Below are 72,089 nucleotides of genomic sequence, written 5' to 3' on the forward strand. Positions count from 1 at the left end.
GTCGGTCCCAATAGTTTAGATGTTTTACTGAGTGGATTCTAGCAGTAAAGGATCTCTGCACGCTCTCCAGGTCAGTAATTTCTCCAGCTTTGAAAGGTGCTGTCATTGTGCAGCAGTACTCCACTCTAGAGAGCACAAGCGTTTTGAAAAGTATCATCATCGGTATAGCATCTCTAGTGTGAAAAGTTCTTGTTATCCAACCTGTCATTTTTCTTGCAGTTGTGACGGCTACTTTATTGTGTTCTTTAAAGGTAAGGTCTTCCGACATGAGTACACCCAGATCCTTTACATTGCCTTTTCGTTCTATGTTATGATTTGCCTGAGTTTTGTACGTGGTTTCCGTTTTTATATTTTCATTTTTTCCATAGCGCATGAGCTGGAACTTATCTTCGTTAAACACCATATTATTTTCTGTAGCCCATAGAAAGACCTGATCTGACTGATTGACTGACAGTTGAGAGGCGGGCCGGAAAAGCAGAGCTCAACCCCCGCAAGTACAACTAAGTGAATGCAACTAGGTGAATACACACACACAGATCAAACACACACACACAGACCAAACACACACACACAGACCAAACACACACACACAGACCAAACACACCCAGACCAAACACACACACACAGACCAAACACACACACACAGACCAAACACACACACAGACCAAACACACACACACAGACCAAACACACACACAGACCAAACACACACACACAGACCAAACATACACACAGACCAAACACACACACAGACCAAACACACACACACAGACCAAACACACACACACAGACCAAACACACACACACAGACCAAACACACACACAGACCAAACACACACACAGACTAAAAACACACATACAGACCAAACACGCACACAGACCAAACACACACACAGACCAAACATACATGCAGACCAAACATACACACACAGACCAAACACACACACACAGACCAAACATACATGCAGACCAAACACACACACACAGACCAAACACACACACACAGACCAAACATACATGCAGACCAAACACACACACACAGACCAAACATACATGCAGACCAAACACACACACACAGACCAAACACACACACACAGACCAAAACACACAAAACCAAAATGCACAGACCAAAACACACAGACCAAAACACGCTGTTGCTAAGACCGGTGTAGGGTGGGTGGACATGTGCAGTTCGCTCATCTAAATGTCTTCATAATTTGGGACATCAAAGGGATACAAAGGAAATTCGTTGCGTAGTGATATTATGAAGTGAAACGCACTGTTTAGAAAATAGCAGTTTCATAGATTGTGTCCGATAGTACAAATTAGTCAAGATCACTGTATGACATCAGTTCCACGATAGACTCCTTGCCGAAATCGCTTGGTCAGAGAGTACGTAACTAGATGTGATAGTGAAGAGTAAAGCAAATAGTAAACAGAATAGTGATGAAGATAGACAAAACGTGTAGCGTTAGAGCTGTACCGGGCTAAGGGAAACAAGAGGCCGATTACTGGTGTTATATAGCAGGAATTTGGAGTGATCTATGCCTGGCAGCGGCGTGGACATCAACGGGCCTTATGGGACGTAAGCAAGACATAAACAATGCTTCTTAACACCTAGTTGTACATTAGGATGTTGACTTGGAGGTAAGTGCCTCTTAATTAGTCAGTTAATCATACCGTGTACAGTGTTCTTGCAATATATTATTTATGGTGGATATAAGTGAAAATATGGAAACGAACCTCAAAAGACAATACGCTCATTTGGGACTGGTGTTTTGGTACCTACATGTGAGAACATTATGACCTCCACTGGGTAACACCCCCACCTTCTCTCACCCTCACCCCCTCTTACAATAACACCTCCAACCCACAAAGCCTACCACCCATTGCTTGTATACCATGCAAGGTGATGGAGAAGATTATTATAAAAACCTAGTAACACATCTGGAGAGAAGGGATTCCGTGACAACCCATAAAAATGCGTTTAGGCAAGTTAAATCTCGCCTCACAGGCTTAATAAAATTCTACAATCAGGTGCCAAAGATTAAACAAGAAAGAGATGGATGCGCAGACTGCATTTACTTGGACTGTCGGAAAGCCATTGACACAGTACCCCATAAGAGGTTGATGCATAATCTGGAGAAACAGGCTGGAGAAACTGGTACCGTACTCCAGTGGATAAGGGAGTACCTAAGCAATAGGAAGCAAAGAGTTACAGTGAGGGGTGAGACCTCAAATTGGCGTGAAGTCACCAGTGGAGTCCCACAGGGCTCTGTACTCAGACCTATCCTGTTTCTGATATACGTAAATGATCGCCCTGGGGGTATAAAATCATTCCTCTCAATGTTTGCTGACGATACCAAAATTATGAGGAGGATTTAGACAGAGGAGGACAGCTTGAAGCTTCACGATAACCTGGACAAGCTGAAGGAATTTTCGAACAAATGGTTGTTAGAATTTAACCCAAGCAAATGTAATGTGATGAAGATAGGTGTAAGGACCAGGACACCAGACACAAGGTACCATTTGGGAGATAAAATTCTTCAAGAGTCAGAGAGAAAGATTTGGGGATTGATATCATGCCAGACCTGTCTCCTGAAGCCCATATCAAGAGAATAACATCAGTGGCATATGCCAGGTTGGCTAACATAAGAACGGACTTTAGAATCTTGTGTGAGGAACCATACAGAACTTTGTATACCACATATGTCAGACCAATCCTGGAATTTGCGGCTCCAGTGTGGAGTTCATATCTACTCAAGCATAAGACTAAATTGGAAAAGTTTCAAAAGTATGTCACTAAACTAGTACCCGAACTGAGGGGTATGAGCTACGAGGAGAGACTATGGGAATTAAACCTCAAGTCACTGGGAGGTAGAGGAGTTATGGGGGACATGATCTCTACATACAAGATTCTCAAATGAATTGATAGGGTAGATATAGATAGACTATTTAATGCATGGGGCACACACACACTATGGGACACAGGTGGAAATTGAGTGCCTAAATGAGCCATAGAATCATTAGAAAGATTTTTTCAGCGTCTGAGTAGTTGACAAATGGAATGCATTAGGAAGTGATGTTGTGGCGGCAGACTCCATACACAGTTTCAAGTGTAGATATGATAGAGCCGAATAGGCTCAGGAACCTGTATATCTGATGACTGACAGTTGAGAGACGGGACCAAAAAGCCAGAGATCAATCCCGCAGTCACAACTAGGTAAGTGCAACTAGGTAAGTACACACACAGTAAGTGTGTGTGTGTGTGTGTGTGTAATGTGTGTGTGTGTGGTGTGGAAAAAAAAAAAAAAAAAAAAAAAAAGTAGTTAGTAAACAGTTGATTGACAGTTGAGAGGCGGGCCGAAAGAGCAAAGCTCAACCCCCGCAAACACAGCTAGGTGAATACAGCTAGGTGAATACACACACACACATATGAAGTACTTGTACTTAATTTTAATTAGAAAAGTTTTAAATCATCAGTTGTACTATTGCAACTGACTACGATTTGACAGCAAATTTGACTAGGACAACAAATCATGCTGTCTACGATTTGAGTGACAGAAAGTAATGTATTTTATACGTTATTAAAACAATATTATATAAATAGTTTCAGTGCCACCTTTCTGCGACCAATTAAAAACGGTCAAAAATGTTTTTTGTTTGCTGAGTATATCCATTCATCTACTTATCTCTCTGTCATATATATATATATACCTATTCATCTATCTGTATATATATTTATCATTGTATCTATCTATCCATCTCTTTATCCACCTACCCATCTATCTGTCTATCTATCTGTCTATTTATCCAGCTACCATCTCATCTTTCTATTCATTTATGTATTTATCAAGCCATTTATCTGCCCATCCATCTATCCATCATATTCAGCTGTTTATCCATACCCCTGTCTGTCTCTATCCATAAGTATATCCTTCACGCTATCAGTCCACATCTCTATGCATACATCTATATATATATATATCTGCTCTCTGTCCATCTCTTTTATGTCTTTCTGTTTCTCTTTTCTAGTTCTCTCTTTCTCTGTGTATCAGCCTCTATTTCTTCCCTCTGCCTTTGTCTCTGCCTGTTTCTGACTATGTGTCTCTGTCTTTGTATTTCTCGGTCACTCTCTGTCTGTCTCTCTCTTCGTTATCAACAATATTTTAGTGTAATGTGTGGGTTATCGCCTGCGAGAAGAGCTTATGTGACATACTAAAAAATGTATAGTTCCCTTACTCTCATAAAGGGTTGTGTCTTGCAAAACTTTTCAAGTTGTGGAAGAATCGTCTGTTTTATGTGAGTACGAACAAATTATTGACAGCAGGTAATTTGTTAATTTTACCGGAATCAGTGTAAAATGGTACATATTACTATACGAAAAAACGATTGTTCTGAAAGTTTGTTTTGATACTATCTAGCTGAACAGATGGCGTGCGTTGCCAAAAATGTGTGAGGGGGGCCTGAATGTGATCCTGACATGCTCTTACCTATTGAGTTCTGACAACCCAAATCATCTATTTTCATCCTGTACCCCAGACCATTTCCTCTGTCAATATGGATGACGCTAGCTCCATCTGTGTGGCCTCCAACGACGAACAGACAAACAGCCAGACACACACACAGATATTCTCGCACACTTTGGAGTACGTAACATAATATATGTAATGTGTCTCGACTCAATAAGATTCTTATTTTGAGTTTATATTTCAGGTGAAAATGTCTATAAATATTGAACATTTATTAGTTCTTAGTCTTGGAAACTTTGACCGAATTTGTGTTATATATTATATTGGATGGGTATCCAGCGATGCCTAGGTCTGTCTGTATGTCCAATTTAACCAAGTATCTATCCTTCCACCTATCTCTCTATTTATCTATCCGTCCATCCACCTATCTCTCTTATTATTTAGCCATTAATCTATATATATAATCAATGCATCCATCTATCTATCTCTCTATCTCGGTCTATCTATCCATCTATCTAACTATCTACTCATCATATATTTAAGAATCTATATATATTCATCTATCTTTCAATCTACCTATATAGCAATCCATATATTCATCTATCTATCTTTCTCTGTGTTCACCTGTACGTCTATCCATCTGTCCAAACATCTACACCTCTGCCTATTTGTCTATACATCTATCTATCCGTATTTCCCTTAATACATCCATCTATCCATCTATCGACGTATAGAAGAATGTAAGAACTCTTGTATATATACATAAATAAATAAAATAACTAAATAAATAAAAATACGAAAATATCAATCCATCCATCTACTCATCCATCCATCTACTCATTCATCTATCTATTCATACATCTATCCATTCATCTGCCCTCTCTGTCCATTTATCTATATACATCTGTCCATCTTTCCATCCATCTTTCTCTCCACCTGTGCAGCCATTTATCCGTTCATCAATGCAACCATCTGTCCATAAATCTATTCATCTAGCTTTCTATCCATCTATCTCACTATATCTTCATCTTGCTTTCTTTTCATCTATCTATCTATGCAGCTAATCGACTTTGTATCCATTAATTCAACCAAATATCTGTTCATTTAACTATCAATCTATATATTCGTCTATATATCATTGTACCTAAACATCCAGCAATCAATGCATCCATACATCTATCAATCCACTTATCTGTCTATTCATGTTTCCAGCCATCCATTCATCCATTAATCTGATGTCAGTCTCTGTCTCTAGATATCTTTGTCTCTGTTTCTCTATATCTGTCTGACTATCTGTTCATCAGAGAGAGAGAGCTCTGATGAGAAATATAATTGTCTGTGTGTTGGGTGTCAACAGTGAGAGGATATTACGACCCTGGGTCCAGATGGATCCTGGGTCCAGATGGATCCTGGGTCTAGATGGATCCTGGGTCCAGATGGACCCTGGGTCCAGATGGACCCTGGGTCCAGATGGATCCAGGGTCTAGATGGATCCTGGGTCCAGATGGACCCTGGGTCCAGATGGATCCTGGGTCCAGATGGATCCTGGGTCTAGATGGATCCTGGGTCTAGATGGATCCTGGGTCCAGATGGATCCTGGGTCCAGATGGATCCTGGGTCCACCTGACTGTGGCAGATGGACCGGGATCGAGTGGCATTTGTTGACATACAGCTGATGTAGGGACTTCACTTATGTGTGCATTTTAGGTGTGATTGGCCTTGAATGTGTTGGATTATACGTTGGATTAGTGATATTTAAATTATAGAGTTTTTAGATTAGTTTGGTTAAAGAATGAATGTTAATTGTGTGGTAAGTTTATACACAGGATTGCTCCCAAATTTAAAATGGCGGCCGAATACGTCCTTGCCAGATGTAAGACCATTTTGATGCTCCGACATCTATAGGTTTCCACTGAACCCGATCCAATGGCTTCACTCAATCCCTCCCCCCCCCCCTCCCATGCACTGTGGCTCAGTCTTCAGGGTACTCCTTTATCAATACACAGAGAGTGTGTGCCTGGGAACAACCAGCACATAGGTTCGAACCCTCGCCACGGCTCCTACAGTTTTTCTCATTGATACATCACGAGAGTGTGATTACTCTGTGTATTAAAGGAAGAGCGTCAGAGGTAGAACATTTCAAGATGACTGAGCCAGAGTGCATGTGGTGGATTGTCTGACACCCTGTACCGGCGTCAATGGAAGGCTCAGGAGTCCTAGAGGGTGCAGTAGTACCTAAGGTTGCAATTGTTTGGACCATGTCGTTGCCTAGCCGTCTGGAAGGTGTGCCTGGTAACTCACAGCACATTGGTTAGAACCCTCATGGCGGCTACTACGGCTGATCTATTTATTAATCCACATCTTCGTCTATCCATCCATCCCTTTAACTACTGTCTGTCTCATTCTCTTCCTCTATCTTTATCTCTGCCTCTCTCTGTCTATCTGTCTCTAGCTGTGTTTCTGTTTCTGAGTTTCTGTGTGCGTCTCTCTCTCTATGTTTTTCTGTCCCTCTGTCTTACAATAGTCTTATGTGTGGGTAGTTGGCAGTGAGAGCAGCTCAGTGGTGTGAAGAACTAAACAAACAATAGTTACCCTTACTCTGGTATACAGCAGTTTGCTTGAGAAACTTTTGACGCTGTGGGAGAATTGTCTGTTTAATGTGAGTAAAGGCAAATTATTCACAGCTGGAATTTTATGTCAATTTTCACAAATTAATGAATAATGTGGCAGATTACTATAAAACTATTTTTTTATATGAAAAATTTGGCCCCCAACTTTGAACAGATAAGACATTCTCTCATATGGTATAATTATAAAATATAAATATTGCATTTTGACACATAAAAATTGTGGTGTGTTGTATGACATCAGTGTTATATAATGTTGGGATGCATAAATGTCATCCTTACCAAACTTATCTGCAGCGTTAATGTTTGCTCCAGCGTCGAGGAGGATCTTCAAAGTGTTGTTGTGACCACCTTCGGCTGCCCTGCCTGTCAACAGATACCACAATTGTTATTATGCATAAACCGTCACGATTCCTGTACTTTATGTAAATATAGAAATAATCTGTTCTAGATGAACATTTTTATATACTAGTAAAGTGTACAGACTCTAAATAGTATGCAAAATTATTTTCCACCCTAAATTTAAGAGAGAAAGATCATGTTAAAATTTTTAAGAATAGATCACTATTAAAATATCCGACATCTGAACAGTTCTTATTTGATAATGTATTACTTGTGACGAGAGCGACAGTGGTGATATTGTCAGGCCCGAAACGCTGAGTGTATTAGTGGTTTGAACCATACTACTGTATATTCTTGCCCTCTCTAGAGATCCAACATTCTTCTCGTATACCATTTTGTATGTATGTGATTTTCCCTAATAAATATTATTATTATTATTATTATTATTATTATTATTATTATTATTATTATTATTATTATTATTATTATTATTATGTACATAAGAAGAGCATTACTGGGACTTTAATTATTAAATAATAATAAATAATAATTATTTATTAATATAATTATTATTATGTACATAAGAAGAAACTTTACTGGGGTGAACCAACAGCTCCAGTCTTGCCATCGTCAGTTAACCAATATAACCTTTATAAGCACCGTATGCCATACAAGTTTGTGAATAAAATGTTGGCAATACTTGCTCGAGGAAAGAGAAATATTGTTGCTATCACCATACAACCAATATAACCATAAATGACATGTAACTGATGATATTTGAGAATGACTGATGGAGGCATGAGGAACATCGTTGTCATCATCAGTTAACAATGACCTTCACAGATACTCTGAACACCACCATTCGTTATCTTACCATGCAAGCTTAAGGTATCAGCAGCACCATGTTACGCCCGATAAATATTATTATAATTTATGATATCCTGCTTCACTAGTTGTTATCTAACCATACTGACTTGAGAAGAGAGTAACATTGTGGTATCATTGTCAGATAAACAAGATGATTATTGAGGATATCCTTCATCTGGTGATGAGGACATCACCAGATGACGTTCCATCCCCAGGTTAACCTACTTTCTGAAGTGTTCATCATCCTACAGTAGCCAAAATCTAGGTGAGTATGACCTGTTACTGAAATCAATGTTAGAAAAAGCCCTCAACCTCTCTCTTGATGACCTACAGTGGAAACAAGCCTCTCTTCCCCTAAGACTTCGGGGCCTCGGAGGTCGAACAGCAACGCAAATCACCGTACTAGTCTTCCTGTCCTCCTCCTCGGCATCCGACGATCTTGTGAAGGAAATTCTACCTGCCTTCTTACATCAGCTGGCAGGTGTACACGATCCCAATTTTATATGCTGTGCCACAGAGTGGGCGTCTCGTGCAGGCCCATCACCTCAACCACCATCCCCAGAAGCCCACAAGCAATCCAGCTGGGATGGCCCCATTGTAGACCAAGTTTCTGCAACAACAAAACACGACATTGCTCGCCTAACAGCAGTAGCAGCCCCATATGCAGGGGATTTCATGTTAGAAACCCCAATGTCATCAACTGGCACACGTCCCGCACCACACGCCTTCTGAATTGCTGTGGCTTACCCCCTTGTTGCCCCAATCCACACCATATATAAGTGTTTTTGCGGAGAGGTGGTGGCCGACAGGTACGGCCACCATGGCCTACTCTGCCAAAGCACAGGGGGATGGCACTCGAGGCACAGTGAAGTTAACGACATCATCAAGAGGAGCCTCACAACAGCTGGATGCCCAGCTGAAAGAGAGCCCCGTTACCTTACGCGCCACAACTCTGATGCTCTTATTGGTCGCCCAGATGGTATCACAGTGAACCCCTGGAAGAATGACGAGCTGTTGGTGTGGGACTACACGTGTGTATCAACCCTGACTAACACCTGGCTAACATTGATTTCAGTGTTGCACAACCAGGTGGCGCTGCCACCCACAGGGAATCAGCCAAATCGCGTAAGTACAGAGAACCGAATTACCACTACAATATTGTCCCCATTGCTTCTGAGACACTAGGCGCCTGGGATAAAAGTGCCACCAGTTTTACTTAAAGGAACTGGGTTCTACAAGCTTGGAGTAGTTTCCTCAGAATATTTTCTGGTATGTCAAGAAAAAATATTTCCTCAGAAAATATTCTGAGGAAACTACTCCAAGCTTGTACTAAAGAGGCACCCTTCTTGAGCCCGGATGGGCACATGTATAAGCAAGTAGATGGGGTCGCCATGGGTTCTCCCCTAGGTGTCCTGTTTGCAAACTTCTACATGGGTACCATCGAGCAAAAAGTCTTAGTCGACATGAACTTGAAACCGGCCATATACTGCAGGTATGTTGACGACATTTTTACACAGGTACCTGATGTCAGACATCTGCAGGAGCTGAAGGAGGCATTTGAGCAGAGTTCCGTGCAGCGTTTCACTTACGAGATGGAAAAGGATGGGAAGCTGCCCTTTCTAGATGCAACAGTCATGGAAAAGAGCGGAGGTTTCCACACTGCAGTCTACACTAAGGAAACGAACATAGGAATGTGCCTAAATGCCAACAGCGACTGCCCAGACAGGTACAAGAGGAGTGTTGTTAACGCATATGTCGACCGTGCTCTCAGCCACAGCTCAGAATGGAAGCAAGTCGACGAAGAACTCTGTAGGGTAAGGCAGGTCCTAGTCAACAACGGCTTCTCCAATGGTTTCGTCAAAGACATCATAAGAAGGAAAGTGAAACGCCATGCAACCTCTGAAGAGACAACTAACACAACACCTATACCCCCTATTAGACTATTTTACACGAACTTCTTTTCCACAGCTCATAAAACGGAGGAAAGGGTCCTGAAAGATATCGTTAATAGAAACGTTATCCCTACAGACAAAAATCAGAGGATACAACTGACGATTTACTATAAAACCAGAAAAACGGCCAGCCTACTCATGAGAAACTCTCCAGACACAAAGCAGAACGCTTTAAAAGAGACCAACGTCGTCTATGCCTTCAAATGCCCACTTGGGGACTGTTAGCTCCAAAAAACCCAGTATATAGGCAAGACAACAACATCTCTTTCTAGGCGTTTAACGATACATAAGCAGCAGGGCTCCATTAAGGAACATATAATCTCTTCCCACAACCAAACCATCGCCAGAGAAATCCTAGTAAACAACACAGAAATCATCGATAGATACAGCGATAGCAGACGGCTTGATGTTTGCGAGGCACTGCACATTAAGAAGTCAACACCAGCAATCAACAGCCAATTAATGCACAACTATATTCTACCCACCTCAAGACTCCGCTCCAATATAGAAGCATCAAGAAATATGGACCAATAGGCTTTCTACAATCACTTCCATTTCAATACCCATTGTTTCGTGTTCTGTCTTGTGTTGATGAAATTAATACCCTATTAAATACCACCTCACTCAAATGTAGATATAAACAAATCGGAGATATGTAAGTTCTATTCAGTTGTGTATGTGTAAAGTCTTTGAAAATGTAATAAGTTTTACGAAACGCGCTCAAGTGTCGTGTCAGACTAGAAATAAAAATAAATTATGGAGAATTGATTTTTGAATTACCTCCAACAGTGAAAAGAAATGTACGAAAGATTGAGAAAATTCGTGTTAGAATTATTAATCTTACTTTTTCGGTCATATTTAATAAAGTCGTGTCAGACTAGAAATAAAAATAAATTTTGGAGAATTGATTTTTGAATTACCTCCAACAGTGAAAAGAAATGTACGAAAGATTGAGAAAATTCGTGTTAGAATTATTAATCTTACTTTTTCGGTCATATTTAATATATATATATATATATATATATATATATATATATATATATATATATATATATATATATATATATATATATATATATATATATATATATATATATATATATATATATATATATTATTTTCTGGTTTAGGGCTTCTATCCCTCTAACTATTTTCTTAGCATCAGGGCTTAATTGAAATAGGAGTTCTCCAAAACTCATTTTCGTACTTTTAAGGTGAAGAAAAGAAGTGATTTACTATAGAGTGTATTACACTTATTTGTATAATTTGCACGACGTTTCGAACCTCCATGGTTCATTCTCAAGTGAACAGATCTTACAATACTAGTTGATTTTATACCCGCATTAGGTCAGGTGATAATACAATGAAGGTGAAAACATGGGGGGATACATAAGGGATAAACATAGGGGCTGCAGAAGGCTTATTGGCCCATACGAGGCATCTCCTATCTAAACACAAAGATTAATCCAGTGTAATTGGCCTGTTATGTTGGACATTGTCTTCTGTGTTGGCATCGATATGTTCTTGTCTTGTCCTTACTCTCATGGTAAGGACAAGACAAGAACATATCGATGCCAACACAGAAGACAATGTCCAACATAACAGGCCAATTACACTGGATTAATCTTTGTGTTTAGATAGGAGATGCCTCGTATGGGCCAATAAGCCTTCTGCAGCCCCTATGTTTATCCCTTATGTATCCCCCCATGTTTTCACCTTCATTGTATTATCACCTGACCTAATGCGGGTATAAAATCAACTAGTATTGTAAGATCTGTTCACTTGAGAATGAACCATGGAGGTTCGAAACGTCGTGCAAATTATACAAATAAGTGTAATACACTCTATAGTAAATCACTTCTTTTCTTCACCTTAAAAGTACGAAAATGAGTTTTGGAGAACTCCTATTTCAATTAAGCCCTGATGCTAAGAAAATAGTTAGAGGGATAGAAGCCCTAAACCAGAAAATAATAAATACAGAATATGCGGTCATATTCAATGAAACATGTTTGAAAGAAAACCTGCTGCCAGTATACACCAATATATATATATATATATATATATATATATATATATATATATATATATATATATATATATATATATATATATATATATATATACATATGTATATATATATATATATATATATATATATATATATATATATATATATATATATATATATATATATATATATATATATATATATATATATATATATATATTTTGGGACAGTTGGGGCTTGACTCTAAATATTTAAATATTAATGTAACGAAATTCTATTACGAAAGACCACCCGCTTTTATAGTAAAGAGGGAAACTAATAAAAATATGATCATTGGAAAATTCCTAGATGAACCAGTAACTATGGATAAAATACTAGAGAATATGATCACTTATATAATTAATGGGCTGTATAATTAACTGAATCAAAGCCTCAAACACCTACATTGGGGGGGTATTACTGGAACTTCATATATGTCTAGGAACTAGTGTGGTTCGTGCACCAGTTCATTATGCAATAATCTAATCCTAGGACCAATTATAGAATCAATAGAAACAATCACCAATAAGAACATAGATTATGAACATGAGAAATTAATAATTATAATAAACACATGTTAATCCAGAAAACAGTGTTCCGCATGAATAATACTACAGATAATGTAATTTAAGGAATACGGAAAGGGTCTTAGCTTGAAGACGTTTTCCAAGACATCGGTTATGACTCATCCTCGGAATCTCCAGAACTCATCATGGAACACTGGGAGATGATTAACACGGGAAATGACAGCTCCTGGAATTCTTCACACACGCTGCAAATCAAATTATATTCAGTAGCTACATATCAAGCTGCTAGACATCTATGTTCAAGAAAATTATATTAGAGCATGGAAACTGATAATAACCAGTGGTTTTTTGTAGTCGCTCTTCGTGACGACAAGCTACCCAGCAATAACCCCCTCCAAAATGATGCATCAAATGGGAATAAAGGTACTTAGCTAATAGGGCACTGTGTAAGTTAAGGCTTGCCAAAGTTCGCATCCTAGGTTCTGGCGTCGTAATAACAAACACGTGGTGTCGAGCCTAGCCTAGATGTTGACGCGCTTCTCTGGCCGGTCACATTGTGCTACACGGAACAAATTAACAGGTTCCTGGCTGAATGTCAAATTAAATCTCTTGACAATTCAACACGACGTATAAAGTGACACTGACACCAGCTAAGTTGTCTGCAAAGGTTCTTCACACCTCACAATGGCGAGTTTCGTCTTGCGCTCTTGGTGGCGTCCACCCTGGCCGCTTGGGTAATGGCGTCTCTCTCTCCCCGCTCCGCGTCCCGCATTTGCTACACAAATTATTAACTACGAATAATATCATCTCTCGCAGTTGTGATTGAAATGCTCGGATAAGGACGGGTTTATTATTCAGAGGAGTTAAATATTATTATTCGCCCGTTTTACGATGGTAAACTAGCAATGGGGAGGAATTAAAGTCTCTCCAGGGCATTCACGCGTGATGTTAAATTTATTACCAGATAACAGTTATAACTATAAACGCTCTATTTGGCATTAGTTGGGGATCAGTTTATCTGTAAATAATTATCACACAGAACACCGTTGTTTTATAGAGAATCAAACTCAATTCTCAGACACACTGGATATAGTTGTGTTTATTATAATGGAATCTGACGCAATACTGGCGTCTGGTGACGTAAGAATTCTAGCCTTATTGTACAGATGTAATTATTAGTACATGTGAACTCTACGTTTGGTTAATTTTAATTACTACAATGATTAGTAGGTTTAGTAATAATTAATAATAATACAACAGTGTTGTATTAGTGTTGGAAATTTCCAACATAACTCCGGGGGGAGAATTTTAGGGTCGCAGTGTAATGTGGAGTACTGACACACCCATCCCGAAGTTAATATTAATATTAGTATATTAGTATGTTAGTACACACATAACGAATGTCCCGTATTTGTCAAGGACATACAAGAAACTTAAGTCTTGCTGATTTCATGTTAAATGGAACATGTTATTAAGAATTACCTAAAGTTGATAATTAAGAAAGCTTACAATAAACTATGAGACTGGTGTCGCTATGACATGTAATGTGTATGTTACAAACCTCAACATCTGCAAACTCTCAGGTACTCTAGATAAATAATGTTATGTATAGCCTATACAACAATTAAAGATTTAAATCACACGATTCAAACAACAGAATCCACGGTGATGAGAACGTCCTGGGTCATAGTGACTTGTAATGGTTTGTTACTTGACATCACACCACAGTATCATCATGGTTGCTTAAACTGGATGTAAAGGGATTTACTCTTGGTCAGAGCTGTAATAGGTTTGCAGTTTCCGCTTACATTGTTGAGCAGCAGCTCTAGTGGGGCGGTTGCTCGGAGGATCAGAATTACTGTCCTCGGAAACTACTGGGGAAGCTAGTTCTGGTTGATACTCTCGTTCAGCCAATTCGAGAGGAACCTGCTTCTCTAAAGTTTTTAGAGTAGTGTTGCCTCGGCATAAAACTTTCACTACTCTCAGGACACCTTGATGATCTGGATGAATGGCATCAATTTTGCCTATGGGCCACTCTGACCTTGGTCCATCACTGTCGACTAGTACTAGGTCCCCTGGTTTAAGCTGTACTTTATTGTAAGGACTCGAAGCTCGGTAGTGGTACTCTCGTAGAGCTGTGAGGTACTCTCGAGTCCACACCTCATTCCACCTGTTAATAACCCTTGAGAGATGCTGGTAGCTTTCCACCAAGTTACCTCTGGTCACATGTGACGGGTCTACGGGGTCCTCTTCAGCTAAAGGGATGAGAGGGCTCAGTAGACCTCCATGTATCAAGTGTGAGGGACTCAGAGGCTCTCTCTGGGTGAAATCATCAGACAGGTACGTTAATGGGCGGTTATTGACTCGCGCCTTGATTTCCACAACAATGGTTTGGAGTTCGGAGTAACTGACCTTTTGTCTGTGTAAGGTTTTTCTTAAACACTTCTTGACTGTGCCTATCATTCGCTCATAGAACCCACCTTGCCAAGGGGCTCTTGGTGCTATAAATTTCCAGTGACATTGTCGTCTCTGCAGGACTGACTGTACTTCTGAGTGATTCCAGACTTCTCGCAGACAGGCTTCCCCTGCCACAAAATTGGAACCGTTGTCCGATATCATCAGTTTGGGACAAGATCTGCGAGCAGCAAATCTGCGGAAGGCCTGGAGGAAGGCTTCAGCACTCATATCTGAAGTCACTTCTAAATGTACGCCTCTGGTTGTAGCACATGTAAAGAGACAAATGTAAGCTTTCACTGGAATCTTGTCTGGGTTGCCAGTGAGAAGTAAGGCTCCTGTGTAATCAACACCAGTGGTTTCAAAGGGACGAAGATGAACCACTCTTTCTTCAGGGAGTGGTGGAGGTCCTGGGTAAGGACATACTCTAGCATCGTACCTTTTACAGATTACACAGAATTTAATTATTGACTTGACTGTCTGACGACCTTGAGGAAACCAGTACTTTTGTCTAAGGTCGGTGAGAGTATCTAACACTCCACCATGTAAAGTACCATATTGATGGTGATGTAAAACAAGAACTTCAGTGATGATGTGGTGACGCGGTAGAAGAATTGGATTCTTTGTGTCCAAATCAATTTTTGCATGAAGCAAACGTCCTCCACATCTTAGTATATTATGAGTGTTGGCATCATACCAGATACCTAGAGACTTAGTTAATTTATCTGAAAAATTTTCATATTCGCTTCCATATATCTCTTGCTGTGCACGTTTGATCCAGTAGAGGATAGGATTGGGAAACTTATGTCGAATTCCTATCTTAGCAAGAAAGTCAAACACATGTGCAGTCACTCTTAATAACTTACTTAAGTTAGAATAATTGTGAGGATCAATGGCTAAGATTCGTTGAGGTTCTGGTTCTTTCATGGGAGTGGTGATATTGGTGACTATGACTTGTGGCTTTTGTTTGGGCCACTGACCACCAACAAGCCATGAAGGTCCATTGAATCACAGCGAAGACTTGATAAATTGTTTTATCGTTAATCCTCGAGATAAATAATCTGCAGGATTGTCCTTAGTAGGAACATGTCTGAATTTATATCCAGCAGATAACTCATGAATTTCCCTAACACGATTACTGACGTAGGGAGTCTTGTTGTTGTTGTTTCTTACCCATTGTAAGACTGCCTCGTTGTCTGACCACACGACAATCTCACCAAAGTGGATATTATTGAGTGTCTTTGTCAGGCAATGAGCCAATCTTACTCCCACCAGCAATGCAGTCAACTCCATTTGAGGTAAAGATCTTTTCTTAATGGGAGCAACTCTTGCTTTAGATGTGAGCAAAATTGATTGTGCACTATTAACTAAGTAGGCTACAGTGCCATATGCTTTGCCAGAGGCATCGCAGAAAACGTGCAAATTGGTGGGTAAGTTTAGTCCTGAAGCATTACGAGGAAATTTCAAAACACCTAACTGATTAAAATCCGTAGAGAGTATCTGCCATTTAGCTTGTAACTCACTTGGTAACGGATCATCCCATCCCATATGTTTCTGACAGCACTCCTGCATTAGGAGTTTGCCCCCTTATTAATATAGGACTAAGTAAGCCTAAAGGGTCAAATGGTTGACTGACAAATGAGAGCAATGTTCTCATGGTAAGGGTTGAGTTATCGGTTTGTACTGACTTGACATTCATCTCGTCAGTACTGGTGTTCCATTCCACGCCTAGAACCTTTAATTGATTGGGTACCTGATAACCTGGAAATTCTTTCTCGATTACCTGGTTGAGTAATTCATTATTTGAGGCCCATGACTGTAGTGGCATATTGGCTCCTAATAGCTCACAGTTAGCCTCATGGTAGATTTCTACCAAATTAGTTTGATCATTAGTTGTTCCCTGGAAATTGTCGACATACAAGTTGTCGCTAATGTCTGCCTTATAAGGGCTATTTGATTTCCTCAAATGTGTGTCTAATGTTGCTTGCAAAAGAAACGGTGAGGACGTAGCTCCGAATAATACTGAGGCAAATCGATATGTGATGATATCACTGTTAGGATCCAGTGGGTCCTTAATCCAGAGGAACTTTGTGTAGTTACGATCATCCTCCTGCAAACCTACTCGGAGGAAAGCTTTGCTGATATCAGCAGTATAGGCGAAAATACCAGTGCGAAATCGTAACAGTGCGAAATCGTAACAGCACATCATGTAGCCTTTGTGTTAGGCTAGGTCCCGTTTGGAGACATTCATTTAAAGACACACTGCTTGGCTTTACTTTAGTTTAGCACTACAGTTAAAGACAATACGAATAGGTGTTGTCAATGAGTCTTTCACCACAGCGTGATGAGGTAAATAATGACCTATTTTTCGGTCATCGTTATCAACAACTTCAATAAATTTACTGTTAAGTTGTTGTTGGATGAGTTGATAATACATGTTCAGTTTGTCTGGCTGCTTCTGTAGTCGTGCTAATTGAGACTGCAATTGTTAGGCTGCCATAAAATAATTACCTGGAAGTTGTGGATGATTCAACTTCCATGGGAGTCTTACCCAGTATTGTTTATTTTCATAGACAACTGTATCCAGATATTGCTGGTAAGTCCACATATCATCAGGGTTTGGTTGTTCAGGGATAATGCCTAAAGTGTCTAAATCCCACAGACGATGTACAGGCGGATCAGACTCAATATCTTCAGACATTTCTCTGAAACGTAGGGGTGACTGTTCCAAGCCTAGTCACGCCACTATTATGTTATTAGATTGTTGGTTTGTTAACGCTGGATTTTGTCGGAAAAGCACCGGTCCCGTATGCAATTTGCCTCCAGCAGATGACAACAAATTCATTCCGTGTTGTCTGGTGCATCCAGTTATACATTTGTAATAATGATCCGCACCTATAAGTATTCCAACATCAGTGAGGCAGTCAGAATTTATTTTGTAATCTGCTAGCCTCATGCGGTTTCGTTTAAGATGTCTCGCAGTGCGAGCTAACCCTGTGACCTGTAGGTCTGTAGGAAGTTTATCTACTACTACCGCTTGTATTGGACTAGTGGAAGATCCAAGTCTCACTAATACCTTAACTACTTGGTATTCACGAGGTCCACTATTCGTCAAGAAACCAGAAATATTTAACCTCACACTTTTGGCAGGTTTTAAATTTAAATGCTCTACTAACTGTTGTGTAATGAAGGTTTTCTGTGTTCCTTGATCAAAAAGACCTCTAGTGTTAACTCTAGATCTCCGGTTTATTAGTCTAAGTTGAGCTGTAGGCAGAGTGGTATTATTGCCTGACTCAGTAGCAAGTACATTTATTTCTTGATGTACTTTGCAATATTGCACTGTGGTAGAATTCGTGGAATTCTCCCCAGTGGTCATGGTTGGTGTAGAAGATTTTCTACATAAGGCGTAGTGATGTACACCTTGGTTGCATCTATTGCAGGAACGTAGCTGCACTACACATTTTTTGGGATCATGAGAGCCCATGCACTTGGTGCACTTGTGTATTTCTTGCAACCTTTTAATCCTAGTATTATAAGTAGGATAAACAGAGCATTGGTAAGTGGCATGTCCTTGATTGCAGAACAGACACCTTTTCTGGTTAGTTGACTTGGTCTCTTTGGTGGACAAGTCATTGGTTATCTCAGAAGGAGACACCGAATAAGTACCTACATTTCCACTTCTTTTCCCAGTGGATGGAGTAGTCTTGGTTTTATATTTACTAGACTTATTCAAAGTCGGTTTGGGTTTGACTGAAGTGTCAATTTGAGCTGAGTTACGATGGGAGTTAGTAGAGGAGTTTGAAACTTTCTCCCCATCTTGGTTGGCTCTTTGTCTTTCGACTAAGGTATGCAGACCTTCTGTGATTTCTTTCAAAGTCAAAAAGGTTTTATTGTACATAGTACACAACTTATCTAAAGTTTCTCTTGGCAATTTTCGCCTAACAACTACTTTGGTCATCCATTCAGCTGACTGAATTTGGACTTTAAGGCTTAAGGCCTTGAGTAAAGACTCTAACTCTAGTCTGAAATTTTGGAGAGAATCTGTGGAATTATTAGCAGAGGGTAAATCTAGCAATTTTTGAACTAAGACAGTAATATTTCTCTCCGTGTTATCGTAGATGGTTTTGAGCAATTGAACAGCTAATGTGTAACCATCACTGGTCAGTGTTATATTAGAGATTACTTTCAAGGCTTCATTTCGTAACAAGCCTTGTAAATAAGTGAATTTGGTGGTTTGAGGAACGTTAGCTTTAGAGTCTACTGCATATACGAATTTACTCCAGAAATCGTCCCAACTTTCTGTATCTAATCCTGAAAATGTAGGTAAGTCTAAAGTAGGTAAACGAACCTCTGGTAGTTGGTTACTGAATTGAGACCCTGTGTTACTGGTATTGGATTTAGATTGTTTTGTTAATTTAGATAGCATGTAAAGTATATCTTGAGTCTCATCTTCATACTGGGAGATATCGTCTACAATTTGACTTACTTCATCAGGATCAGTTTCTGTGGTATTCAGTAGAGTAATATAAGACTGACTGGTAGATCTAACTTGATCAAATTTCAGTTCAGCTACTCTTACTGATGTCTCTAAGTGATAAGAGTCAATTGGAGTATCTTTAGATAAGCCCTCAGCCTTGTTAATTAATCTGGTCAAATGACCTTTAAGGCCAATATAGGTTCTCCTTAATTGCTCAGGAGTAGCCATGTTGGGCTTGGGTCCAAACTTCATGGGATTAGTATATGTATTACTAATAAAGCTTGGGTACTTGTTCATTAGTGGACAAGAAACATTAAATGTAGCCTAATTTAATGTTGCTAATTTATACTCTACCTCACTTGAGGTTAAATGTACCTACCTAACAACAAGTAGCTAGATATTTTGTGCATTGTCTGAACTTCACCATTAGTTCTCGTCCGGTTAGCTCTTCTATATCACCATTAGAGGTAATGGGGATCATTCAGCAATACACAAAATAGATACATACAAATAATGAGTACAAGATGAAATAATATGGAGACACTCCAATCAGAGTTATCTCAAATTTTAATCCCACCCTGTTTATGGTCAGCACAAATAGTATAATACATACACTACTGACTAGCTTAAATCTAGTCGTGATAATTCCTAACTAAGAACTATAAATTTATTTAGTCTGGGCTTGTACCAAATTCAGCACAATCTCAGCCTAAATTCTACCTAATAAGATTGGTAAAGATTATTGTGGTGCATTAAGGTGAATATAATTGTGCTGTATTTTTGTTTTTTTTGTTTTTATAAGGGTGCACTTGCACACACAAGTGAAAACAATTATGTACAGTTAAGTTTGGCTTGCCAGCCACAGCCGTTTGTGATAGTTGATGGTGTTGATCAACTTGTCAACCACATGCAACCTAGACTCACCTGACAAGTGTACACCATCTCTGGTCAGGTTTTGTCTATAAGGTCTGGCTGTAAATTGGATATAAGTGGCATCCAATCTCACTCGTTTTTTCAGCCTCAAATTTATGTACTTAGCAGCTCTCTGGTAGTATTCTGGTGTTACTCCCCAACGATTATCTTGACTTGGTTGGCGAGGTTCCACTAACGTGAATACTACCGAATTACTGATGAGCTTGAAAGAAGAAATTATGGCTTTAAGGTGCTTGATCACCTCAGCTGGATGACGAGTAGGATGGATGTCATTACCACCTAAGTATATAATGGTTAGATAGTGTGGCCACTCTAACGCAGGTGTTAGTGTGGAATTGTTATAAAAGTTATGAGCTGTTGCTCCTGGTGACCAAAAGATTCTTACTTCTGTACGAGGTATAGGTCTAAGTGTTGTGGGTAATTGACTGTGTCCCACTAGTGCTACCTTATACATGAGGTGAAAGTAGCAATGTATTGGTGTGACTTAGACTAACTTATGTGTTACGCTGTTGGCAGACACAATTAATTAAATGGTTAGTCTTGATTACATCACATAAGGATTAGTTATTAATAATTAGTATTTATAACTATAATTTATGTTTATCCGGTTCGATAAGGACCGTAATGTGGGACAGTTGGGGCTTGACTCTAAATATTTAAATATTAATGTAATGAAATTCTATTACGAAGGACCACCCGCTTTTATAGTAAAGAGGGAAACTAATAAAAATATGATCATTGGAAAATTCCTAGATGAACCAGTAACTATGGATAAAATACTAGGGAATATGATCACTTATATAATTAATGGGCTGTATAATTAACTGAATCAAAGCCTCAAACACCTACATTGGGGGGTATTACTGGAACTTCATATATGTCCAGGAACTAGTGTGGTTCGTGCACCAGTTCATTATGCAATAATCTAATCCTAGGACCAATTATAGAATCAATAGAAACAATCACCAATAAGAACATAGATTATGAACATGAGAAATTAATAATTATAAAAAACACATGTTAATCCAGAAAACAGTGTTCCGCATGAATAATACTACAGATAATGTAATTTAAGGAATACGGAAAGGGTCTTAGCTTGAAGACGTGCCTGTCTTTCTCGTCCCCTTTTCCTTGTCCCCTCTGCCTCGTCCCAACTGCCTCGGCCCCACTGTCTCTGCCCCTCTGCTTTGGCCTCTTTGCCTCTCTGTTTTGGCCCCTCTATCGCTGCTCCTCTGCCTTTGCCTCTCTGCCTCTGCCCCTCTTCCTCTGCCCCTCTGTCTCGGCCCTTCTTCCTCTACCTCTACCACTCTGCCTCTGCCACTCTGCCTCTCTTCCTCTGCCCCTCTGCCTCTGTTGGAAATTTCCAACACCCAAATACTAACCCCTAGTTCGATAGGAGGTATTTTTTGTACTAAGAATTATAATTTACTAATACTACTAACCAGTAGTGTAGCTATATTAAATTCTAATAAACTGACTTGTAATAACACCAGATTTGTCCTAGAATTCATGGCGGCGATTGACTCAGCTACCCAGCTCGGGAGAATAAATTCCACATATTTATAAATCGAATTAAAACATGTTTAATCATGTAGAATTTATTAAGGGATTTAGATTGGCAATTGATTCATTTCTGTTTAGTAAAATATATAGCCGTTTATTGGAAATAGTTTCATACAGTTGCGTTCATCTGATCCAGTAAACAAAGTAAACAAACTCAAATTCTATTACGAATATATATTTTCCATCTAACGTCAGTTAGGTTAAATGATTTGCACAGCGAGAAACAATATGCTGTTACCTAAAGTACGTTAATGTGACGCAAAATAACGTCAGTAATGTTTCTATCCATTCGGAAATTAGATTATTGCGAATTATTACACAAGTTTCCAACATCCGGCGCTAGATGGCGCGCGGCACTAGCAAGGAGACTTGTCAGAAAGAGACGCCATTACAGTTTGGTGCCCTGAAGCTGATCCTTATTATCGATGAAATTGAGGAGCATCCCTGCATTATATGGCTTGAGATCGATTCGGCAGCTTCAACATATTACGGACACAGCATCCGGCAAGGCTGAGTACCATTGATTTTCTATTTTGGCCATTATTCTATATCTACGTTGGTGCCTTGTCGTTACGTTGCATGTAAGCCTAATAACTCCCGTGAGTGTAATTCTTATGCCTAATCCACTCTTATTTCATGAATAAATGCATAAATATATACACTCAAGTAGAAATTACATGTTATTAATATTTCAGCATGGAGCTAGCTACAAAGGAACCGTAAGTCAGCCTGTAGAATCACGTGTCGCCAGACGCGTACAGGATTCTATGTGATTCTATATTATACGTAGACTAACATTATAGAATTTACCCCCCCCCCCCAAGAGATATGTAAAGGCAATTACTCTATTTTAAAAATAAGTTTTACAGTCCACTTCTCTAAATTAAATTTGAATTAATTAATATGTTTATTATTAAAGACCCATAGATCACTGGTCACCGAGCCCATAACATTTTTTATGGTCCTAATGAATTTCTTAATGATATTATATGTTGGAGTGAATTCCCCCACAGCCTCTGACCGTCTGCCTCTGCCCCTCTGTCTCTACCTCTGCCCAGATGCCTCTGCCCCCCCCCCCCTCTCTCTCTCTCTCTCTCTCTCTCTCTCTCTCTCTCTCTCTCTCTCTCTCTCTCTCTCTCTCTCTCTCTCTCTCTCTCTCTCTCTCTCTCTCTCTCTCTCTCTCTCTCTCTCTCTCTCTCTCTCTCTCCCTCTCTCCCTCTCTCTCTCTCTCTCTCTCTCTCTCTCTCTCTCTCTCTCTCTCTCTCTCTCTCTCTCTCTCTCTCTCTCTCTCTCTCTCTCTCTCTCTCTCTCTCTCTCTCTCTCTCTCTCTCTCTCTCTCTCTCTCTCTCTCTCTCTCTCTCTCTCTCTCTCTCTCTCTCTCTCCTCTCTCTCTCTCTCTCTCTCTCTCTCTCTCTCTCTCTCTCTCTCTCTCTCTCTCTCTCTCTCTCTCTCTCTCTCTCTCTCTCTCTCTCTCTCTCTCTCTCTCCCTCTCTCTCTCTCTCTCTCTCTCTCTCTCTCTCTCTCTCTCTCTCTCTCTCTCTCTCTCTCTCTCTCTCTCTCTCTCTCTCTCTCTCTCTCTCTCTCTCTCTCTCTCTCTCTCTCTCTCTCTCCCCTCTCTCTCTCTCGCTCTCTCTCTCTCTCTCTCTCTCTCTCTCTCTCTCTCTCTCTCTCTCTCTCTCTCTCTCTCTCTCTCTCTCTCTCTATCTCTATCTCTATCTCTCTCTCTCTCTCTCTCTCTCCCCCCCCCCTCCCTCTCTCTCTCTCTCTCTCTCTCTCTCTCTCTCTCTCTCTCTCTCTCTCTCTCTCTCTCTCTCTCTATCTCTCTCTCTCTCTCTCTCTATCTCTCTCTCTCTCTCTCTCTCTCTCTCTTTCTCTCGTCTTTTCAAATTCTCAAAAGACGTATATTAAACGTAATTTAAAATGTGCCCTTAACAATGAAATGTCGTTTTTAGCACATAAAGAAGATGCGAAAATGATGGGACTCTCACATGTCTCCCCTTCGCACCCTCCCCCAAAGCCTCGCACTCCCCCCCCACCCCAGCCCTCTTTTTCCTCCTGACCCCCTGAAGTCTTTCATACTCCTCCACCCTCCCTATCCAGATCCTCCAGACCCCGCCCACCCCAGATCCCGCAGGTCCTGCTTTCTAGGCCCTCACACTCCGGACCCTCCCTGTTTCCCTGCTTAATGGGAGTCAACAGAATCTGAGGAAGGACAGAAGAGAGTCAGTTTCAGGGTGATGTACTCGAACATAGATGGGATTACAAGCAAGGCAAGTGAACTACTGGAAAGAGCACAAGAAGTGATCCACAGATGTAATCATACTCATAGAAACAAAACTCTCAGGAATCATGACGAATGCGGTGTTTCCCCAGGATTACACTGAAATAAGGAAAGAGAGGGAAGGAAGGGTAGGAGGCAGAGTGGCCCTACTAATGAGAAAGGAGTTTAGTTTCAAGGCGATGGTTTTCTAGGGATGCGAGGGATTCAGAGAGTATATAACAGGCACCATGACAATGGGAGGACCAAGAGTAGTAGCAGCAGTGATATATAATCTCCCACCTAATGACAGAAGACCCAAGTAAGAGTATGACAAGAACAACATGGCAATTAGCACTATAATTGAGAGGGCAGCCTCTGTTACCTGTAGAAATAGATCGTATCTGCTCATCATGAGGGACTTCAATCACGGAAAAATTGACTGGGAGAACAAGGAACCGCATGGAGGTGAGGATACATGGAGAGCAAAACTATTGGAGGTGGCGACAAGAAACCTTTTAAGCCAGCATGTCAGGGAACCCACAAGGGTGAGAGGAAACGATGAACCAGCGAGACTCGACCTAGTCTTCACTCTGAACGACTCCGACATAAGAAAAATCGGTTTCGAGGCCCTGGTAGAAATGAGCGACCAAAGTGTACTGACCTTGAGTATCTGCCTGAAGAAGGGTTATTGAACTCGAGAAGGGAAACTGGAACTGAAAACAAAAGGCTAGCATTCCGAAAGAAAAACTATGAGGAGATCAGAAAAATCATAACAGATATAGCATGGGAAACAGAGCTTAGGGGAAAGACGGCCCAAGACATGATGGATTACGGTACGCAGGAGTGTAAGGGGGCAGCCGACAAGTTTGTCCCAGTCCAAAAGGAAAACAACGAAATGTACATGAGTAACTTATGGTCTAATCAGAGATGTAGGCTAGCTAAGCAGCAAAGTAAATGGGCGTGGAGTAACTATAAGAATAACAGGGTACTTGAGAGCAGAGAAAGATACCAGAGTGCCAGGAATGAATATGTCACATTGAGAAGAGAGGCAAAAGGTCAATACAAAAATGACATTGCAAGCAAGACAAAGACTCAACCTAAATTGTTGCGCAGCCATATCGGGAGAAAAAGCAACAGTAAAGGATCAGGTAATAAAATTGAGGATAGGGGCAGACAGATTCACTACCACGGTAAGCAAGTGTGCGAGGAACTGAATAATAAATTCCAGGAGATCTTCACAGTAGAGCAAGGAGAAGTTCCAGAGATAAGAGAAGGAATAGTTAACCAGGAACCCCTCGAAGAGTTTGAGATTACCAGTGGGGATGTAAGGAATCTTTTACTAGATTTGGATGCGACAAGCTATAGGCCCAGATGGAATCTTCCCTTGGATACTAAAGGAAGGAGCAGAAGCACAGTGCCTGCCACTCTCCACAGTGTATAACAAATCCTTGGTAACAGGGGAACAACCAAAAATTTGGAAGATGGCTAATGTAGTCCGTATATACAAGAAGGGGGACAGACATGAGGCACTAAACTACAGGCCTGTGTCCCTAACTTGCATACCATGCAAGATGATGAAGAAGATTGTGCGAAAAAAGTTAGTGAAACATCTGGAGCGAAAGAACTTTGTAACACAGCATGAACATGGGTTCAGGGATGTCAAGTCCTGCCTCACAGGATTAATTTAAATCTACGATCAGGCAACCAAAATCTGGCAAGAAAGAGAAGGGTGGGCAGACTGCATATTTTTGGATTGCCAGAAAGCCTTTGACACAGTACCACAAAAGAGGCAAGGGAAAAAGCTGGAGAGGCAGGCAGGAGTGTAAAGGAAGGTACTCCATTGGATAAGGGAGTACCTAAGCAACATAAGACACTGTGAAGGGGTGAGGTCTCAGATTGGCGAGGCGTCACAAGTGGAATCCCTCAAAGTTCAGTCCTTGGACTTATACTGCTTCTGATATATGTAAATGATCTTTCAGATGGTATAGAATCGTTCCTTTCATTGTTTGCTGATGATGCAAAAATTATGAGGATGATTAAAACAGAGGATCATAGTAGGAGGCAACAAGATTACCTAGAGAGACTGAATGAATGGTCCAACAAATTGCTACTGAAGTTCAACCTGAATAAATGTAAGGTAATTAAACTAGGCGGTGGAAACAGGAGGCCAGACACAGGGTATTGAATAGGAGATGATGTACTTCTTGAAACGGACAGAGAGAAAGATCTAGGAGATGATATCTCACCAAACTTGTCCTCTGAAGCCCATATAAAAAGAATTACATCTGCGGCATATGCGAGGCTGGCTAACATCAGAACAGCCTTCGGGAACCTGAGTAGGGAATCGTTGAGAACCATGCATACCACATATGAAACACCAATCCTGGAGTATGCAACTGTGTAGGTACTCACAGGAGCCTTGGGGCTGAATGGACAGCGCTTGGGACTCGTAATCCCAGGGTGCAGGTTCGATCCCGGCCGTCGGTGAAAACAGAGGGGCAGAGTTTCTTTCACCCTGAAACCCCTGTTACCTAGCAGTAAATAGTTACCTGGGAGTTAGACAGCTGTTACGGGCTGCTTCCTGGGTGTGTGTGTGTGTGTGTGTTGTAGAAGAGAAAAAATTAGTAGTTAGTTACAGTTGATTGACTGACAGTTGAGAGGCGGGCCGGAAAAGCAGAGCTCAACCCCCGCAAGTACAACTAAGTGAATGCAACTAGGTGAATACACACACACAGATCAAACACACATACACAGACCAAACACACACACACACAGACCAAACTCACACACACAGACCAAACACACACACACAGACCAAACACACACACAGACCAAACACACACACACAGACCAAACACACACACAGACCAAACATGCACACAGACCAAACACACACACAGACCAAACACACACACAGACCAAACACACACACAGACCAAACACACACACACAGACCAAACATACATACAGACCAAACACACACACAGACCAAACACACACACACACAGACCAAACACACACACAGACCAAACACACACACAGACCAAGCACACACACAGACCAAACATACATACCGACCAAACACACACACAGACCAAACACACACACAGACCAAACATACATACAGACCAAACATACATACAGACCAAACACACACACAGACCAAACACACACACACAGACCAAACACACACACACAGACCAAACACACACACAGACCAAACATACATACAGACCAAACACACACACAGACCAAACATACATACAGACCAAACACACACACAGGCCAAAACACACACACAGTCCAAACACACACACACAGACCAAACACACACACACAGACCAAACACACACACAGACCAAACACACACACAGACCAAACACACACATACAGACCAAACACGCACACAGACCAAACACACACACAGACCAAACATACATACAGACCAAACACACACACAGACCAAACACACACACAGACCAAACACACACACACAGACCAAACACACACACACAGACCAAACACACACACAGACCAAAGACACACAGACCAAACACACACATACAGACCAAACACGCACACAGACCAAACACACACACAGACCAAACATACATACAGACCAAACACACACACACAGACCAAACACACACACACAGACCAAAACACACAAAACCAAAACGCACAGACCAAAACACACAGACCAAAACACGCTGTTGCTAAGACCGGTGTAGGGAGGGTGGACATGTGCAGTTCGCTCATCTAAATGTCTTCATAATTTGGGACATCAGAGGGATACAAAGGAAATTCGTTGCGTAGTGATATTATGAAGTGAAACGCACTGTTTAGAAAATAGCAGTTTCATAGATTGTGTCCGATAGTACAAATTAGTCAAGATCACTGTATGACATCAGTTCCACGACAGACTCGTTGCCGCCATCGCTTGGTCAGAGAGTACGTAACTAGATGTGATAGTGAAGAGTAAAGCAAATAGTGAACAGAATAGTGAAGAAGATAGGCAAAACGTGTAGCGATAGAGCTGTACCGGGCTAAAGGGAACAAGAGGCCGATTACTGGTGATATGTAGCAGGAATTTGGAGTGATCTATGCCTGGCAGCGGCGTGGACATCAACGGGCCCACAGGGACGTAAACAAGACATAAACAATGCTTCTTGTTTCAATGCTTCTTGTCAATGCTTCGCTGCTGTCGCCGCAGCAGCGGCGACAGCAGCGGCGACAACAGAGGCGGTGGCAGCGAAGTCGTCAGTCAACTCAGGGATGACAGCAGCGATAGTGACACAGAAACACCAACTGGAAAAGGAAGTCGATCTGCATCAACTTATTTTAAAATGATTCATGACCTTAAGGAACGCGCTCAAGCCAAGTACGAGAATGAAAAAGATAATATTCTGCGTGACAGTAATTATGCCCTACGACTTACAGAGAGCATTCACTCGCGGACCATCCCGAGTTGCTCAGTGATCAAGAATCTGATGATGTCACCAGATGTTCCTGACGACACCAAACGCCAGGTTGGTGTGGCTCTTTACGTCGTAGAGTCACTTATTGATACATTGTGTAAGTGGGACGAGGACAACAATGGGACCACCAGTCCCAGGAAGGAACAACACCAAGACGATGGCTGCTGTTGACACAAGGACCATTAGGTTTCTCAGTTGGAACATTCGTAGCATCAACAAAAGACTGAATGACCTAATTGCATATGTTACCAGTAACAACATAGATATAATTGCTTTACAGGAGCCCTACACGTCCAATATGATAAACAAAACCCCACCAAAAATCAGAGGGTATGCATCCTATAATAACAGTAACGCCACAGGCCTATTAACTTACGTCAGAAGTGATTTACCGCACATTCTTGTGAGCACGTCACACAATGTACACACACAGTACCATCACTTTCATGTACAAACTACAGCAGGCCACTTTTCATTCCTCAACGTATATGCCAGAAGCCAGAAACTCAATGTAACATTGTTCCCAGATCTAGACAATCATGGGACAATATACATGGGAGATTTTAATGCTAGACATATTACGCTGGGAGACAGCACTAACAACGATAATGGATGCAAATTTATCAAATATGTTTATGACAACAGATTAACCGTGTATACTACGGATACCCAAACTCATTTATTGGGAGGCAGACTTGATTATGTAATGGTTAATATTTTACCTTGTGCAAAATAGTATGGAATGTTCGTTGGTAAATCACTTGGTTAGTGATCACTATGCAGTTTCTGCTTCCTATGAGGTACAGTGTGATGTACCTAATAGACATCAGAGACGGAAAATGAATATTCCATATGGCTTGCATGACCACTTTATTAATTGTATATCAAAATGGTATCAAGATTACACAATAACGAATGTACAAGCCTTCTCCAGAGATCTCGTTGATACGATTACTACCTACTATGACACATGGGTGTGTTGGGGAACACGGCGTAAGCCTAGCAGAAGTGGGAAACACCTACCACCACCCAAGTGGGTCCTTGACCCCGTATTTGTTAAAGAACATGAACGAGTAAAGCAACTTCGAGATGCGTACAAACGAACCAAAGCACAAGGTGACTTGCATGCATTTCTAGTTGCAAATAGAGAGGTGAGAGACATGAGCAACGTTATACGTAATAAACACTGGGAAGAGTTCCTACAAAGTATAAATGAGCAAACAACACTTGTTGAAGTTTGGGAAAAGATACGAAAAATCTCTAGAAGCAGCCCAACCAAACCACTGCACCATAGCCAACTAGAACAAGCAAACATTCTCCTTGATCAATGGGCACTAACATCGAGCTACGACTCACTCCCAATTAACATACAGCACAAACTTGATGACACACGCCCCAACACACAACGAACCATCAGTCTTGCCTGTACAGGTATCGACGTGTCGGACCTTAATGATGTAACTGAATGGGAATTAAATCATGCACTAAAGATGGGAAAATCAACTGCTCCTGGAGAGGATGGTATTACTTACAGTCTACTGAGATTAGTCTCACACGTACCAGGTAATCCACTATTAGTGTTGTACAGAATGAGTTTACGTGAAGGAGTATTACCTGATGCTTGGACAAAGAGTGTCATTGTTCCTATCCCCAAACCACACTCAGATAATTATAGACCCATATCTTTAACATCGTGTGTTTGTAAAGTGCTTGAACGTATTGTTCTAAACCGACTCATGTATCGTATACAGGGGCACCTGTCACCCCAACTGTTTGGATTTATGCCTGGGCTCAGTACACAACACTGTTTAGCTGAGTACTTCGCACATATTGAAGCTTCCCCTCAAACAGGTTTCATCGACCTAGCAGCAGCTTTTGATACAGCAAACAGAGAAATCATACTGGAACACCTTGCCGAGCTGGGAATACAAGGAAAATTACTGAAATGGATAAAGGGCTATTTGTCTAATCGAACAGCATATGTTTTGTTTAATGGTGTTAAAAGCACAGAGAGCAAACACTTTGAATTGGGAACTCCACAAGGAGGGGTCCTCAGCCCCTTGTTGTTCAACGTACTGATGCATAAACTTATTAAAGATCTTCCAACTGATAATGAAGACACTGTCATTTGTTATGCTGATGATATATGTTTACAGGCTGCCACCGAGCCTAGAATGCAAGTTCTGCTCGACGCTTTTGCTACTAGAGCTGAGGAATGTGGCCTCCTTATCTCTGTACAGAAAACTCGTGCCCTCATTCCATGTGGTATTCCACCACCCAATTATCATATAGATGGGCGAGCACTTGAGAACTGCGAGTCTTACAGATACCTCGGATGTGCATGTAACATACTTGAACAATCTTCTCTCGTACATACAGCAATGAAGCGCGTCAATGACTGGGCAAGTACAACTCAAACCGAACTTGCAGGCATATACCTTGCCACTGAATTTTTAAAAGACAAAGGCAGTGGACTTATATACTGTGACTCGCAGAGTGCACTCCTGGCATTGAACGCACATAGTAGTGACACCCAGAAAATAGTCAGTGATATTCGAATGAATGTTTTAGCTGCCAAAGAAAACAGATTTGAGATTAAATTCCTATGGATACCATCACATGTTGGCATCTCAAGGCATGACACTGTTGATATGCTTGCTAAGTCAGCCTGTAGAAAACCAGTGGTAGAAATTGATATGGGTGTTTCATTAGCAGTGACAAAGAGAATACTTAAACAAATATCTAATGAAAATCTCACCGACCTAACAAATTCTCAAAGACCTGAAAGTTTTAGCATTAAATATTATGATAGATGTCGTGAGGAGACATTCACATATGGGACTAATAGAACAAGAACCCGGCAATGTGATGTTATAGTGGCCAGAATACGCCTGGGATATAGACGTATCTGGCAGCTTTCTCAAAACCCAAATGTCGAGTACACAATGTGTCAACTTTGTGAAAGAGAAAACATGCACTCTCTTGAACATTATATTGTAGAGTGTCCAATACTGACTGACTTTCGCCCTCCTGGGCTAAGGTATGCTGAACTCTGTAGTTACTATATGAGTACTGGAACACTTGATGATATACTGGACTTGTATCCAAAATTGACCATGTAATGTATCAATCATACAATGTATGTATGTGATGTAACTATATAACCTGAGCTTGTAAAAGCACCTTCATCACCTTCAGTGATTAAGTGCTTAATTGCACACTAGTTTCTTTATCAGCTACCTCACCCTGTCAGGGTAAATGAGACAAATGTATGTGAATGCATGTGTGTGTGTATATATGTATGTGTATGTGTGTGTGTGTGTATGTATATGTATGGGTATAAAGCATATATGGAAGCTGATCAGAATTACATTTCATCTTTGTGAATGTACATTAATGACACTATGTAAAAGACACATCTAATACTTTATGTAGGGCATACGTAAATCTGTGTATCTATGTATTTACGTATGTAGGTTAGCTTAGCATTTTAAAAGCACCGAATCACCTTCTGTGGTTGAGTGTTCAATAAACCCTTGAACTGTATGTTTAACACTTCTCTAACCCTGTCCATGGAGGACAGAAGAAAATGTATATATGCTGGTTAGCATTGTAAATGTGTGGCCACGTCTGTGGTAGAAAAAAAAAATGCTTCTTAACACCTAGTTGTACTTTAGGACGTTGACTTGGTGGTAAGTGCCTCTTAATTAGTCAGTTAATCGTACCGTGTACAGTGTTCTTGCAATATATTATTTATGGTGGATATAAGTGAAAATATGGAAACGAACCTCAAAAGACAATACGCTCATTTGGGACTAATGTTTTGGTACCTTCATGTGACAACATTATGACCTCCACTGGGTAACACCCCCAACCTTCTCTCACCCTCACCCCCTCTTACAATAACACCTCCAACCCACAAAGCCTACCACCCATAGCTTGTATACCATGCAAGGTGATGGAGAAGATTATTATAAACAACCTAGTAACACATCTGGTGAGAAGGCATTCCGTGACAACCCATAAAAATGGGTTTAGGCAAGTTAAATCTCGCCTTACAGGCTTAATAAAATTCTACAATCAGGTGCCAAAGATTAAACAAGAAAGAGATGGATGCGCAGACTGCATTTACTTGGACTGTCGGAAAGCCATTGACACAGTACCCAATAAGAGGTTGATGCATAATCTGGAGAAACAGGCTGGAGAAACTGGTACCGTACTCCAGTGGATAAGGGAGTACCTAAGCAATAAGAAGCAGAGAGTTACAGTGAGGGGTGAGACCTCAAATTGGCGTGAAGTCACCAGTGGAGTCCCACAGGGCTCTGTACTCAGACCTATCCTGTTTCTGATATACGTAAATGATCTCCCTGGGGGTATAAAATCATTCCTCTCAATGTTTGCTGACGATACCAAAATTATGAGGAGGATTTAGACAGAGGAGGACAGTTTGAAGCTTTAAGATAACCTGGACAAGCTGAAGGAATTTTCGAACAAATGGTTGTTAGAATTTAACCCAAGCAAATGTAATGTAATGAAGATAGGTGTAAGGACCAGGACACCAGACACAAGGTATCATTTGGGAGATAAAATTCTTCAAGAGTCAGAGAGAAAGATTTGGGGATTGATATCACGCCAGACCTGTCTCCTGAAGCCCATATCAAGAGAATAACATCAGTGGCATATGCCAGGTTGGCTAACATAAGAACGGACTTTAGAATCTTGTGTGAGGAACCATACAGAACTTTGTATACCACATATGTCAGACCAATCTTGGAATTTGCGGCTCCAGTGTGGAGTTCATATCTACTCAAGCATAAGACTAAATTGGAAAAGTTTCAAAAGTATGTCACTACACTAGTACCCGAACTGAGGGGTATGAGCTACGAGGAGAGACTATGGGAATTAAACCTCAAGTCACTGGGAGGTAGAGGAGTTATGGGGGACATGATCTCTACATACAAGATTCTCAAATGAATTGATAGGATAGATAAAGATAGACTATTTAATGCATGGGGCACACACACACTATGGGACACAGGTGGAAATTGAGTGCCTTGTGGGAACCGACCTGTGAGATTTATATTTATTTAATTTATATGAATTTATATTTACGTTAATTTATATACTTCGATAGCAATTTGTATAATGATAAGTGGACTGTATTTCTGCAATAATCTCTTAATCTCACAAATCGATCCTCTACACATTAGGGGGGTTTATATTAATTGAATATATATGCAGCCAATCAAACTACAGTATTAACTACATACATTGAAAAGGTTCCTTATCTTATAGTACAGCAGGTTAGTCCACCAGGTATAACTAGGGTGTAGACACCAAATTATCCTCTTTGAGGTAGCTTCCATCACCCAGGTAACTGATGTACAAAGCCTTGCTTCCTCGTCTTGACCTGTCAAAAGGGCGCTAGCTGTGAAGCCAGGTTCTATATATGACAAGCTATATCAGAGAAAACACTATACATGGAACATGAAGACCTGGTTTAATTACCTTTAGTTTGAGGCTATATCGTGCTCTAACCGGCTAACCCTACCCAATGACATTAATGGCCACTAATGATAGATAATGGGTTTCGGAAAGAACACTTAACTTGATTTGATGACAGCGTGTTGAAAATGGTACACCTTTGGTTTCCATAACACTACGTCCAAGTAAATTTAACAGGAGCCGAATTTGCTCCCTGTGAGCCTCTGGTCTAGTATAAACCATGGCTGCCCTCCTCCTCACTCTGACGCCTGGCTTACATTGTCCACATGACAGAAAGTGATAGAAGGGTCACATTTACTCTACTTTAATATTGATAATTAAGTTAATTTATATAAGATGTTTTTATGATGGTAAAGTCCAATGACTAATGTATTTAAGAATAATTCCCACCATAATAGGTGGTGATTTATAATAGTATGTGGTGATGATATCCCGTTTTCTATAGACGGTAATTCCACTACAAGTTACGTTTTCTATGGGTAACTTGTTGGTAATACAGCTATTATCTGTATGATTATTAAATGGTGTCGGATTTTCCGACATAATTCCCCAGGGGCTGCTCACGGGTCGAAGTCCTCTTTAGAACAGACGAACACCGATACTCCTCCTTCGAATTATTAGATTAATTTGATGTTAGTAGTTAGTAATCACACATTTGTGCGTCTGTTCGTACAGGACGGATGTCCCGTACTAGAGTTGCAGGGGTTAGAAGTCTAATGCAATTTCATTTCCCTGTCAACTCTTGAAAGGCTAATATTCAAGCCTTATTACATATTATTTAACCCAGAAGACTGGATGTGATCAAGTACTACAGTCAAGTATGATTCAGGGACTGCAGTGAGATCAGTGACATTAGATATAACTTGAAGTTTCTTCAGGTAACTGGTCACTGATATATAAACACTGAGGCCCATGGAATACATCTTGATTAAATAATAAATGTATCAAATCAGTCATCAGATTTATTGGGGTTTAATTTAGTTAATTGATTCAGAAGATTGAATAGCTCATCATTAAAGTAAAGTATGGTTCTGAGACTGCAGTGGGTTCAGTGACATTGGTCGCAGTGACTTGTAGCTGTTTAAGCTACTGTTCACTGATTTGCCACTGAGGCCTCATGAACTCATCTTCAGCTTTAAATGATGATACTAACATCAACCTCTGTTGGTATAGTCAGCTGTAATCTCCTTAGTATAATGCTACTGGAGAAATATAATCAGCTGACAAATTTAGATTTCTATTGGTATTGTTTATCTGCAGGCATAGGTCTCCTCAGGCTTGATACTGGGCCTGAGAGTAATTTACCTCCTGCAGAGTTTAACATGGTTATACCCTGATATTTAGTAGGGCTACCGATGAATCGATGACAATAGTCTGTCCCTACAAGGAGACCGAAGTCGTTGAGGTGATCAGACTTAATATTATCTGCCAATTTTATTCCTCTATTTCTCAGGAATTTGGCTGTTGCTCTCAGACCTTGAACTTGTAGGTCTACTGGTATTTTGTCCACCACAATGGCTTGTACTCGACAGACGTACCTGCCTAAACGTACTGATGGTTGTACCACCTGGTAGACTTGAGGTCCTGCATCTGTTACAAACCCTGAGATGTTGAATGACGTCTGGGCTACAGGCCTTAATTGTAGTTCATCTGCCAACTTTTTAGTGACAAATGTTCTCTGGGATCCTTGGTCAAACAACCCACGGGTATGGACCTTGGCCCTCTTATTCAGGATGGTAATTTGGGCAGTAGGCAAAGTCGTATTACCTTTAGACTTTGCCGATTGGACACTCTTTGTTGGTTGCACGTTGCAGTACTGTACTGTGGTGGGAATGCTATCTTCCACCTTGGGGTTTGGAGACGTTGTTTTGGTGTCTCTGCACAATGCTGCATGGTGTTGACCTTTGTTACACCTATTACAGGTGTGTAATTGGGTATCACAGTCCTTGATGTTATGTTTCCTGAGGCACCTCGTGCAATGTTGCAAATCTTTGAGTCGCTCAACACGGGCGTCACTATCAGGAAAATTAGAGCAGTGGTACATTGAATGTTTCTCATTGCAGAACAAACATGTTCCATAGCTTCCAGTACCCTTTGGTGTCACGTTCTTGGGTGACACAGTAACTATAGGCTTGGAGGGTCCCACTGCATATACGCCCACACTGCTACTGTTCCACTTTGGTGTTGAATTATATTGTCTAGATTGATTTGGAGTACATTTGGTACTCTGTGGTTTACTATTATTGGTTTCTGAGGGTTTACTTGGTGGTTTTAATTTGTCATGTGTTCGTAATTGATGAACTACTGACTTTAAACCTTCAGATATTTCATTCATAGATAAGATGCTTTTATTGTAATGAGCACTCATTTGTCTCAATATGTCCCTAGGTATTTTCTCCTGGACAATTATTTTCAAGACCCACTCAGCCCCGTTTGTATATGCTGTCAGGCTGAGGGCATTGATCAATGATTCTACCTCCAGCTTGAAGACTTGGAGTGAATCAGCTGAAGCCTCCGGTGGGGGTAAATGCAACAGCTCATGAACTAAATGTGATGTTCTTACTTCTGGATCAGCATAATTATCCTTGAGGAGTTGTACTACCAGATCATAGCCATCACTAGTTAATCTCAGATGGGATACTACTGTTTTAGCCTCACCTGATAATTGGCCTTGCAAATAAGAGAATTTACTACTCTTTGGTAAAGATTGTTTTGAGTCTACAAGGTCAACGAATTTGTTCCAAAATTTGTCCCAATCTTCCTCATCTTTTCCTGAGAAAGTGGGTAAATTAATTGGAGGGAGTCGAGCTTCTGCTTGACTCGTATTAGATGCAACTGTTGTTGTTGTTGCTGTTGCCTTGTTCTGGGCAATTAATTTGACATAAGGCTGTAACGTGGCCTGAGTGTGATCTTCATAATTCGCATGATCAACCATAATGTCGTCTATTTCTGTTTCTGATAAATTAGTGTTGGCAAGTTCAGCCACATATGTTGCTATTTGACATTTGATTTGCTCAAATTTACCTGCAGCTGCTTGATAATAGCTTTCCAGGTCAGCATAATCAACTGGTGATTGTTGTGACAAATCTTCACATTTCTTGATCTGTCTTGTTAAGTGGCCTTTAAGACCTGCAAGGGTTCTTTTCATTCTCCCTGCATTATCCATACTGGCTAGTTGGTGAAGCCTGGTGGGGCTTGTACTTGGGCTGCTCATAATACTGAACAAACACTAATGGTAGCCTAGGGTAAATTCTGAACTCACTAGGCAATAATCCTACCTCTACTAGAGGTTAGCACTTAAAATTAATACACATTATATATATACAATCATACACACTAATGATTTGAGTGATAAACCAGTGTCACTGGAAGTACCTTTAGGTTAGCTCTTCTATATCACCCTAGGATGGTAGAGACACTAATTAATCACTCAAAGGTGTAATGATCATAAGTAAATTATTATATATACACAACTCAACTCGAGTTGATAAAAATTACACCCAAAATAGGGTCTGGACCATTCATTAATGGTGTTAGGTTGTCGAATATAGTACAACTGACTATGGTAATAATGGGACTAGGTTGAACAATAATAGTTCAACTAGTCATATCCTACCCTGTTGTGGGTTGGCAATTAGTAAATATTATACTGTGATCACTAGTGCAATATATATTAAATGATTCTCTATTTTGGAGAAATAATATACACAATTATTGATAATAGCCTTTTAATTAGCCTCTATGAAACTTCTAATATTATCTAGAAGTATTAAATATTATTAGTGACCTCGCGAAATAAACTCCACAAAATTCGTGGATAATCTCTCGCGAAATTTAACACCACGAAATCCGTGAACAATATCGCGAAGACACATCACTAATTTGGCTGGCTTCTATATTAGCGCTGTCATTTCACAGAATAACACGCCACCAAATCTGTGGGTGTACATGAAACCGCTGACGATGCTGATCTGAACTGAGCGGGGCTCGTGAACTCGCACGAGTCAACGCCGCCGTCATTGACTGCTGGCTTTGTTTAAATCACACTGCACTAGTTTATTTAATGAATCCACTGGTTAACTGGTTCATCCGGTACTAAGATGACCAAATGTGGGTTCAAAGGACCGAATATTCCGGTTCCGAAGGTCCAAATAATGTGGGAACCGACCTGTGAGATTTATATTTATTTAATTTATATGAATTTATATTTACGTTAATTTATATACTTCGATAGCAATTTGTATAATGATAAGTGGACTGTATTTCTGCAATAATCTCACAAATCGATCCTCTACACATTAGGGGGGGTTTATATTAATTAAATATATATGCAGCCAATCAAACTACAGTAATAGACTACATACATTGAAGAGGTTCCTTATCTTATAGTACAGCAGGTAGTCCACCAGGTATAACTAGGGTGTAGACACCAAATTATCCTCTTTGAGGTAGCTTCCATCACCCAGTAACTGATGCACAAAGCCTTCCTCGTCTTGACCTGTCAAAAGGGCGCTAGCTGTAAAGCCAGATTCTATATATGACAAGCTATATCAGAGAAAACACTATACATGGAACCTTAAAGACCTGGCTTAATTACCTTTAGTTTGAGGCTATATCGTGCTCTAACCGGCTAACCCTACCCAATGACATTAATGGCCACTAATGATAGATAATGGGTTTCGGAAAGAACACTTAACTTGATTTGATGACAGCGTGTTGAAAATGGTACACCTTTGGTTTCCATAACACTACGTCCAAGTAAATTTAACAGGAGCCGAATTTGCTCCCTGTGAGCCTCTGGTCTAGTATAAACCATGGCTGCCCTCCTCCTCACTCTGACGCCTGGCTTACATTGTCCACATGACAGAAAGTGATAGAAGGGTCATATTTACTCTACTTTTATATTGATAATTAAGTTAATTTATATAAGATGTTTTTATGATGGTAAAGTCCAAAGACTAATGTATTTAAGAATAATTCCCACCATAATAGGTGGTGATTTATAATAGTATGTGGTGATGATATCCCGTTTTCTATAGACGGTAATTCCACTACAAGTTACGTTTTCTATGGGTAACTTGTTGGTAATACAGCTATTATCTGTATGATTATTAAATGGTGTCGGATTTTCCGACATGCCTAAATGAGCCATATAATCATTAGAAAGAATTTTTTCAGCGTCTGAGTAGTTGACAAATGGAATGCATTAGGAAGTGATGTTGTGGAGGCAGACTCCATACACAATTTCAAGTTTAGATATGATAGAGCCGAATAAGCTCAGGAACTTGTATATCTGATGACTGACAGTTGAGAGACGGGACCAAAAAGCCAGAGATCAATCCCGCAGTCACAACTAGGTAAGTGCAACTAGGTAAGTACACACACACACACATATGAAGTACTTGTACTTAATTTTAATTAGAAAAGTTTTAAATCATCAGTTGTACTATTGCAACTGACTACGATTTGACAGCAAATTTGTCTAGGACAACAAATCATGCTGTCTACGATTTGAGTGACAGAAAGTAATGTATTTTATACGTTATTAAAACAACATTATATAAATAGTTTCAGTGCCACCTTTTTGCGACCAATTAAAAACGGTCAAAAATGTTTTTTGTTTGCTGAGTATATCCATTCATCTGCTTATCTCTCTGTCATATATATATATATACCTATTCATCTATCTGTAAATATATTTATCATTGTATCTATCTATCCATCTCTTTATCCACCTACCCATCTATCTATCTATCTATCTGTCTATTTATCCAGCTACCATCTCATCTTTCTATTCATTTATGTATTTATCAAGCCATTTATCTGCCCATCCATCTATCCATCATATTCAGCTGTTTATCCATACCCCTGTCTGTCTCTATCCATAAGTATATGCTTCACGCTATCAGTCCACATCTCTATGCATACATCTATATATATATCTGCTCTCTGTCTATCTCTTTTATGTCTTTCTGTCTCTCTTTTCTAGCTCTCTCTTTCTCTGTGTATCAGCCTCTATTTCTTCCCTCTGCCTCTGTCTCTGCCTGTTTCTGACTATGTGTCTCTGTCTTTGTATTTCTCGGTCACTGTCTGTCTGTCTCTCTCTTCCTTATCAACAATATTTTAGTGTAATGTGTGGGTTATCGCCTGCGAGAAGAGCTTATGTGACATACTAAAAAATGTATAGTTTCCTTACTCTCATAAAGGGTTGTGTCTTGCAAAACTTTTAAAGTTGTGGAAGAATCGTCTGTTTTATGTGAGTACGAACAAATTATTGATGGCAGGTAATTTGTTAATTTTACCGGAATCAGTGTAAAATGGTACATATTACTGTACGAAAAAACGATTGTTCTGAAAGTTTGTTTTGATACTATCTAGCTGAACAGAGGGCGTGCGTTGCCAAAAATGTGTGTGGGGGTCTGAATGTGATCCTGACATGCTCTTACCTATTGAATTCTGACAACCCAAATCATCCATTTTCATCCTGTACCCCAGACCATTTCCTCTGTCAATATGGATGACGCTAGCTCCATCTGTGTGGCCTCCAACGACGAACAGACAAACAGCCAGACACACACACAGATATATTCTCACACTTTAGAGTACGTAACATAATATATGTAATGTGTCTCGACTCAATAAGATTCTTATTTTGAGTTTATATTTCAGGTGAAAATGTCTATAAATATTGAACATTTATTGGTTCTTAGTCTTGGAAACTTTGACCGAATTTGTGTTATATATTATACTGGATGGGTATCCAGCGATGCCTAGGTCTGTCTGTTTGTCCAATTTGACCATATATCTATCCTTCCACCTATCTCTCTATTTATCTATCCGTCCATCCACCTATCTCTCTTATTATTTAGCCATTAATCTATATATATAATCAATGCATCCATCTATCTATCTCTCTATCTCGGTCTATCTATCCATCTATCTAACTATCTACTCATCATATATTTAAGAATCTATATATATTCATCTATCTTTCAATCTCTCTATCTCGGTCTATCTATCCATCTATCTAACTATCTACTCATCATATATTTAAGAATCTATATATATTCATCTATCTTTCAATCTACCTATATAGCAATGCATATATTCATCTATCTATCTTTCTCTCTGTTCACCTGTACGTCTATCCATCTGTCCAAACATCTACACCTCTGCCTATTTGTCTATACATCTATCTATCCGTCTTTCCCTTTATACATCCATCTATCCATCTATCGACGTGTAGAAGAATGTAAGAACTCTTGTATATATACATAAATAAATAAAATAACTAAATAAATAAAAATACGAAAATATCTATCCATCCATCTACTCATCCATCCATCTACTCATTCATCTATCTATTCATACATCTATCCATTCATCTGCCCTCTCTGTCCATTTATCTATTTACATCTGTCCATCTTTCCATCCATCTTTCTCTCCACCTGTGCAGCCATTTATCCATCCATCAATGCAGCCATCTGTCCATAAATCTATTCATCTAGCTTTCTATCCATCTATCTCACTATATCTACATCTTGCTTTCTTTTCATCTATCTATCCATGCACCTAATCAACTTTGTATCCATTAATTCAACCAAATATCTGTTCATTTAACTATCAATCTATATATTCGTCTGTATATCATTGTACCTAAACATCCAGCAATCAATGCATCCATACATCTATCAATCCACTTATCTGTCTATTCGTGTTTCCAGCCATCTATTCATCCATTAATCTGCTGTCAGTCTCTGTCTCTAGATATCTTTGTCTCTGTTTCTCTATATCTGTCTGTCTATCTGTTCATCAGAGAGAGAGAGCTCTGATGAGAAATATAATTGACTGTGTGTTGGGTGTCAACAGTGAGAGGATGTTACTACCCTGGGTCCAGATGGATCCTGGGTCCAGATGGATCCTGGGTCCAGATGACTGTGGCAGATGGACCGGGATCGAGTGGCATTTGTTGACATACAGATGATGTAGGGACTCTTCACTTATGTGTGCATTTTAGGTGTGATAGGCCTTGAATGTGTTGAATTATACGTTGGATTAGTGATATTTAAATTGTAGAGTTTTTAGATTAGTTTGGTTAAAGAATGAATGTTAATTGTGTGGTAAGTTTATACACAGGATTGCTCCCAAATTTAAAATGGCGGCCGAATACGTCCTTGCCAGATGTAAGAGCATTTTGATGCTCCTACATCTATAGGTTTCCACTGAACCCGAACCAATGGCTTCACTCAATCCCTCCTCCCCCCCCCCCATGCACTGTGGCTCAGTCTTCAGGGTACTCCTTTATCAATACACAGAGAGTGTGTGCCTGGGAACACCCAGCACATAGGTTCGAACCCTCACCACGGCTCCTACAGATTTTCTCATTGATACATCACGAGAGTGTGATTACTCTGTGCATTAAAGGAAGAGCGTCAGAGGTAGAACATTCCGAGATGACTGAGCCAGAGTGCATGTGGTGGATTGTCTGACACTCTGCATCGGCGTCAATGGAAGGCTCAGGAGTCCTAGAGGGTGCAGTAGTACCCAGGGTTGCAACTGTTTTGACCATGTCGTGGCCTAGTCGTCTGGAAGGTGTGCCTGGTAACTCACAGCACATTGGTTAGAACCTTCATAGCGGCTACTACGGCTGATCTATTTATTAATCCGCCTCTTCGTCTATCCATCCATCCCTTTATCTACTGTCTGTTTCATTCTCTTCCTCTATCTTTATCTCTGCCTCTCTCTGTCTATCTGTCTCTAGCTGTGTTTCTGTTTCTAAGTTTCTGTGTGCGTCTCTCTCTATGTTTTTCTGTCCCTCTGTCTTACAATAGTGTTATGTGTGGGTAGTCGGCAGTGGGAGCAGCTCAGTGGTGTGAAGAACTAAACAAACAATAGTTACACTTACTCTGGTATACAGCAGTTTGCTTGAGAAACGTTTGACGCTGTGGGAGAATTGTCTGTTTGATGTGAGTACAGACAAATTATTCACAGCTGGAATTTTATGTCAATTTTAACAAATTAATGAATAATGTGGCAGATTACTATAAAACTATTTTTTATATGAAAAATTTGGCCCCCAACTTTGAACAGACAGACATTCTCTCATATGGTATAATTATAAAATATAAATATTGCATTTTGACACATACAAATTGTGGTGTGTTGTATGACATCAGTGTTTTTAATGTTGGGATGCATAAATGTCATCCTTACCATTTTCATCTGCAGCGTTAATGTTTGCTCCAGCGTCGAGGAGGACCTTCACAGTGTTGTTGTGACCAAATACGGCTGCTAGGTGAAGGGGTGTCCTGCCTGTCAACAGATACCACAATTGTTATTATGCATAAACCGTCACGATTCCTGTACTTTATGTAAATATTGAAATAATCTGTTCTAGATTAACATTTTTTATATACTAGTAAAGTGTACAGACTCTAAATAGTATGCAAAATTATTTGCCACCCTAAATTTAAGAGAGAAAGATCATGTTAAAATGTTTAAGAATAGATCACTATTAAAATATCCGACATCTGAACAGTTCTTATTTGATAATGTATTACTTGTGACGAGAGCGACAGTGGTGCTATTGCCAGGCCCGAAACACTGAGTGTATTAGTGGTTTGAACCATAGTATATACTTGCCCTACCTACAGATCCAACATTCTTCTCGTATACCATTTTGTATGTATGTGATTTTCCCTAATAAATAATATTATTATTATTATTATGTACATAAGAAGAGCATTACTGGGACTTTAATTATTAAATAATAATAAATAATAATTATTTATTAATATAATTATTATTATGTACATAAGAAGAAACTTTACTGGGGCGAACCAACAGCTCCAGTCTTGCCATCGTCAGTTAACCAATATAACCTTTATAAGCATCGTATGCCATACAAGTTTGTCAATAAAATGTTGGCAATACTTGCTCGAGGAAAGAGAAACATTGTTGCCATCACCATACAACCAATATAACCATAAATGGTATGTAACTGATGATATTTGAGAATACTGATGGAGGCATGAGGAACATCGTTGTCGTCATCAGTTAACAATGACCTTCACAAATACTCTGAACACCACCATTCGCTATCTTATCATGCAAGCTTAAGGCATCAGCAACACCATGTTACGCCCGATAAATATTATTATAATTTATGATATCCTGCTTCACTAGTTGTTATCAAACCATACTGACTTGAGAAGAGAGTAACATTGTGGTATCATTGTCAGATAAACATGATGATTATTGAGGATATCCTTCATCTGGTGAAGAGGACATCACCAGATGTCGTTCCATCCCCAGGTTAACCTACTTTCTGAGGTATTCATCATCCTACAGTAGCCAAAATATAGGTGAGTATGACCTGTTACTGAAATCAATGTTAGAAAAAGCCCTCAACCTCTTTCTTGATGACCTACAATGGAAACAAGCCTCCCTTCCCCTAAGACTTCGGGGCCTCGGAGGTCGAACAGCAACGCATATCACCTTACTAGTCTTCCTGTCCTCCTCCTCGGCATCCGACGACCTTGTGAAGGAAATTCTACCTGCCTACTTACATCAGCTGGCAGGTGTACACGATCCCAATTTTATATGCTGTGCCACAGAGTGGGCCTCTTGTGCAGGCCCATCACCTCAACCACCATCCCCAAAAGCCCACAAGCAATCCAGCTGGGATGGCCCCATTGTAGACCAAGTTGCTGCAGAGTGCCTGGGTGCTGCAACAACACAACACAACATTGCTCGCCTAACAGCAGTAGCAGCCCCATATGCAGGGGATTTCATGTTAGAAACCCCAATGTCATCAACTGGCACACGTCCCGCACCACACGCCTTCTGAATTGCTGTGGCCCACCCCCTTGTTGCCCCAATCCACAACATATATAAGTGTTTTTGCTGCGAGGTGGTGGCTGACAGGTACGGCCACCATGGCCTACTCTGCCAAAGCACAGGGGGATGGCACTAGAGGCACAGTGAAGTTAACGACATCATCAAGAGGAGCCTCAACACAGGTGGATGCCCAGCTGAAAGAGAGCCCCGTTACCTTACGCCCCGTAACTCTCATGCTCTTATTGGTCGCCCGGATGGTATCAAAGTGAACCCCTGGAAGAACGACAAGCAGTTGGTGTGGGACTACACGTGCGTATCAACCCTGGCTAACACCTGGCTAACATTGATTTCAGTGTTGCACAACCAGGTGGCGCTGCCACCCACAGGGAAGCAGCCAAATCCCGTAAGTACAGAGAACTGGATCACCACTACAATTTTGTGCCCATTGCTTCTGGGACACTAGGCGCCTGGGGTAAAAGTGCCACCAGTTTTATTTAAAGGAACTGGGTTCTATGCTAATTGAAACATTATGAAACCCTAGAGCTGCCAGCTTCCTTTTCCAGCGCCTCAGCGTGGTGATACAGAGGGAAAATGCACACTGCATTCAGGGTTCCTGCCCGCCATCTGAGGAGCTGGAGGAACTCGACAACTTATGATATGCATCTTTGTGTTCAGTGAGAATCCACAAGGTCTTCTCTAGAAACTTCTTATTTTCTTATTCTTTTATATATATATATATATATATATATATATATATATATATATATATATATATATATATATATACACATATATATACATATATATACATATATATACATATATATACATATATATACATATATATACATATATATACATATATATACATATATATACATATATATACATATATATACATATATATATATAATATATATATATATATATATATATATATATATATATATATATATATATATATATATATATATATATATATGTATATATATATATATATATATACATATATATATATATATATATATATATATATATATATATATATATATATATATATATATATATATATATATATATATATATATATATATATATATATATATTTATATATATGTTTCATTGAATATGACCGCATATTCTGTATTTATTATTTTCTGGTTTAGGGCTTCTATCCCTCTAACTATTTTCTTAGCATCAGGGCTTAATTGAAATAGGAGTTCTCCAAAACTCATTTTCGTACTTTTAAGGTGAAGAAAAGAAGTGATTTACTATAGAGTGTATTACACTTATTTGTATAATTTGCACGACGTTTCGAACGTCCATGGTTCATTCTCAAGTGAACAGATCTTACAATACTAGTTGATTTTATACCCCCATTAGGTCAGGTGATAATACAATGAAGGTGAAAACATGGGGGGATACATAAGGGATAAATGTGAGGTGAAACATAGAGGCTGCAGAAGGCTTATTGGCCCATACGAGGCATCTCCTATCTAAACACAAAGATTAATCCAGTGTAATAGGCCTGTTATGTTGGACATTGTCTTCTGTGTTGGCATCGATATGTTCTTGTCTTGTCCTTACTCTCATGGTGGGTAGAGTAAATAGTTCCGTGATTTGGGTGTTCATGGTAGGTCGCTCTATTCTAATGTGAATTGCCTCAAGAATTTGTAATCTTCTTGAATCTTGGGTTTTGTCTATTATGCAAGTATTCTTGTTCAACATTTCTCTTGTTAGAGTAATGTCATGGGCTTGTCTCATGTGATTCCTAGGGGCACCAGATTGAAGATGCCATGTCAAACGCCTCGTCAGCTTGGTCGACGTCATACCTATGTACTTACATTGAAGGTTACATCCTTCGTGGGGGCAAGTGTACATGTATACAACGCTTGACTGCTGTAGAGGGTTCTCCGTCGGCTTCGGCCTGTTATTGATAAGGAGTTCGGAAGTCTTCTTGGTTTTGTAGAATATTATCAGGTTTATGTTTTGGTTAGGAGTAGTGCTTTTTACTCCTTTACGGATTATTTCTTTCATTATTCTTTCCTCTTTTATATGTTCACTGTGCATGGTTGATTTGTAATATAATTTTATTGGGGGTGTTGTGGTTTCTGTTCTAGGTTCTGAATTATACCAACGGTCCAAGTGTTTTCTTATAGCAGCGTTTATTTCCGCGTTGCTATATCCGTTGTTCACCAATACCTGAGTTACTCTTTCAAACTCTCTACTCACGTTGCTCCATTCAGAGCAGTGGGTAAGCGCTCGACGAATATAAGCATTGAGAACACTGGCTTTGTATCTTTGGGGGCACTCACTTCTACCGTTCAGGCATAATCCTATGTTGGTGGGCTTGGTATAAACGTTGGTGCTTAAAGAGATTCCTGTTTTTGTTATTAGTACATCCAAGAATGGCAGACTGTTATTTTCACTATTTTCATGTGTAAATCGGAGTACTGACTCTCTCTCTAGGTGTCTTTTTAGGTCAATTAGTTCATCTGAGTCTTTTACTATTACGAATATGTCATCTACATAACGGCAGTATACAGTTGGTTTTTGTCTGCTACTGAAGACCCTATCTTCGATGGTTCCCATATAAAAATTAGCAAATAAAACTCCTAAGGGGGAGCCCATTGCTACTCCGTCTATTTGTAAATACATGTCTCCTTGTGGACTGATGAAAGGGGCTTCCTTTGTACATGCTTCGAGAAGACTTTTCAAGTGTGGCTCAGGTATGTCTAATTTGGGGGTGCTCTCGTCTCTGTATACTCTGTCCAGTATCATTCCTATGGTTGTGTCGACTGGGACGTTGGTAAATAGGGATTCAACGTCCAGGGAAGCGATGATTCCATCGGGCTGGGTAGATTTGATCAATTCTAGGAAATCTGCTGATGATTGTAGACTAAACTTACTTGGAGTGTATGGAGTTAGGAGTTCATTGAGTTTCTTTGCCAGGTGATAAGTTGGGGTTGGTATTTGGCTGATTATAGGGCGTAGTGGGTTACCTGGTTTATGCGTCTTAACATTGCCGTAGGCATATCCTAAGCCATAGTCGCCATGAAGTTTATTGAAATGCACACTACCTTTCTTTGCGTTGATTGCTGTAATTGTTTTGTTTACTTTCCGCTTAAGGTCTTCTACGGGGTTCCTCGTGATTCGTTGAAATTTGGAGTCGTCACTTAGGATGTCGCTAATTTTGTTCATGTATTCATGGGTAGGAATCAATACATATGCTGCTGTTTTGTCGGCTTTTCTTATTGTTACGTCTTTCAGATTTTTTAGTTGTTTCGCTGCTTCTTTGAGTCGTGGGGTTAAGATTGTAGATGAATATGTTCCTCGTTTTTTCCCTGCTTCTGCAAGTAGTTCAGCTTGAAGTGTGTCAGTGGTGATGACTTTTTTGTTGTCTTCTAGCTTATGGATATCGTCCAGAAGCATTTCGATTTCCAGGCGTTTTTGATGCATCTTTGGTTTAGATAAGAATTGACAATTTAGACCAAGATTTAAGAGGTCTCGTTGGTCCTGGGTAAGATCATAAGAAGTCAGGTTAAAGTAGCCATCTTTAGGACGAGGGATTTTTAGCTGTCCACCGTTTAGGGATGTTAACTTACGGAGTGTCTTTGTTTCTACAAGAGTTTTATGTTGTTGTTTCAGGTTAAATTGTTCAATGTTGATGGTTTGCTTGAGTTGGATAGGGATGTCGTACTGGGTCCATTTGTTTAACAGATGCTCCGCCTGCTCTATAAAGGTTTGGAGGGCTTCCTTCTTCTTGTTTAGTTGATGCTGAATGAGCTCTTGCCTATACCTATAGGTAAACTCTGTGTTGCGGACTGCTGGGTCATGTGGGTTTATATTGGTGTATACTGGCAGCAGGTTTTCTTTCAAACATGTTTCATTGAATATGACCGCATATTCTGTATTTATTATTTTCTGGTTTAGGGCTTCTATCCCTCTAACTATTTTCTTAGCATCAGGGCTTAATTGAAATAGGAGTTCTCCAAAACTCATTTTCGTACTTTTAAGGTGAAGAAAAGAAGTGATTTACTATAGAGTGTATTACACTTATTTGTATAATTTGCACGACGTTTCGAACCTCCATGGTTCATTCTCAAGTGAACAGATCTTACAATACTAGTTGATTTTATACCCCCATTAGGTCAGGTGATAATACAATGAAGGTGAAAACATGGGGGGATACATAAGGGATAAATGTGAGGTGAAACATAGAGGCTGCAGAAGGCTTATTGGCCCATTCGAGGCATCTCCTATCTAAACACAAAGATTAATCCAGTGTAATTGGCCTGTTATGTTGGACATTGTCTTCTGTGTTGGCATCGATATGTTCTTGTCTTGTCCTTACTCTCATGGTGGGTAGAGTAAATAGTTCCGTGATTTGGGTGTTCATGGTAGGTCGCTCTATTCTAATGTGAATTGCCTCAAGAATTTGTAATCTTCTTGAATCTTGGGTTTTGTCTATTATGCAAGTATTCTTGTTCAACATTTCTCTTGTTAGAGTAATGTCATGGGCTTGTCTCATGTGATTCCTAGGGGCACCAGATTGAAGATGGCATGTCAAACGCCTCGTCAGCTTGGTCGACGTCATACCTATGTACTTACATTGAAGGTTACATCCTTCGTGGGGGCAAGTGTACATGTATACAACGCTTGACTGCTGTAGAGGGTTCTCCGTCGGCTTCGGGCTGTTTTTGATAAGGAGTTCGGAAGTCTTCTTGGTTTTGTAGAATATTATCAGGTTTATGTTTTGGTTAGGAGTAGTGCTTTTTACTCCTTTAAGGATTATTTCTTTCATTATTCTTTCCTCTTTTATATGTTCACTGTGCAAGAATAATGAATAATAATGAAATAAATAAAGAATAATGAAAGAAATAATCCGTATATCCGTATATATATGTCGTACCTAGTAGACAGAACGCACTTCTCAGCCTACTATGCAAGGCCTGATTTGCCTAATAAGCCAAGTTTTCATGAATTAATTGTTTTTCGACTACCTAACCAACCTAACCTAACCTAACTTTTTTGGCTACATAACCTAACCTAACCTATAAAGATAGGTTAGGTTAGGTTAGGTAGGGTTGGTTAGGTTCGGTCATATATCTATGTTAATTTTAACTGCAATAAAAAAATTGACCTCATACATAATGAAATGGGTAGCTTTATCATTTCATAAGAAAAAAATTAGAGAAAATATATTAATTCAGGAAAACTTGGCTTATTAGGCAAATTGGGCCTTGCATAGTAGGCTGGAAAGTGCGTTCTGGCTACTAGGTACGACATATATATATATATATATATATATATATATATATATATATATATATATATATATATATATATATATATATATATATATATATATATATAGACACCTTACAAGCAGAACTTATTGCGGAAGGAGGAAAGAATCGAGGCAACTACAGAAGCACCATACTGTCCCCCGAGCTCAAAGCGGCAGCTAAGAGCCTTCATGAGAACAAGGAGATAGTTGTCAGGAGAGGTGACAAGTCGCCAATATACGTCATTCTTAAAAAGACGAATATCTGGCGAAAATGAACCTCATACCCTCTGACCAAACTAAATTCGAAAGGGTAACGAAGGACACTACAGCCGAATTGAAAGCAAAGGTCAACAAATTGATCGAAACTGTGAACGCCAAGAAATCCGGACTCCACCTGCCAAAGATTATTGGGGAATATAAACCTGGATATGCGTATGGAAATGTCAAGACACACAAGCCTGTTGACTCCTTATGTCCCTTGCACTTTCAGCCTGAAGTCTCCAAAGGAATTTGTTGACTTACTGCGGGGGAACACGGGCCACAGGGATAAGAGCCTCGTTGGACGTAGAATTACTGTTTACCAACATACCTGTGGATGAAACAATCGGGATGATAGCAGACAGAGTGTATCGTGATCCGGCCTGTACTCCTCTTGACATACCAGAAAACATTCTAAGGAAACTACTCCAAGTTTGTACTAAAGAGGCACCCTTCTTGAGCCCGGATGGGCACATGTATGAGCAATTTGATGGGGTCGCCATGGGTTCTCCCCTAGGTGTCCTGTTTGCGAACTTCTACATGGGTACCATCGTGCAAAAAGTCTTAGTCGACATGAACTTGAAACCGGCCATATACTGCAGGTATGTTGACGACATTCTTACACAGGTACCTGATGTCAGACATCTGCAGGAGCTGAAGGAGGCATTTGAGCAGAATTCTGTGTTGCGTTTCACTTACGAGATGGAGAAGGATGGGAAGCTGCCTTCTCTAGATGTAACACTCATGGTAAGGAGCGGAGGTTTCCACACTGCAGTCTGCACTAAGGAAACAAACATAGGAATGTGCCTAAATGCCAACAGTGACTGCCCAGACAGGTACAAGAGGAGTGTTGTTAACGCTTATGTCGACTGTGCTCTCAGCCACAGCTCAGAATGGAAGCAAGTCAACGAAGAACTCTGTAGGGTAAGGCAGGTCGTAGTAAACAACGGCTTCTCCAATGGTTTCGTTCAAGACTTCATAAGAAGGAAAGTGAAACGCCATGCAACCTCTGAAGAGACAACTAACACAACACCTATACCCCCTATTAGACTATTTTACAGGAACTTCTTTTCCACAGCTCATAAAACGGAGGAAAGGGGCCTGAAAGATATTGTTAATTGAAACGTTATCCCTACAGACAAAAATCAGAAGATACAACTGACGATTTACTATAAAACCAAGAAAACGGCCAGCCTACTCATGAGAAACTCTCTAGACAAAAAGCAGAATGCTTTAAAGGAGACCAACGTCGTCTATGCCTTTAAATGCCCTATTGGGGACTGTATGCCTCAAAAAACTCAGTATATAGGCAAGACAACAACATCCATCCCTTCCCCTTTAATTTAACTTGCGTTACGAAACACACCCCTTGAAAGCCACTACTAACTTGGGGCCGGATACCCAAACTCTAATAACATCAGAGAAGAACCCGGTTGCGACCCAATAGGGCTGTAACATAATTGGCATCCCCAGCGGGATCCGACCCTTTGTCAAGTATGTTTGACAGGGGTGGTGATGTAGCGCAATCCCTTGTAAATAATTCCCCCTGTTTATAACTATTAGGACGTTATACGTCCTGTGCGGTGCTTGGTGTGATTCAGTGCAATATTGTAGAGCGCGGTGTTCGCTGTGATTAAGTGCAATATTGCGTAGTGTGGTGCCCGGTGTAATTACGTGCAACAGTGGCAACAGAAGTGCTCGGTGCTTTAAGTGCTAAAGTGAAAGCGGTGTGTTAAGTGGTAGTGCTCCATCTATGTGACAATAGGAGAAAAAGCTACCATCGACGATCTGGACGATGTTCAGTCCTTTCTGAACAGGGAGGACTGTCTTGCCAGATTGAAATATCTGGGAAAACCAGAACTTGTATTAGTGAGTGCCTATCTGGAGATAAAGATACGTGCCAGTGATTCCCGGGTGGAGATATTGTCCAAGATTCACCGGCATTTGAAGGCCGAGAAGAAACAGGAAAGCGAGGCACATAGTATAAAGGAAAGCGAGGACATAGCTTCCACTGAAAAGGAAGGTAAGGGCAGTGATGTCGAAAGCGATGCAGGTGAGCTGAATATAAGCTTGCTGACTGTCAAATTACGTGCCTTAGAAATAAATCGTGAGATAGAATGGAAGAAATTAGAAATGGAAAGAGAGAGACACGAAAAAGAAATGGAAATGAAGTGTTTAGAATTAGAAGAAAAGGAAAAAGAAAGACAAGAAAGAAAAGAAGAGCGAGATAGAGAAAGAGAAGAGCGAGAAAAAGAGAAACGAGAAAGAGAAGAGCGAGAAAGAGAAGAGAAACGAGAAAGAGAAGAGTGAGAAAGAGAAGAGAAACGAGAAAGAGAAGAGCGAGAAAGAGAAGAGAAACGAGAAAGAGAAGAGCGAGAAAGAGAAGAGAAACGAGAAAGAGAAGAGCGAGAGAGAGAAGAAAAGGAAAAAGAGAGACAACATGAGCTAGAAGTATTGCGGTTAGGTTGTCGGAGGCCAACAACGGACACAAGTATTTTCGATCCGGTAAGGAACACCAAAATGGTCCCGAAGTTCAACGAGAAGGAAGTTTCGAAGTTCTTCGCGGCCTTCGAAAAGGTCGCAGAGTCTTTGGAGTGGCCAAAGGAGAATTGGGCCATCATGCTACAGTCCCTCTTGACTGGGAAGGCCCAAATCGCCTACTCCATGTTGTCCCTTGATGACTCCGGCGATTACGACAAGGTGAAGAAGGTAGTGCTCATGGCTTACCAATTGGTACCTGAGGCTTACATGCAGAAGTTCAGGAACCTGAAAAAGACCTCAGAGCACACGTTCACCGAATTCGCAACAATCAAGGAACGGCTTTTCCAAGAGTGGTGTGCCTCTCGGAAGGTGAAGACCAAGGAAGACCTCGAGCAGCTCATACTGTTAGAGGACTTCAAAGACTGTCTGTCTGGAGATTTGAAGACGTACCTAGAAGAGCAGCAGGTGGAGACCTTGAGTGCAGCAGCCACATTGGCTGAGGAGTACATCTTGACACATAGGTCTTCCACTAAGTATGTCCCGCGGAATTACCCACGTCTGTTTGGTAAGCCTCGTCAGGAAGAGGAGACCCCCGTCCAACAAAGCGCTAAGAAGACTCCCCCAAGTAGCCCTCGAAGGACTAGTCCTAGCAGTCCGAAACACCGTAGTCCGAGGAGGAATATGGTGTGCTGGACTTGTGGGCAGAAAGGGCATGTAGCTGCTATGTGCCGAGGCAGAAGAAGTAGCGGCCCACGTAGAGAGGTGATGTTGATGGGCTGTGTGACACCACCAGTAGGAAGCCAGTCTCTGATGACTAGTCAGGAAGGACCAAGATTGTTTGCCCCTCACACTTCAGGCGGGTATGTAACGAGTGATCATACTGGTAGATCAGTTGTAGTGCTCAGAGATAGTGGAGCTGCCCAGTCCCTGATCGTGAGAAACTCGTTACACGAGGGCGTGAGTGTGGACGGGAGACAAAAGGTTGTCCTGGTTGGGTTTCCTAGGACGCGGTACGTTGCCCCCTTAGTGCCGGTACATCTAGACTCGCCTTACTTCAGCGGCACATGTGCGTTGGCAGTAGTTGATACCTTGCCTATAGCTGGGATTGACGTGATACTAGCCAACGACTTGGTGACAGATTGGAGCAACAATCATCCCAAGATTGTGGACGAGCCAGCCGGAACAGCAAGGTCTGAGGTAACAGCAGGCATTGGTAATATCCAGGTACAGACAGACCCGGAATTAGATGACATGTTTAATCCTTCCTCTCACCAACAGGTTGACAGCATTCTAGCAGATTCTCCTGATTCTTCTCCCGACAAGGAACATGAGGTTATGGTGGCAGAAGTGACTGAGCAAGAAGAGAGGCCTCGTGTACAAACACCCACGAATACCCTAGAGTCTGGAGTGAAGGCACCTGAGTACTTGCAGTATGGCAAGGTACAACGTTCATTGAACCGGCCAGAGATTCCCCAGACGTCAGAGGTATGTGAGGTATGTGCGAAGGTTCTAGTGCCCTCTTCGGTCCAAACCAGGCTAATGGATATAGCCGGCTATGGACATTACAGGCTCATGAAACTTATCCCTAAGTTAGCCAAATGTTTCTTGGCGGTATTTTGTTTTGTTCTCGAGTGTGTTCTCAGTAAGGACCAGTGGACGACCCGACAGATGATGGCTCCCATAAACATCGCGAAGAGATCCTAGGGATTAGAGACGTGCACTGTGAGTGTTGCAGTCGAAGAAGGGACCTGGAAGGTGATGGTAGATACAGGAGGTATGAGAAATGATATTATGAGTGACTGTTTCCGACAGGTTGACATCCCCCGCCTGATTGCTGAGCCTGGATGCAGCGTTATGCGGAACATTGGTCTACCTGACGGTGGTAGAGCGGACACCATCTTCGATGTACGAACAGCCCTGTTGGGACTAGGTGTGGGCCTAGTAGAGGCGTATGCTGTGAGTACTGATTAAGTTGGATTAGGGCATGGCTATTCCAAAGGAAACAGAGAGTTAGTATAAATGGGGTTAAGTCAGAGTGGGAAAATGTTGTAAGTGGAGTGCCTCTAGGCTCTGTCCTGGGACCTCTGTTGTTTATAATATATATCAATGATTTAGATTCAGGTCTGAGTAGCAACATTTGCAAATTTGCCGATGATTCAAAAATCGGCAGGGAAATTAACACGGAAGAAGACTCGCTATCACTTCAAGTTGACCTAAATAGGGGTTTGAAATGGTCAAAGGACTGGCAGATGCAGTTTAATGCTGATAATTGTAAAGTTTTGAGACTAGGTAATGATGATAGTTACAAGATACAAGCTAGATGGTGTTGAGATTGTGCAGTCGAATTGCGAAAGGGATCATAAGAACATAAGAACATAAGAACATAAGAACAAAGGTAACTGCAGAAGGCCTATTGGCCCATACGAGGCAGCTCCTATTCTATAACCACCCAATCCCACTCATATACTTGTCCAACCCGCGCTTGAAACAATCGAGGGACCCCACCTCCACCACGTTACGCGGCAATTGGTTCCACAAATCTACAACCCTGTTACTGAACCAGTATTTACCCAAGTCTTTCCTAAATCTAAACTTATCCAATTTATACCCATTGTTTCGTGTTCTGTCCTGTGTTGATACTTTTAATACCCTATTAATATCCCCCTTGTTATGTCCATTCACCCACTTGTAAACCTCTATCATGTCGCCCCTAACTCTTCGCCTTTCCAGTGAATGCAACTTAAGCTTTGTTAATCTTTCTTCATATGAAAGATTTCTAATTTGGGGAATTAACTTAGTCATCCTACGCTGGACACGTTCAAGTGAATTTATATCCATTCTATAATATGGCGACCAAAACTGAACTGCATAATCTAAATGGGGCCTAACTAGAGCAAGATATAGCTTGAGAACCACACCAGGTGTCTTGTTACTAACGCTGCGATTAATAAATCCAAGTGTCCGATTTGCCTTATTACGAACATTTATGCATTGATCCTTTTGTTTTAAATTCTTACTAATCATAACTCCCAGATCCCTTTCGCAATCCGACTTCGCAATCACAACACCATCTAGCTCGTATCTAGTAACTCTATCATCATTACCTAACCTCAGAACTTTACATTTATCAGCATTAAACTGCATCTGCCAATCCTTTGACCATTTCAAAACCCTATCTAGATCAACTTGAAGTGATAGTGAGTCCTCCTCCGAATTAATTTCCCTACCGATTTTCGTATCATCGGCAAATTTGCAAATGTTGCTACTCAAACCTGAATCTAAATCATTTATATATATTATAAACAACAGAGGTCCCAGGACAGAGCCTTGAGGCACTCCACTTACAACATTTTCCCACTCTGACTTGATTCCATTTATACTAACTCTCTGTTTCCTTTGGTATAGCCATGCCCTAATCCAGCTTAATATAGCACCCCCAATACCATGAGACTCTATTTTTTTAATCAGTCTTTCATGTGGCACTGTATCAAAAGCTTTGCTAAAGTCAAGGTATACAACATCGCAATCCTTACCACTATCAACTGCCTCAACAATGCTAGAATAAAAAGATAACAAATTTGTTAAACATGAACGGCCATTTATAAAACCATGTTGCGACTCAATTATTAATTTATGTTTTTCAAGATGAAGACGAATTTTATTTGCTATTATAGATTCGAGTAACTTTCCCACAATAGACGTTAGGCTAATTGGTCGATAGTTAGACGCAAGTGATCTATCTCCTTTCTTAAAAACTGGTATCACATTAGCAACTTTCCAAAACTCTGGCACTCTGCCTGACTCTATTGATTTATTAAATATGGTTGACAGTGGGTCACAAAGCTCCTCTTTGCATTCTTTAAGCACCCTAGCAAACACTTCATCCGGCCCTGGGGATTTGTTTGGTTTGAGTTTTACTATTTGTTTAAGAACATCCTCCCTGGTAACTGCTAAACTCGTCAACCTGTCCTCGTCCCCACCCACATAGACTTGTTCGGCTGAAGGCATATTGTTAAGTTCCTCTTTAGTAAATACAGATACAAAATATTTATTAAAAATACTACTCATCTCTTCATCACTATCTGTTATTTGACCTGTCTCAGTTTTTAATGGACCTATCCTTTCCCTAGTCTTAGTACGATATAACTGAAAAAACCCTTTAGGATTTGTCTTTGCTTGCCCTGCTATGCGAACTTCATAGTTTCTTTTTGCTTTCCTTATCTCTTTTTTAACATTTCTAACCAGTTGTACGAATTCCTGTTCTAAAGTGACCTCCCCATTTTTAATCCTTTTGTACCAAGTTCTCTTATTACCTATAAGGTTCTTCAAATTCTTTGTTATCCACTTTGGGTCATTAGTATACGATCTATTCAATTTGTATGGTATACTACGTTCCTGTGCTTTGTTTAGAATATTCTTAAATAAGTTATATATTGAATCCACATCGAAATCCCCATTTAAGTCACCTATCGCTGGGTTCATGTCTCGCTCCAAGACCGGCCCACACCCCATACCCAAGCCTTTCCAATCAATTTGACCCAAAAAATTTCTTAGGCTATTAAAATCAGCTTTTCGAAAATCTGGCACTTTAACAGAATTTTCTCCTACTGGTCTATTCCATTCTATGCTAAATCTGATTTCTTTGTGATCACTGCTCCCTAGCTCACTCCCTATTTCGATGTCATTAATTTGCGTTTCCCTGTTAGTTAACACTAAATCTAAAATATTATTTTCCCGTGTTGGTTCCTTAATGTGTTGCGTAAGAAAGCAATCGTCAATTAATTCTAGAAAATCTTCTGCTTCACTATTCCCTGTTTTGTTCAACCAGTTTATTCCGCTAAAATTAAAGTCACCCATGACATAAATACTGTTAGATCTAGATGCTCTAGATATTTCATCCCATAGATGCTTTGCTTCCATTCTGTCTAAATTTGGTGGCCTATATATTACTCCTATTATAATATTATTAGCTTTTTCGTTTATTTCAATCCAAATAGTTTCTGTGTGTGGCTCTGTTTTGATTCCCTCTTTGAGACTACATTTCAAATTGTCCCTAACATATATGGCTACTCCACCTCCTCGTCTAATATATCTATCTGTGTGAAATAGTTTAAATCCATATATTTGATATTCAGCTAATAGTTCTCTATTTTCTACATTCATCCACGTTTCGGTAAGTGCAATAATATCTATTTTTTCTGTGCAGACAAGAGCATTTAATTCGTTAATTTTATTTCTTAGACTTCTACTGTTAGTGTAATATACACTAAGTGAATTGTTATTTTGCGGACCTTCTCTTTCCCTGATCGTTTTGGCAATTCCTTTCTCCCACAAACACATACTTTTATTACCTCCTTCCTCCAAATCAATTCCCATACCTCTATCTACTAACAGTTTAAACCCAAACAAACACCTCTAACCACTTCTTCTAGCGAGTTCGCAACAGCAACAACCCCAGCTCTCGATAGATGCACCCCATCACGAGCATACATTTCATTTCTTCCATAGAAGTGTTCCCAGTTGTCTATGAAAGATATTGTATTTGATTTGCAATATCTTTCCAGCCGGCAATTGACACCAAGTGCCCTCGATATCCATTCATTTCCCACTCCCTTTCTTGGAAGAATGCCACATATGATCGGGATTCCTCCCTTGCTCCTAACTAACTCTATGGCTGTTTTATACCTCTGAATCAGTTCCTCACTCCTGACTCGACCAACATCATTTCCTCCCACGCTAATGCAAATAATGGGATTGTTCCCATTACCAGCCATAATATCATTCATGTTGTTTATAATATCACCAATGCCAGCTCCGGGATAGCAAACCCTTAACCTGTTCCCCCTATCTCTAGCACAAAACGTTCTATCCAAATACCTTATCTGGGAATCTCCCACAACTAATGTTTGCTTAGGTACTTCCTTTACTTTCTGAGGGGCCTGCGCTTCCTTTCTCTTCGTTGCTTTCCCTTTTGCGCGATCCACAGTCTCTCCACAGCACTCGTCCTCCAAAACGTCAAATGAATTTGAAGTTGCTATGGCGTTTGAAGGCGGCTTTATCAAAGTCTTCTTAAGGCCCCTGTCTTTCGCAACTCTCCAAGACGAGGTCCCTTTACTGCTGGTCTCCTCCTTCGTTACTTCTCGTTGTTTTTTAAGCTGACGCACCTCCTCCCACAGAGAGTCCAACTCTGTCCTCAGGGCTCCCACTAGAGTCACCAGGTCCTTCACTACAACTTCCATATTGCTATGATAATATAACACTGGGATCTGGGAGTTATGATTAGTAAGAATTTAAAACAAAAGGATCAGTGCATGAATGTTCGTAATAAGGCAAATAGGACACTGGGATTTATTAATCGAAGCGTTAGTAACAAGACACCTGGTGTGGTTCTTCAGCTATATCTTGCTCTGGTTAGGCCCCATTTGGATTATGCAGTTCAGGTTTGGTCGCCTTACTATAGAATGGATATAAATTCACTTGAACGTGTCCAGCGTAGGATGACTAAGTTAATTCCCCAAATTAGAAACCTTTCATATGAAGAAAGATTAACAAAGCTTAAATTGCATTCACTGGAAAGGCAAAGAGTTAGGGGTGACATGATAGAGGTTTACAAGTGGATGAATGGACATAACAAAGGAGATATTAATAGGGTATTAGAAGTATCAACACAAGACAGAACACGAAACAATAGGTATAAATTGGATAAGTTTAGATTTAGGAAAGACTTTTGTAAATACTGGTTCGGTAACAGGGTTGTTGATTTGTGGAACCAATTACCACGTAACGTGGTGGAGGTGGGGTCCCTCGATTGTTTCAAGCGCGGGTTGGACAAGTATATGAGTGGGATTGGGTGGTTATAGATAGGAGCTGCCTCGTATGGGCCAATAGGCCTTCTGCAGTTACCTTTGTTCTTATGTTCTTATGTCTGGGGACAGCTATTTAATTAATCAAGTTAATAAGGGTAATTAACACTCATGAAAGTAATTTTGCTACAGACTGTGGAGGTAACTGTAGACAAGGTAACAGTAATGTCAGCGTAAACTCGTTTGGATTAACAGGCTGTCCGTTTGACAGTAATTAACATAAGAACATAAGAACAAAGGTAACTGCAGAAGGCCTATTGGCCCATACGAGGCAGCTCCTATTCTATAACCACCCAATCCCACTCATATACTTGTCCAACCCGCGCTTGAAACAATCGAGGGACCCCACCTCCACCACGTTACGCGGCAATTGGTTCCACAAATCTACAACCCTGTTACTGAACCAGTATTTACCCAAGTCTTTCCTAAATCTAAACTTATCCAATTTATACCCATTGTTTCGTGTTCTGTCCTGTGTTGATACTTTTAATACCCTATTAATATCCCCCTTGTTATGTCCATTCACCCACTTGTAAACCTCTATCATGTCGCCCCTAACTCTTCGCCTTTCCAGTGAATGCAACTTAAGCTTTGTTAATCTTTCTTCATATGAAAGATTTCTAATTTGGGGAATTAACTTAGTCATCCTACGCTGGACACGTTCAAGTGAATTTATATCCATTCTATAATATGGCGACCAAAACTGAACTGCATAATCTAAATGGGGCCTAACTAGAGCAAGATATAGCTTGAGAACCACACCAGGTGTCTTGTTACTAACGCTGCGATTAATAAATCCAAGTGTCCGATTTGCCTTATTACGAACATTTATGCATTGATCCTTTTGTTTTAAATTCTTACTAATCATAACTCCCAGATCCCTTTCGCAATCCGACTTCGCAATCACAACACCATCTAGCTCGTATCTTGTAACTCTATCATCATTACCTAACCTCAGAACTTTACATTTATCAGCATTAAACTGCATCTGCCAATCCTTTGACCATTTCAAATCCCTATCTAGATCAACTTGAAGTGATAGTGAGTCCTCCTCCGAATTAATTTCCCTACCGATTTTCGTATCATCGGCAAATTTGCAAATGTTGCTACTCAAACCTGAATCTAAATCATTTATATATATTATAAACAACAGAGGTCCCAGGACAGAGCCTTGAGGCACTCCACTTACAACATTTTCCCACTCTGACTTGATTCCATTTATACTAACTTTCTGTTTCCTTTGGTATAGCCATGCCCTAATCCAGCTTAATATAGCACCCCCAATACCATGAGACTCTATTTTTTTAATCAGTCTTTCATGTGGCACTGTATCAAAAGCTTTGCTAAAGTCAAGGTATACAACATCGCAATCCTTACCACTATCAACTGCCTCAACAATGCTAGAATAAAAAGATAACAAATTTGTTAAACATGAACGGCCATTTATAAAACCATGTTGCGACTCAATTATTAATTTATGTTTTTCAAGATGAAGACGAATTTTATTTGCTATTATAGATTCGAGTAACTTTCCCACAATAGACGTTAGGCTAATTGGTCGATAGTTAGACGCAAGTGATCTATCTCCTTTCTTAAAAACTGGTATCACATTAGCAACTTTCCAAAACTCAGGCACTCTGCCTGACTCTATTGATTTATTAAATATGGTTGACAGTGGGTCACAAAGCTCCTCTTTGCATTCTTTAAGCACCCTAGCAAACACTTCATCCGGCCCTGGGGATTTGTTTGGTTTGAGTTTTACTATTTGTTTAAGAACATCCTCCCTGGTAACTGCTAAACTCGTCAACCTGTCCTCGTCCCCACCCACATAGACTTGTTCGGCTGAAGGCATATTGTTAAGTTCCTCTTTAGTAAATACAGATACAAAATATTTATTAAAAATACTACTCATCTCTTCATCACTATCTGTTATTTGACCTGTCTCAGTTTTTAATGGACCTATCCTTTCCCTAGTCTTAGTACGATATAACTGAAAAAACCCTTTAGGATTTGTCTTTGCTTGCCCTGCTATGCGAACTTCATAGTTTCTTTTTGCTTTCCTTATCTCTTTTTTAACATTTCTAACCAGTTGTACGAATTCCTGTTCTAAAGTGACCTCCCCATTTTTAATCCTTTTGTACCAAGCTCTCTTTTTACCTATAAGGTTCTTCAAATTCTTTGTTATCCACTTTGGGTCATTAGTATACGATCTATTCAATTTGTATGGTATACTACGTTCCTGTGCTTTGTTTAGAATATTCTTAAATAAGTTATATATTGAATCCACATCGAAATCCCCATTTAAGTCACCTATCGCTGGGTTCATGTCTCGCTCCAAGACCGGCCCACACCCCATACCCAAGCCTTTCCAATCAATTTGACCCAAAAAATTTCTTAGGCTATTAAAATCAGCTTTTCGAAAATCTGGCACTTTAACAGAATTTTCTCCTACTGGTCTATTCCATTCTATGCTAAATCTGATTTCTTTGTGATCACTGCTCCCTAGCTCACTCCCTATTTCGATGTCATTAATTTGCGTTTCCCTGTTAGTTAACACTAAATCTAAAATATTATTTTCCCGTGTTGGTTCCTTAATGTGTTGCGTAAGAAAGCAATCGTCAATTAATTCTAGAAAATCTTCTGCTTCACTATTCCCTGTTTTGTTCAACCAGTTTATTCCGCTAAAATTAAAGTCACCCATGACATAAATACTGTTAGATCTAGATGCTCTAGATATTTCATCCCATAGATGCTTTGCTTCCATTCTGTCTAAATTTGGTGGCCTATATATTACTCCTATTATAATATTATTAGCTTTTTCAAATTTTCGAATTAGTTGGTAATTACTCACTGAATGCTTGACGCATCATGTGTGATGTAATTAAGGGTGAGCAAGTGATCGTGTGACGGTTGACTTGTTTGTAGGAGGCAAGTGTGTGATTTAACGTAAACTAAATTGTTGATGACTGGTACTGACAGTCAGTTAACGTATTTGCTCTCTAGCATTAGAATAAAGATTTAATCATTAGGATTTTGTCGTCCATGGGACGAAGTGTTAACGTGGAATTGAAAGTGGGTTATCAGTGTTATCATTAGCCCTCCTAGACATTGCAATCTTACTGCAGGGGGGCTGCAGGAGTGTCTTTGCAAATTGTTGCTATTGATTTATATTGTAGAGGGCTGCAAATAACAAGATTGCAATTTTTGTCTTAAGAGGACACATTTGTGTTCAGTTCATTATTTCAGGCCGAAGCTTTGGTTATATTTGGAGCAGCATTTGACAAGATTCATTGCTACAATAGGCAGTTGTTCAGCTTTCTGTAACGTGCAACTGAGAGACAGTAAAATAACGTTAAGGCGTTGTTGTTGTAGACAGTTTCTTTTGTGAATAAATTGTTGTTGTTAATGTGAACTGAGTCTTGATGTGGTATCAACTCCTAAAGCTTTCTCTCTGTCCGTTTCGTGAAGGACTTCATCTCCCATTCAGTATCCAGTGTCTGGCCTCCTATTTCCATCCCGCAGTTTCATTACCCTTCATTTACTTGGGTTAAATTTTAGTAGCCATTTGTTTGACCTTGCCTTTAGTTTGTTTAGGTCATCTTGTAGCCTCATACTATCCTCCTCTGTCTTAATCCTCCTCATAATTTTTGCATCATCTGCAAACATTGAGAGGAACGAGTCTATTCCCATTGGGAGATCATTTACGTATATTAGGAACATTATAGTCCCAAGAACTGCTCCCTGTGGGACTCCACTGGTGACACCTCACCACTCCGAAGCCTCACCTCTCACAGTGACTCTCTGTCTTCTGTTACTTAGGTACTCCCTTATCCAGTGGAGTACCTACCCCTACTGTGTCAAAGGTTTTCTGGCATTCCCAAAATATGCAGTCTGCCTAGCTCTCTCTTCCTTGCCTGATTTTTGTTGCCTGGTCATTGAATTCAATCATTCCTGTGAGACATGCTCTGCCATCCCTGAACCCATGCTGATGTTGTGATACAAAGTTCTTCCACTCCAGATTTTCCTATATCATAAATCCAGAATATCCAGATGTTCCACAAAGATGAGTGTGTACTCACCTATTTGTGTCTGCAGGATCGAGCATTCACTCTTTGATCCCGCCTTTCGAGCATCGGTTGTTTACAGCAATGACTTCGGTCCTATTTCCCTATCATATCTAGTTTTAAAATTATGAATAGTATTTGCTTCCGCAACCTGTTCCCCAAGTGCATTCCATTTTCATACTACTCTCATGCTAAAGGAAAACTTCCTAACATCCCTGTGACTCATCTAAGTTTCCAGCTTCCACCCATGTCCTCTCGTTCTCCTCTTTATAAATCCTCTTTAGTGGATTCAATATATAACTTATTTAAGAATATTCTAAACAAAGCACAGGAACGTAGTATACCATACAAATTGAATAGATCGTATACTAATGACCCAAAGTGGATAACAAAGAATTTGAAGAACCTTATAGGTAAAAAGAGAGCTTGGTACAAAAGGATTAAAAATGGGGAGGTCACTTTAGAACAGGAATTCGTACAACTGGTTAGAAATGTTAAAAAAGAGATAAGGAAAGCAAAAAGAAACTATGAAGTTCGCATAGCAGGGCAAGCAAAGACAAATCCTAAAGGGTTTTTTCAGTTATATCGTACTAAGACTAGGGAAAGGATAGGTCCATTAAAAACTGAGACAGGTCAAATAACAGATAGTGATGAAGAGATGAGTAGTATTTTTAATAAATATTTTGTATCTGTATTTACTAAAGAGGAACTTAACAATATGCCTTCAGCCGAACAAGTCTATGTGGGTGGGGACGAGGACAGGTTGACGAGTTTAGCAGTTACCAGGGAGGATGTTCTTAAACAAATAGTAAAACTCAAACCAAACAAATCCCCAGGGCCGGATGAAGTGTTTGCCAGGGTGCTTAAAGAATGCAAAGAGGAGCTTTGTGACCCACTGTCAACCATATTTAATAAATCAATAGAGTCAGGCAGAGTGCCTGAGTTTTGGAAAGTTGCTAATGTGATACCAGTTTTTAAGAAAGGAGATAGATCACTTGCGTCTAACTATCGACCAATTAGCCTAACGTCTATTGTGGGAAAGTTACTCGAATCTATAATAGCAAATAAAATTCGTCTTCATCTTGAAAAACATAAATTAATAATTGAGTCGCAACATGGTTTTATAAATGGCCGTTCATGTTTAACAAATTTGTTATCTTTTTATTCTAGCATTGTTGAGGCAGTTGATAGTGGTAAGGATTGCGATGTTGTATACCTTGACTTTAGCAAAGCTTTTGATACAGTGCCACATGAAAGACTGATTAAAAAAATAGAGTCTCATGGTATTGGGGGTGCTATATTAAGCTGGATTAGGGCATGGCTATACCAAAGGAAACAGAGAGTTAGTATAAATGGAATCAAGTCAGAGTGGGAAAATGTTGTAAGTGGAGTGCCTCAAGGCTCTGTCCTGGGACCTCTGTTGTTTATAATATATATAAATGATTTAGATTCAGGTTTGAGTAGCAACATTTGCAAATTTGCCGATGATACGAAAATCGGTAGGGAAATTAATTCGGAGGAGGACTCACTATCACTTCAAGTTGATCTAGATAGGGTTTTGAAATGGTCAAAGGATTGGCAGATGCAGTTTAATGCTGATAAATGTAAAGTTCTGAGGTTAGGTAATGATGATAGAGTTACAAGATACGAGCTAGATGGTGTTGTGATTGCGAAGTCGGATTGCGAAAGGGATCTGGGAGTTATGATTAGTAAGAATTTAAAACAAAAGGATCAATGCATAAATGTTCGTAATAAGGCAAATCGGACACTTGGATTTATTAATCGCAGCGTTAGTAACAAGACACCTGGTGTGGTTCTCAAGCTATATCTTGCTCTAGTTAGACCCCATTTAGATTATGCAGTTCAGTTTTGGTCGCCATATTATAGAATGGATATAAATTCACTTGAACGTGTCCAGCGTAGGATGACTAAGTTAATTCCCCAAATTAGAAATCTTTCATATGAAGAAAGATTAACAAAGCTTAAGTTGCATTCACTGGAAAGGCGAAGAGTTAGGGGTGACATGATAGAGGTTTACAAGTGGATGAATGGACATAACCGGGGGGATATTAATAGGGTATTAAAAGTATCAACACAGGACAGAACACGAAACAATGGATATAAATTGGATAAGTTTAGATTTAGGAAAGACTTGGGTAAATACTGGTTCAGTAACAGGGTTGTTGATTTGTGGAACCAATTGCCGCGTAACATTGTGGAGGTGGGGTCCCTCGATTGTTTCAAGCACGGGTTGGACAAGTATATGAGTGGGATTGGGTGGTTATAGAATAGGAGCTGCCTCGTATGGGCCAATAGGCCTTCTGCAGTTACCTTTGTTCTTATGTTCTTATGTTCTTATGTTCTTAGATGTGGTCAGAGAAATGGCTATTGGAGTTCAACACGAGCATATGTAAAGTTATGGAAATGGGACTATCGGTAATAGGAGACCAAAGGGACAGTACACAATGAAGGGGAACTGCCTACCTGTGACAAGGCGAGAAAGAGACCTGGGTGTGGACAACACCTAACCTATCACCTGAAGCACATATAAATAGGATAACGACAGCAGGAGGTGGAGTATAAATATAAATAGGATAACGAGGAGGTGGAGTAGCCATATATGTTAGGGACAATTTGAAATGTAGTCTCAAAGAGGGAATCAAAACAGAGCCACACACAGAAACTATTTGGATTGAATTAAACGAAAAAGCTAATAATATTATAATAGGAGTAATATATAGGCCACCAAATTTAGACAGAATGGAAGCAAAGCATCTATGGGATGAAATATCTAGAGCATCTAGATCTAACAGTATTTATGTCATGGGTGACTTTAATTTTAGCGGAATAAACTGGTTGAACAAAACAGGGAATAGTGAAGCAGAAGATTTTCTAGAATTAATTGACGATTGCTTTCTTACGCAACACATTAAGGAACCAACACGGGAAAATAATATTTTAGATTTAGTGTTAACTAACAGGGAAACGCAAATTAATGACATCGAAATAGGGAGTGAGCTAGGGAGCAGTGATCACAAAGAAATCAGATTTAGCATAGAATGGAATAGACCAGTAGGAGAAAATTCTGTTAAAGTGCCAGATTTTCGAAAAGCTGATTTTAATAGCCTAAGAAATTTTTTGGGTCAAATTGATTGGAAAGTCTTGGGTATGGGGTGTGGGCCGGTCTTGGAGCGAGACATGAACCCAGCGATAGGTGACTTAAATGGGGATTTCGATGTGGATTCAATATATAACTTATTTAAGAATATTCTAAACAAAGCACAGGAACGTAGTATACCATACAAATTGAATAGATCGAATACTAATGACCCAAAGTGGATAACAAAGAATTTGAAGAACCTTATAGGTAAAAAGAGAGCTTGGTACAAAAGGATTAAAAATGGGGAGGTCACTTTAGAACAGGAATTCGTACAACTGGTTAGAAATGTTAAAAAAGAGATAAGGAAAGCAAAAAGAAACTATGAAGTTCGCATAGCAGGGCAAGCAAAGACAAATCCTAAAGGGTTTTTTCAGTTATATCGTACTAAGACTAGGGAAAGGATAGGTCCATTAAAAACTGAGACAGGTCAAATAACAGATAGTGATGAAGAGATGAGTAGTATTTTTAATAAATATTTTGTATCTGTATTTACTAAAGAGGAACTTAACAATATGCCTTCAGCCGAACAAGTCTATGTGGGTGGGGACGAGGACAGGTTGACGAGTTTAACAGTTACCAGGGAGGATGTTCTTAAACAAATAGTAAAACTCAAACCAAACAAATCCCCAGGGCCGGATGAAGTGTTTGCCAGGGTGCTTAAGGAATGCAAAGACGAGCTTTGTGACCCACTGTCAACCATATTTAATAAATCAATAGAGTCAGGCAGAGTGCCAGAGTTTTGGAAAGTTGCTAATGTGATACCAGTTTTTAAGAAAGGAGATAGATCACTTGCGTCTAACTATCGACCAATTAGCCTAACGTCTATTGTGGGAAAGTTACTCGAATCTATAATAGCAAATAAAATTCGTCTTCATCTTGAAAAACATAAATTAATAATTGAGTCGCAACATGGTTTTATAAATGGCCGTTCATGTTTAACAAATTTGTTATCTTTTTATTCTAGCATTGTTGAGGCAGTTGATAGTGGTAAGGATTGCGATGTTGTATACCTTGACTTTAGCAAAGCTTTTGATACAGTGCCACATGAAAGACTGATTAAAAAGATAGAGTCTCATGGTATTGGGGGTGCTATATTAAGCTGGATTAGGGCATGGCTATACCAAAGGAAACAGAGAGTTAGTATAAATGGAATCAAGTCAGAGTGGGAAAATGTTGTAAGTGGAGTGCCTCAAGGCTCTGTCCTGGGACCTCTGTTGTTTATAATATATATAAATGATTTAGATTCAGGTTTGAGTAGCAACATTTGCAAATTTGCCGATGATACGAAAATCGGTAGGGAAATTAATTCGGAGGAGGACTCACTATCACTTCAAGTTGATCTAGATAGGGTTTTGAAATGGTCAAAGGATTGGCAGATGCAGTTTAATGCTGATATATGTAAAGTTCTGAGGTTAGGTAATGATGATAGAGTTACAAGATACGAGCTAGATGGTGTTGTGATTGCGAAGTCGGATTGCGAAAGGGATCTGGGAGTTATGATTAGTAAGAATTTAAAACAAAAGGATCAATGCATAAATGTTCGTAATAAGGCAAATCGGACACTTGGATTTATTAATCGCAGCGTTAGTAACAAGACACCTGGTGTGGTTCTCAAGCTATATCTTGCTCTAGTTAGGCCCCATTTAGATTATGCAGTTCAGTTTTGGTCGCCATATTATAGAATGGATATAAATTCACTTGAACGTGTCCAGCGTAGGATGACTAAGTTAATTCCCCAAATTAGAAATCTTTCATATGAAGAAAGATTAACAAAGCTTAAGTTGCATTCACTGGAAAGGCGAAGAGTTAGGGGTGACATGATAGAGGTTTACAAGTGGATGAATGGACATAACCGGGGGGATATTAATAGGGTATTAAAAGTATCAACACAGGACAGAACACGAAACAATGGGTATAAATTGGATAAGTTTAGATTTAGGAAAGACTTGGGTAAATACTGGTTCAGTAACAGGGTTGTTGATTTGTGGAACCAATTGCCGCGTAACATTGTGGAGGTGGGGTCCCTCGATTGTTTCAAGCACGGGTTGGACAAGTATATGAGTGGGATTGGGTGGTTATAGAATAGGAGCTGCCTCGTATGGGCCAATAGGCCTTCTGCAGTTACCTTTGTTCTTATGTTCTTATGTTCTGTTACTATTCCGTGTGAACATTTCGTCTCTGTTCACTCTGTCAATCCCCCTGAGTATTTTATACGTTGCTATCATGTTCCCCCTCACCCTTCTCGTTTCTAGTGTCGTAAGGCACAGTTCCTTCAGGCGCTCCTCATACCCCATCCCTCGTAACTCTGGGACAAGTCTCGTTGCAAACCTCTGAACCTTTTCCAGTTTCCATATATGCTTCTTTAGATGGGGACTCCATGATGAGGCGGCATAGTCTAGAACTGGCCTCACATAGGCAGAGTAAAGTGCCCTAAATGCCTCCTTACTTAGGTTTCTGAATGATGTTCTAACTTTTGCCAGTGTAGAGAACGCTGCTGTCGTTATCCTATTTATATGTGCTTCAGGTGATAGGTTAGGTGTTGTCCACACCCAGGTCTCTTTCTCGCCTTGTCACAGGTAGGCAGTTCCCCTTCATTGTGTACTGTCCCTTTGGTCTCCTATTACCGATAGTCCCATTTCCATAACTTTACATATGCTCGTGTTGAACTCCAATAGCCATTTCTCTGACCACATCTACAACCTGTTCAGGTCCTCTTGGAGGATCCTGCAATCCTCATCTGTCACAACTCTTCTCATCAACTTTGCGTCATCCGCGAACATCGACATGTAGGACTCTACTCGTAGGACTCTACTACTGTAAACATGTCGGTAACATATATTAGAAATAGAATTGGTCCCAGCACAGTTCCTTGAGGTACTCCACTCGATACTATTCGCCAGTCCGACTTCTCACCCCTTACCGTAACTCTTTGGCTCCTTCCTGTTAGGGAGTTCCTTATCCATGCTAGAGCCTTTCCTCCCACTCCCGCCTGCCTCTCGAGCTTGACCAGCAGTCTAATGTGCGGTCCTGTATCAATGGCTTTTTGGCAGTCCAGAAATATGCAGTCTGCCCAACCATCTCTGTTCCGTCTTATCCTCGTTATTTTATCATAGAATTCCATAAGGTTAGTCACGTTTTCCCTTTCCAGAACCCATGTTGATGTTTGTTCACAAACCTAAAGTTCTCCAGGTGTGCAACCAGTCGAAGCCTAATTATTCTTTCAAGTATTTTACAGGGGATGCTTGTCAGTGAAACAGGTCTATAGTTAAGCGCCTCCTCCCTATCACCTTTCTTTTAAATCGGTACGACATTTGCCTTCTTCCAGCAAATGGGCAATTCTCCCGACATTAGTGACTCATTAAAGATCACTGCCAGAGGCACGCTGAGAGACTACGCTGCCTCTTTAAGTATCCACGAAGATACTTTGTCTGGTCCAACAGCTTTATTTGCATCCAGTGTTGTCAACTGTTTCATTACCTCCTCTGCTGTCACCTCTATATATGATAGTGTTTCGTCTAAGGTAATCGCTTCTAACAATGGGAGCTGCTCAGGCTCGATTGTGAACACTCCATGGAAGCTGGCATTCAGTGCCTCGCAGATTTCCTTATCACTTTCAGTATATGCACCTTCTGTTTTCCTCAGTCTTGTCACTTGGTCATTTACCGACATCTTCCTTCTTATATGGCTATGTAATAATTTAGGTTGCTTTTTCGCTTTGACTGCAATATCATTCTCATAATTTCTTTCCGACACTCGTCGTATGTTAATGTAATCATTCCTAGCTGTTACATCTAATCCTGTTGTCCTCTGTCCTTTGTCTTCTGTACTTCCTCCACTCCCTCCTGCTTCTCACCTTTGCTTCCTGACACTGTCTATTAAACCATGGGTTATTATATTCCCTCCTGCTTTTTTCCTTTATTGTTGGAATAAATCTCTCTTCAGCCTCCTTGCATTTCAATATGATTTGGTTCATCATACCTTGCACTGTTTTTCCTCTAAGTTCTTCCTCCCACTGCACTTCTCCCAGGTAGTCCCGTATCTTTCTGTAGTCCCCTTTTCTGTAATCAAGTCTCCTTTCCCGGACCTCTTGTCCTTTGGTCACAATTTTAAGCTCCTCGTTTCCTTGTGTGTGTGTGTGTGTGTGTGTGTGTGTGTGTGTGTGTGTGTGTGTGTGTGTGTGTGTGTGTGTGTGTGTGTGTGTGTGTGTGTGTGTACTCACCTAGTTGTGCTTGCGGGGTTGAGCTCTGGCTCTTTGGTCCCATCTCTCAACCGTCAATCAACAGGTGTACAGGTTCCTGAGCCTATTGGGCTCTATCATATCTACACATGAAACTGTGTATGGAGTCAGCCTCCACCACATTACTTCCTAATGCGTTCCATTTGTCAACCACTCTGACACTAAAAAAGTTCTTTCTAATATCTCTGTGGCTCATTTGGGCACTCAGTTTCCACCTGTGTCCATTACTGCGTTTGCCCCTTGTGGTAAATAGCCTGTCTTTATCATCAATGTCGACTCCTTTGAGAATCTTGAATGTGGTGATCATGTCCCCTAACTCTTATGCCTTCCAACGAATTGAGGTTTAATTCCCGTAGTCTCTCCTCGTAGCTCATACCTCTCAGTTCGGGCACT

Source organism: Procambarus clarkii, chromosome 61 (assembly GCF_040958095.1).
Source record: "Procambarus clarkii isolate CNS0578487 chromosome 61, FALCON_Pclarkii_2.0, whole genome shotgun sequence".
Lineage (NCBI taxonomy): Eukaryota > Metazoa > Arthropoda > Malacostraca > Decapoda > Cambaridae > Procambarus > Procambarus clarkii.